The sequence below is a fragment of the Mustela nivalis genome (genome assembly GCF_964662115.1).
Source record: "Mustela nivalis genome assembly, chromosome: 14".
NCBI lineage: Eukaryota > Metazoa > Chordata > Mammalia > Carnivora > Mustelidae > Mustela > Mustela nivalis.
The window spans coordinates 34561592-34633680 of NC_139033.1; the positions used below are offsets into that span (position 1 = coordinate 34561592).

The window sequence follows — 72089 nt, forward strand, 5'->3', positions numbered from 1 at the left end:
CTTTATTTAGGCTCAAAGTAAATATTTGATCTTTCATCAAATGTTGTAGTAGAGCAAAATACTGGGTACGAAAAATGTGTAAATTCGTTCTCTTAAACAACTAGTCAATTTCTTGGTGGCTATTCTGGGGAAAGAATCCACTGAGGTCACACTTTTCTATTGAACTTTATTAGCTTATAAACCAGTGATTCAACTTTAACTGCATTTTAGAATCACTAGGAATGCTTTAAAACAACAGCAGCAACCACCACCACTATTCTGATCACAACTTCAGAAATTCTGATTTATTTATCTGAGGTAATTCCATGCATTTTTATTATTTTAAAAAGCTCCCCTTTTTAATCACATGGATTAGACCAACATGCAGGGTTCATGACATGGAGTAAAAGAACTATAAAAACAATACAATGTTCAAACACCCAAAACACTGAATTCCAGCCAAGTAATCCTTCTCTAATAGTGCACTGTAGAAATCTGCTTAAGGATTGGGAGAATGCCATAACAATCATGGCATGATAATGTGTGCCAAATAATCAGATAAAATCATTATATTTACAAGTTCTGATTCTGCTTCCCTGTGATACACACACTGGAAGCCTTGGAATTCAAGATATTACGTGACTTATTTAGTGCCACCTCCAGGTATTGAAAGAATTAACTCCTGATTTTATGTAGTTTTATATATCCATAGTTGATGTCATATATGCCCTATACATTAAATTATTCTACACACCTCTATCATTTCTCTACTGTGAACAGGGAACGAGAAATGATACATGTTGTAGAAAAAAATATAGACAATAATTCCAAATTCCACCATCCTCTGGTATTATCAAAATCCTGAAACATTTCCTACGTCCATATGAGTGCATGACACCCATTGATACACTAGGCATCAGTGTATTCCCATTATTTCCCAGGACTAGAATAGGGCATCATCCCTGACCTAGAAGACGTTGCTGTCCAGTGAGAGAGCCGGTTTGCCAAGCATATCATTTCAATGTAACATATTCAGTCTTAGTAGTCAGTTACCATAAATTAATTGTGTTCTTCCATTTATGTCATTAGCACTGGTTACAAAATGGGATTCAAGAGATAGTCCCTGTCCTTGTAGAGCTAATCATCTAACTGAATAGAAGACGAATCTATTATTAAATGAGATATTATTGGGGGAAAATTTCCTGTGAGTCACCAACACCTGCAGTGGGGAGATATCTGTAAAGCTGGAGTTAGAAGTCATACATAACTCTGTAGATTGTCTCCACAGGTCAGTTGAGCAATGACTTTCTCTTCTGCTGCCAATGAGCGAGCTTCAGGAAAATTATCAAGCTAGTAAACATTGTGCACTGGGCACAAGAGTACCTTCTTCAGCTGAGGAGACTGTGGGAATCGATGTGGTCTGATGGCACCACAGCCTATTGGGATCATTGGGTCAAGGGTAAATTCACCAGGCTTTGTGATCATAAAAATTGATGGGGTGGTTAGGAAGATAGCTTGCACTAGAAGAGAACCAGACTGAGCCTACGGAGTGGTATGTTGAGCTATCATTTTTTATGAGTTACATCATCTGATCAAGCATGTAGTTTCTGAAGAGCCATAGTTAGTGGCTCTTTTACCATAGCTCATTGTCATGGCAACAAATGTAAAAGACCCACTGAGGGTTCAGGGATCAGTCATTTGAACTTAAGGAGAGAAACTTGAGCAAACGTCTCTGTTTTCCTTTGGCCAAGCAGAATCACTCAGAAGCCCAGTATTCAGGATCCTGTTCAGCTCCGATCTCTCCCAAATTCTTGTGACTCATGGTTATTTTCATACTTCAGATCATCTGTCAAAGTAGATGTTCAGATCTTCCGCCAAGTAGGAATTTGTCATGAGGCTCTAGTTGTGAAATGTAGGCTTTTTCAAAGTCTACTTTTTGTGGTACACAGTTCTTTGGGTTGTGATAAAGGCATGGAATAATGTGTCCGCCGCCATCATCATGACACAGAAGAGTTTCATCGCCAAATTCCCCCATGCTGCCCCTTTAGAGACAACCCCTCCCACAGCTTTCAGCTTCTGGGAACCACTCATCTGATCTCTCATCTCCATAATTCTGCCTTTTTTTTTTTTAACAACTCATATATATCTTCTTTCACTTGGCAAAATGGATTTGAGAGTCATCTGTGTTGTTAACAGAATCAAGAGTTTGTTCCTCTTTCTTGCTGAGAGAGTACAAATGGGCTATGTTCCACAGTTTGTCCATCTACTGGTTGAAGGGAATTTGGGTGGTTTCTAGCTTTTTTGGTGAAATGAAGAAATAAAGCTGTTATAAACATTTGTAGGATTTATAATAATGTAAGTTTGGGTTTTTTTTAATCTTAATTTTATTTTTTTCCAGTGTTCCAAGATTCATTGTTTATGCACTACACTCAGTGCTCCCTGCAATACATGCCCTCCTTAATACCCACCACCAGGCTCACCCTTATCCTCACCCTACTCCCCTCCAAAACCCTGTTTGTTTCTCAGAGTCCACAGTCTCTCATCTCCCCCTCCAATTTCCCCCAATTCACTCTTCCTTCCCTTCTCCTAATGTCCTCCATGTTATTCTTTATGCTTCACAAGTAAGTGAAACCCTTTAATTGACCTTCTCTGCTTGACTTATTTCACTCAGCATAATCTCCTCCAGTCCCACTCATGTTGATACAAAAGTTGGGTATTCATCCTTTCTGATGGCTGCATAATGTTCCATTGTATATATGGACCACATCTTCTTTATCCATTTGTCTGTTGAAGGGCATCTCGGCTCTTTCCACAGTTTGGTGACTGTGGATATTGCCACTATGAACATTGAGGTACAGGTCGCCCTTCTTCTCACTACGTCTGTATCTTTGGGATAAATACCCAGGAGTACAATTGCAGGGTCATAGGGTAGCTCTATTTTTCATTTCTTAAGGAATCTCCACACAGTTTTCCAAAGTGGCTGCACCAACTTGCATTCCCACCAACAGTGTAAGAGAGTTCCCCTTTCTCCACATCCTCTCCAACACTTGTTGTTTCCCATCCTTTTGATTTTGGACATTCTGACTGGTGTAAGGTGGTATCTCAATGTGGTTTTGATTTGAATCTCCCTGATGGCTAGTGATGATGAACATTTTTTCATGTGTCTGTTAGCCACTTGTAGGTCTTCTTTGTATAAGTGTCTGTTCATGTCATGTCTTCTGCCCATTTTTTGACAGATTGCCTGTTTTTTGGGTGTTGAGTTTGAAGAGTTCTTTCTAGATCTTGGATATCAGACCTTTGTCTATAGTGTCATTTGCGAATATCTTCTCCCATTCCGTGGGTTTCTTCTGTTTTGTTGACTGTCTCCTTTGCTGTACAGAAGCTTTTATAAATGGTGTTGGGAAAATTGAACAGCTACATATAGAAGAATGAAACTTAACCATTTGCTCATACCATACACAAAAATAAACTTGAAATGGATGAAAGTCTTCAACATGAGGCAGGAATCTATCAAAACCCTAGGGGAGAACATGGACAGTAACCTCTTTGACGTTGGCCACAACAACTTCTTTCAAGACACATCTCTAAAGGAAAAGGAAACAGAAACAAAAATGAACTTTTGGAACATTATCAAGAATGTAAGTTTTTATGCCAGTAAGATAAATACTTAGGAGTGGAATTTGCTGGGTCTTTTGCTGAGTCTGTGTTTCACCTTATACAAAAAAAGTCCATGTTTTCCAACATGACTGCTCTATTTTGCATTCCCAGAAAAAACTCTGAGAGTTATAGTCTGTCTACATTCTTGTCTTGCACAAGTAGGATGGCAATGCAGAGAGCAGACATATCTTGTTATGTTTCAATTCTCCTAGAGAGTCCAACATCCCTAACGTGGTGTGGGAAAAGCAGTGGATTTTTCCAAGTCCCAAAAGGTCTGTGTGTGCTGAATGGATACAAGAGTACAGAATTATGGAGCTACCAATAGCTGAAGTCATGTCATGGTGAGGGCATTAACCTTACTTGCCAATGCAAGACAGAGGAAGCTAGATGGAATGGAATGAGCAGTAGAGTACAGCATATCAATCATCCCCCAGAGCAGCATAATACAGTATTTCTACCCCTAACTAAGACCACCCCCAGAACAAATTAAAGCAGAAGGAAAATTTGTCCTAGCCTGAGCCCGGTCTCACAATACTCAACCAGGAAGTCTCCATCTTTCATGGTCTTGGAGTTAGGAGGTGAACGGTAAGCATAAAATGAAAAGAAGAATGATAAAAAATTATACTTCTCACCTAAGAGAAAAACAAAAACATAGAAATGTTCTTTACTTTGGAAATCAAGGAAGAAGTAGAGACCAAATTTGACGAAGCTACAAAATAACTCTATATAGTTGGCATTTTCACATTTTTGTCATCCTACTTCCCAGGGGCATTTAACTTTTCAATACAGTTATTGTAGAAAAAATCTGGAACTGCTGAATTATCATAATAAGTCATCTGTTCTAAGGAAATTTTAATTTATCACACAGCTACTGAATGCTTTTGCTATAATTATACAAAAATCAATCCATAGGATTTGCGAGGGCTGAGTAATGTTGATGTTCAAAATTAACCATAAATCACTGAAATAGAGTGCACATTCTAAAGTTAACGTGGTGAATGTGGTTGTTGCACTTTTAATTATGCCAATTATTTCCTGAGATATGTGGTCTGGGAAAAGGGAATTAACATAAACTATGAATTGTGTCATACCTCTAGCTCTTGACTAAGCCAAGGATAATTTGGGTATGGCTTCATTCCCATTTCTATTTACTTTTAAATGATTTGACGAATGGGAATAAGGGTGCTGAGACTTGAAAATACTGTGTTTTACTATCTGTGAAAAATTAGCCGTGGCACAAAATATTCCCAAGGGACTGCAGAGGTAAAATGATCTCAGACTGGACGTCAGGGTTGCCAAGAGAAAATCTGAAATCATGGGTCAGTTCCAAGTACAAGCTCCAAATACCTTTGAGGTCTCTGTAACCAAGATTATATGGTCTGCCTGGGAATACAAGACCAACCTCCACAAATGTAACATTGATTGTTTTGATCCTAGTGTGTTTCTTGCTGTCTCAAAAATCCCTGGGGCTCACATGAAAAGATGCTCAACATCACTCATCATTAGGGAAATACAAATCAAAACTATGATGAGATACCACCTCACACCTGTCAGAATGGCTAAAATTAACAACACAACAAACAACAGGTGTTGTCGAGGATTCAGAGAAAGGGGAACACTTGCACACTGTTGGTGGGAATGCAAACTGGTGCAGCCACTCTGGAAAACAGTATGGCATTTTCTCAGAAAGTTAAAAATAAAACAACCTTATGATCCAGCAATTACACCCTAGATATTTACCCAAAGAATACAAAAATTCATATTTGAAAGTGTATGTGCATGCCGATGTTTATAGCAGCAATGTCCACAATAGTCAAACTATGGAAAGAGCCCAAATATCATTTGACTGATAAATGGATAAAGAAGATGAGTTATATTTAAGAAACAAAACAGATGAACATATGGGAAGGGGAAAAAGAAAAGAGGGAAAGGGAAGCAAACCATAAGGGACTCTCAATGATAGAGAACAGCTGAGGGTTAATGGAGGGGGATAATGGGGGATGGGCTAGATGGGTGATTGGGATTAAGGAGGGCATCTGCTGTGATGAGCATTGGGTGTTGTATGTAAGTGATGAACCCTTGAGTTCTACTCCTGAAAGCAATATTGCACTGTATGTTAACTAATAAGAATTTAAATAGAAGTTTTTAAAAAGAAATAAAATGTTTTAAGTTGGTAAGTAAGAAAAAAAAATCCCTGAGTCTCTCATAAATATCTCATATATCTCTTTATATTGGTAACCTTGGGAGTAGGAGTCTCAAAAATAGCCTTTATTCTTGCTGTTGTCTCAGACAGGTGGACACTAGGCTCACAGAGCAACCGAAAGTAATCGGGAAACCCACCATGGATCAAGAATATCTCAGGGAAAGAAATTTTACCAGAATTTTAGCCCTCATACTTATTCCTTCTGGAGGAAGTTAACATTTTCTGATAAAGCCTGGTCATTTTATCAGAAAGGTGGTATTCTTGGCACCTCGGAAATAAAATAGTAGAATCAGAGTACAGTTGAAAAGTGTTTCCGTTTTGGGGATATTGTTGAATTATTTGAGATACCTCTCACTTAACTAACAGATTCCTAATCTTTATGTCTTTCCATCTAACTTCTTTCAGATCATACCTTTCTTGACACTGTGATTTGCCACATTCCTACTGAGGCTTCCAGGCCCAAGTACAGACTGTTCTGTATCATGCCTTTCACACAAGATTTTGCACATGGAATGGCAGCACAGCAAACTAGAAAGAATTTGAGTTTTGAAAGAGAATAGTGAGTTTGAAACCTACCTGAAAGAAAAAACAAATAAACAAGAACACTCATAAAGCTTGTGTTTCTCATATTAATATTAACATGTATTGAAGGCTAATTATATGCCAGGCTGTTTAAAGTATATAACATATGGAAAGTAACTCATGTAATTTTTATACAACCTGTGAGGAAGTACTACTATACTTAGCAGAGAGATGGGGAAAGTGAATACAGACAGAGCAGGGAACTAGCCTGATTTGCCTTGCTCCTAAGGGACAGAGCTAGGATTTGATCCCTGGTTCCAGCATCCATGCTCTTAGTCTCTTTGTTATACTCTTTATTTTCACAGAGTTTGTGACCATGCCTTCCTCAGAAAACACACTCAGCTAAAATAAAATATGTAATGCCAATGTGATTTTAAACTGGAAAATGGCTATCAAAGATTAGGTATTATTTTATCACCTATTATCACATTTTCAACAAATGTTCACATTTGTTGCTTTTTATTTGTATACAGTTGAATCACAATGATACATTAGTGTCAGATGTACAGCTTAGTGATTCCGTACGTTCATGTTATGCTCTGTTCACAAGTGTAGCTACCATCTGTCCCCATATGTCCTATCTCGCTATTAAAATATCACTGACTGTATTCCTTATGCTGTGCTTTTTATTCCCATGACTTACTCATTCCCTAACTGGAAGCCTGTATCTCTGACTCCCCTTCATGAATTTTGCCCAACCCTTAGCCCCATTCTCTCTGACAACTACCAGTTTATCCTCTGTATTTACAGGTCTGATTCTGCTTTTTGTTTTATCTATTTAATGTTTTGTTCTGTTTAGATTCCACATATTAATGAAATCACATGGTATTCACCTTTCTGAATTTGACTTATTTCACTTAGCATAGTACCCTCTGGGTCCATCCATGTTGTCTCAAATGGCACAATTTCATCTTTTTTATGGCTACATACTATTCCACTGTGATTACAGACCACCTCTTCCTTATCCATTCACCCACTGGTGGACCCTTACATTGCTTCCATATCTTGGCTATTGTAAATATGCTGCAGTAAATATAGGGGTGCATATATCTTTTCAAAATTCGTGTTTTCTTTGAGTTTCTTTGAGTAAATACCCAATAATGGAATTACTGGATCGTATGATATTTCTATTTTTACCTTTTTAAGGTAACCTCCATGCTGCTTGCCATAATGGCTGTACCAATTTACATCCCCACAGTGAACAAGGAGGGTCCTTTTCTTCCACATCCTTGCCAACGCTTGTTGCTTATCTTTTGTATTTAAGCTATGAAGGTGATATTTCGTTATGGTTTTGATGTACATTTCTCTGACAATGCATGATGTTGAGCATCTTTTTTATTTGCTGGCCATCTGTACGTCTTCTTTGGGAAAATGTCCATTCAGGTCCTCTGTCCATTTTGTTCATTGGACTGTTTGGTTTTTTGGTGTTGAGTTGTGTAAGTTCTTAGTATGTTATGAATAGTACCTCCTTATCAGATATATCATTTGCAGACATATTCTCCCATTTAGTAGGCTGTCTTTTTGTTTCACTGATGGTTTTTTTTGTTGTACAAAAGCTTATTTATTTTGATATAGTCCTATTGGACTTTCATAACACAATTTACGAGTGATTTGAATTAGGCAGTTACAGAACCTGGTTAGATTATTTGTTTTTACTGAAGTAAGAATAACAAAATAATCATGCCTTCCAAAGAACCATAGCCTACAGTTCTGTTAGAATATATTGACAAAAGCTAATTTAATTATTTTATAATTAAAAACATGGTAAGATTTGCAACTAGATGTACCAAAATTACTTTTTCAAGGAAATTAAAAGTTATTTTTAACAGGAAATTTCAGAATGCTGGGTGGAAGTTGGGAGATGATAAGACTGAGATATGCAGTGCAGTGTAGAATTGAAGGCATATCTATGTTCCTTATAAATGACTCATTAATTTGAGAGTATATAGATATGGCTTAATGGGGTATCTATTATTTCTATATAGAGTTTGAATAATATTGGCACATCTGCTATCATTGCTGTATCAAGAAAGCTTTTTGCAAAATTTTTTCCTAGGTAAGAGGACATTCCATGTGGGAGTGAAGAACAGAAAGATTTAATGTCCACCAACTAATGTATTTGTGAAAAAGGAAAACCATAATGGTGACCTAGAGCTAACACATCTCACGTGAGCCTGGAGGAATAGATTCCAATATTCTTGTAAAATACTTGTTGAATTTGTACTCACATTCCATCTTGGAGGGTCTGGACCAGGAAAAAGACTCAGGAGAAGATACCTTCGGCTGAACCTTGCAGGAGAGGTACAATTTTGATGGAAAGAACTAGGTCCCTTTACAATGAAAGTGAACGAGGACGGTGCCAAGTGAGGCACCGACACTGGTCGGGGTTGGTGTTCTGAGCCTTTGTGTGGGTGGGAGTTAAGGGTCTGATAAACAGCTCATGAAGAGAAACAGCCCATTCTGAGTGGTTGACCTAGACGAAGGATTAATGTCAAAGTCAGACATTTGAAGGGGGAAGGGGAAAAAAAACCCAAACCTGACCCTTCAGTCCAAGGGAGTTAAAAGACTGACTGGGCTGAAACAAAAGCCAGACAGAAAACTGAAGAATGCAAAGATATAGAGTAACATGATTCAGCAAGAGAGAGATTCTAGGACCTCAGTGGCTTTTCCCCTGTCCAGGCCCAACCCTTCGTGGCTACACTGGAAATGCTTAAGAGTTAACTAGACCACAATCTTCAAATATTCCTCCTCATTCTCCTGGGTCAGATAATCACTCAGATAATACAAGGGATCCAACTGTCAAATCAGACTCCAACGAGCCAGAGATCTTGTCCATATGAAACCTTACTAAGACGCTCTAGGACAGAGGTAATTATGAAGCACAAAGTAGGGAGAGGTACGGAATTATCCAGTGGTTTCCCAGATTCTTTCGTGCTGGTTCAGGATGTTCTGTGACCTGCATTAACATATAAAGACTTGAAGTAATGTATGATTCTACATTAATTACACAGAAGGGAGCTTACTCAATCTTGAAACATATTCATTTTATACTCAGAGTTACAAAGTTTATGTGATATTTTCTAGAGAGCTAAACCCTCTAAATTTATAAATTCCAGTTTATTTTCTGTATGCAAGCCAAACAGATCGATGATGTTGTGCTGATAAGGCTCTCCTTTTTGGATTTCTGTGCTACTAAGATCTAAGCTTTCAACCTGGGAACTAAACTGCAGGCTCTTTGAATTTTTCTCTTCCCGACGCATTTTGGTAATTTTACTTCCTAAATGGCTCTCAATTCCCTATCGGCTGGCACTGCTAGACTCTTATCCTTCCTTGGCTTATTGCAATAGCCTCTAAAACTAGGGTACTGAGCTCAAGGCTTGTACCTCCACTAATGCATCCTTGAAACTGCCATCAGAATAAATGCCTATATGTTGTACATGATCCTATAGCGGCACTTTGAATCGAATGTAATTTTAAGAAATACATTAACTACTTTATTCAGTCTACAACACTGTACCCTAAATTCCAAAGATACAGTCTCTCTGGTAGTCATCTCTGTTGATTAAATGAATGACATTCATTGTTTAAAAACATATTATATTATGTTTAGTAAAAGCTCAAAAAAATAAACTTGGTAATACTCTTCTAAGAATTTCATGTCAAACTAAATCTCTTAGCAGCAAGAAAGGGGCCTTTCTATAGCATTTCTGTAAGTTATGGAAGGTAATTTCATGTAATCCAAGGCTAATGCCAGATACTTGTTTGAGAGAACATTGCCATGGGAAAGTGCTTAAGTGTTCTCTGGCTAAGATAATTTTGATTGACCCGTAAATAAACAATAATCCAAGGTCAAGGTAAGGGGTGACATATGTTAATTAATATTATTCTTTAATTTAAATGTTACAAATTTTCAACACCGTATAAAAGAGGTATTCAGATAATTGAAAATGTTGCGTACCTCAAAATAACAGAACAATTCTTATTAGGTTCGTTGTTATTAACTACTAGTAGTTCAGTAGGGAACTACTGAAAAACTCAGATTGTAGATTTTTAGAAATGCTACAAAAATATTTACTTAATTCAAGTTGTTTATATAACCCACACGATATGCACATTCCATTGAAGTAATTCATTATTTACTATGTTCTTATTTCCAAATGTTTATTAAGAAATAATACCAGTATCTACAATTGTGAATATAGGGACAAAGAAACTTGAAGTACACTTTTGAAAAGGAAATGTTTAATCTCTCTTTGATAACCTTTATGTAATGATAGGCAATCATGCATAATGCATAGGGAAGAAACAGATTTATGTTTCTAAGCCTGACAAACCCGATCGCATTTGGAACAAACCCTCCTGTCTAGAGCAGTAATTCTTATCAAGGGCTACATTGCACTTAGATAATTAAACTGCCATTCCCTATATCTCACAAAGACACCGCCTATCAAAGTCTGTAGCATAATCAATTTTATGTTTCCTCTGAGGAAAACTTTGGATCTGAAATGTCTTATTTATTTGGTAGAAAAACAATTGGAAAAAAAATCTCTATCCCAATTCATGTGTTTTTCTTTCTAAAATATAGAAGTTCTTACACATTTAACTTGAATGAAGGCAGCACAGCTTGGAAAACAGAAGGGTGCAACGTCCTCTGTAGTAAAGAAACATGACAGTATTTGATTATAAACCTGAAGGATTAATAAAGATAAAATTAATGTTGTGGAACTTTATTTTTATGGTAATTTTTTTTACTTAGTATATATTTTTAAGTCTCTGGTTCTATTTGACATACTAAAAAATGAAATATGCAATACTAACATAATTATGCACCGAGCCCATACACAGCCAACACTGTAGGTCTCTTCCAGCTCCTTTGTCTATTGGGGGAAAGTAAATTGTCAACAAGCAACAAAGAAGACGTTACATATACACTATGTTAATTTTTTCCCTCTTTATATTTTCTCTAGATTTAACCCTATATTTCCATCCACTTTTCCCAGTACATAATATTAAGTTTTAAGTTTTCAGCTTCCTTTGAAGTTACAGAATCATTTGATGTTTTTCTATATCCAGAAAATATCTTTTTTATTTTTCCAGCTCGATTGTGATATAATTGACAAAACTGTAAGATATTTAAAGTGTACATCATGATGTCTTGATATACATATGCATTGTAAAAGAAAAAAAAAACTGACACAGTTTTTTAAAAAATATTTAACATAACTACTTTATTCTAACAAAAACCTGTAGGTTGGGCATCATTATTATTCCTATCTCAGAGATGAGCAGAGATCTGCTTGAGTCAGGTGATTTGACAAACGGCTCAACTGCTGGGTAATGAATGTTAATTGCCGCAAGGTACTTGACAGATTCTTCGTCATGCACACTTGAGAAGAAACCTACCTTGCTTCAAATTTTGGTTTCATTACTTACCAGCAGCATGGTGTTAAACACATTATTTAAACTCTTTAAATCTTCATCTTCTCATTCGTGAAATGGAGATAATAAATCACTTAAATCACAGCATTAAAGAGAACTGAATGAGACTGTGCAAGCTGAAATGCTTAGGATACCATCTGATATACAGTAAGCACTCAATTAATGTTAGCTATTATTATCTCCAAAGTGGAGTTGGAAAACGCTAATGATATCATCAATATGGAGCTGCCTGATTCCATTGTAGAAAACATGGCTGATATGATTTGGAGAACTGTAAAAGATGTTACTGCCATTGATCGTTAGAGACATTAAAAATGGTGTTGCAGACAGAAAATGAATTAAATTATTGCATAGAAACATGGTAGAATCACAGTCCCTTCTACGGCCATACCACCCTGAATGAGCCCGATCTCATCTGATCTTGGAAGCTAAGCAGGGTCTGGCCTGGTTAGTACTTGGATGGGGGACACAGTCCCTTCTAAATACAAAGGCAAGAATCGAAAGAAAGAGATGTCAGCTGCTGTCATTCCTGACTCTAGACTCCAAAATACAAAATACCTTATTCATCTGATCTGTTTGAAAAACAGAAACGTGCTGTGTATCGTTTTATTTTTTTACGGAGACAGAATACTACCAAGTGATATTGAAAATTATTTCAATTCAAGAAATCTTTATTCATTGTATTATTGTTGATGTGTTTCTTTGATTTTGTTATTAATTGGTTTATATAGTTGGCTGCTCCCACGTTGGGGGCATAGATATTTAAAATTGTTAAATCTTCTTGTTGGACAGACCCTTTGAGTATGATATAGTGTCCTTCCTCATCTCTTATTATAGTCTTTGGCTTAAAATCTAATTGATCTGATATAAGGATTGCCACTCCTGCTTTCTTCTGATGTCCATTAGCATGGTAAATTATTTTCCACCCCCTCACTTTAAATCTGGAGGTGTCTTCGGGCTTAAAATGAGTTTCTTGGAGGCAACATATAGATGGGTTTTGTTTTTTTATCCATTCTGATACCCTGTGTCTTTTGACAGGGGCATTTAGCCCATTCACATTCAGGGTAAGTATTGAGAGATATGAATTTAGGGCCATTGAATTGCCTGTAAGGTGACTGTTACTGTATATGGTCTCTGTTCCTTTCTGATCTACCACTTGTAGGCTCTCTCTTTGCTTAGAGGACCCCTTTCAATATTTCCTGTAGAGCTGGTTTGGTGTTTGCAAATTCTTTCAGTTTTTGTTTGTCCTGGAAGCTTTTAATCTCTCCTTCTATTTTCAATGATAGCCTAGCTGGATATAGTATTCTAGGCTGCATGTTTTTCTCGTTTAGTGCTCTGAAAATATCATGCCAGCTCTTTCTGGCCTGCCAGGTCTCTGTGGATAAGTCAGCTGCCAATCTAATATTTTTACCATTGTATGAAATTGGACCATTTCCTTACACCACACACAAAAATAGACTCAAAATGGATGAAGGACCTCAATGTGTGAAAGGAATCCATCAAAATCCTTGAGGAGAACACAGGCAGCAACCTCTTCGACCTCTGCCGCAGCAACATCTTCCTAGGAACAACGCAAAAGGCAAGGGAAGCAAGGGCAAAAATGAACTATTGGGATTTCATCAAGATCAAAAGCTTTTGCACAGCAAAGGAAACAGTTAACAAAATCAAAAGACAACTGACAGAATGGGAGAAGATATTTGCAAACGACATATCAGATAAAGGACTAGTGTCCAGAATCTATAAAGAACTTAGCAAACTCAACACCCAAATAACAAATAATCCAATCAAGAAATGGGCAGAGGACATGAACAGACATTTCTGCAAAGAAGACATCCAGATGGCCAACAGACACATGAAAAAGTGCTCCATATCACTCGGCATCAGGGAAATACAAATCAAAACCACAATGAGAGATCACCTCACACCAGTCAGAATGGCTAAAATCAACAAGTCAGGAAATGACAGATGCTGGCGAGGATGCGGAGAAAGGGGAACCCTCCTACACTGTTGGTGGGAATGCAAGCTGGTGCAGCCATTCTGGAAAACAGCATGGAGGTTCCTCAAAATGTTGAAAATAGAACTGCCCTATGACCCAGCAATTGCACTATTGGGTATTTACCCTAAAGATACAAACGTAGTGGTCCAAAGGGGCACGTGCACCCGAATGTTTATAGCAGCAATGTCCACAATAGCCAAACTATGGAAAGAACCTAGATGTCCATCAACAGATGAATGGATCAAGAAGATGTGGTATATATACACAATGGAATACTATGCAGCCATCAAAAGAAATGAAATCTTGCCATTTGCGACAACATGGATGGAACTAGAGCGTATCATGCTTAGCGAAATAAGTCAAGCAGAGAAAGACAACTATCATATGATCTCCCTGATATGAGGAAGTGGTGATGCAACATGGGGGCTTAAGTGGGTAGGAGAAGAATAAATGAAACAAGATGGGATTGGGAGGGAGACAAACCATAAGTGACTCTTAATCTCACAAAACAAACTGAGGGTTGCTGGGGGGAGGGGGTTTGGGAGAAGGGGGTGGGATTATGGACATTGGGGAGGGTATGTGCTTTGGTGAGTGCTGTGAAGTGTGTAAACCTGGTGATTCACAGACCTGTACCCCTGGGGATAAAAATATATGTTTATAAAAAATAAAAAATTTAAAAAAAAAGAAATCTTTATTCAGTTAATTCCAACATGTAAATACATGCCAAGTTACTGAATGCCCACAATGGAACTTCCTTTACAAAAATCCTCTAATGGAGGGATTTTTGTCTTTCTCACCCACTGGTGTACTCTGAACACACCAAGAAAAGTAACTGACATTGAACAGATTTTCAATACTTCCAATCACATTAATGAAAATAACAAATACATGAATGAACTTGAGCTTATTTATCTTCAGTGAACTGGCTTCCCTTTCATCATCTTAGATAGCAAAGGATAAATGAGAATCTTGAGTTCTAAAAGAGGATATACCACTTACAGGATTCCTCTCTTGTTATCTTTAGCAGCAGATTTTTTTAAAGTTGCTGTTCACACTTGTATCCAAGCTCATATTGAAGTCTCATAAATCCTTTCCAAGTCTTTCAATTTCATCAATAAGATAGTCAACATCTGCTTGTCTCGTGACAGGGTTAGAAAAAACCATTCGAAAAAAAATTACCTTGTCCCCACATGGCTGGTAGTTTATCATAGTTGTGCCGGCCTCTACCATCTGTGCTTTAATCTTCGGAGCAATCTGTGTGTAAATGTAAATATTATTAGAAGGTAATTTTACAAGTCCATGCTCTCCCACATTCTAGATGGCTTACATAACTATAATTAGTTCAGAGTAAATAGCAGGCAATTTAAAACTATCAGGGATAATTTTTTAAAAAGATTTTATTTATTTATTTGACAGACAGAGATCACAAGTAGGCAGAGAGGCAGGCAGAGAGAGAGTAAGGGAAGCAGGCTCTCAGCTGAGCAGAGAGCCCGATGCAGGGCTTGATCCCAGAACCCTGGGATCGTAACCTGAGCCGAAGGCAGAGGCTTTAACCCACTGAGCCACCCAGGTGCCCCAATCAGGAATAATTTTTAAGAAGAGGCTTAGTATAGGGAAAAAAAAATACACCCAGCATGTTCTATATTCATACTGCTGCTCTCATTACTTCATGATTCACAATGACCAAACACTTAAAATGATATAAATGTGCTAGAATGCATTAAAGAAGGTTTTATGACATTTTGCTTGCATTTATATGGCAATTCAAATAGAAGAATCTGAGAAAGATGTGAGAAGAAACAGGAAATGGGAAAAAATAGTGTATTTTGGTATTGTCACTTTCATTATTTGAGTTATTGTATTACATGTTGAGTTTTTCTACAAGGTCACTATTTTGCAGCAAAAACATAGTTACTTTGTAAATTTCACAGGAACAAATTCCGTCTGCGTAACTGTCCTACACGGCTCTTCCAACAACAGCACACGTGTGAGACCCGATCGCATTAGTGATCTTGGGTTATTATTAGAGGGCAAAGTGGCACTAGGGCTTGGGAAAGCCAGAGGAGGGTATTCTAGAACTCTCCAACTTGCCCCTCTTCTCAAAACTTCAGCTTCTGCACACAGTTCACTTTTAAAATGCCGCAGATGCTATTCATGACTTAACTTCCCATAAGTCTGACGTAATGGCTGTGTGGAAGCAAATATATATACTTATCACCGTTATAGTTGGACATTTATATAGTCAGGACCAAATAATGTAGTCAAGACAAATGTAGTGTCCTTCCCTATGGAATATTATAGTTAACCAAGATGATCATAAAATAATAGATATCAGTATTGCTTGCAATATTGTATGGAATTGTGTCATGGTCTTCCCTTTGCCTTCCATCCAGGAACATGCCCCGAAGAAGACAGCTCTCTGGCAAGTGAGCGGTGCGCACCTCGGGGGCCAGCTTGCCAGTCTGCATACACAGGCTCTCAGCCAGTGGTCACTGCCCTCACGGAAGATCTCGCGTACAGATTTAGAAAACTGTGAAGGGTTTCGCTTAAAACTTTCCTCAAAGCATAAAATAATTAAAGTGGTATCAGGAGAAGCAAACAGCCAAAAAAACAATCTGTATTTTCACTTAGAACTTCCAAGCCCAGTACAATTTTGATGACAGAAGAAGCAGAAGGTCTTAAACACCCAAATCAATAGTTTGTGTTCGGTGTATGGGGGCCAACATATGACCCAACATAAGTGGTCATGACTTTGGCATAACTCAAAGTAAAATGTCTATCCATGGTGCATGCTTAAGGTTGGTTAAGAACTTACAATAAATATATGCGATAATTGCATACACTGGTGGTGATCCTCTTTATTTTAACATATATAATTAAGGTAAAAATGAAATATCCCCCATTGTTATTCATTATTCTCTAATAAAATCTCACATTCTTGCTCAGATGGTCTTTTGATGAGTATTTCAAATTTTGTAACACTTCTCCAACTACCTCTTCTGTTGCTGTTTAGTATTATGATTATTTATATTCTTGTCTTCTCTCCTACTAAGCTTTCTTGGCCAACCGAGGATTCTGGGTTGTTCTGGCCAACTGGGATTCTGTCTAATTCATTTCATACCTCTAACTCCTACTGGAACATCTGATATATATTAATTGATGAATAGATTAAGCAAGAGTAGGAAACACAGCATATTGCATATCAAGCACTCAGTAGATATTTTTCAATTATATAAGTTATGACTGGATTAATTTGCAAAATTAATGACATGTTGAGATCGAGCGCATCTCTATACAAGTATTAAATTAATGGCTTGGGACCACATGAATACCACATACTAGCCAATCAAGCTAACATATAGACACATTATTTAAAAGGCAATATTAAAATTAAAAATAACACACACACACACACACACATACATTTACCTTTTGGAGTTCTTGATCTCTTTCAGAATCTTCTGGGATATGTTTAAGTCTTGGTGGAAAATACCAAAAGCAGACATTGGTGAGCTCAGGCTAAATCAAACATAAAAATTATATAAATATCCTTAAAACCATACCTAATTCCTTAAGTATTTCAGAGGTATTTTAATGAATTTCATTATTAATATATTTAAAAATAGTTTTTAAGGACCTAATATATGTCGGACTCTAGACACAGAGACAACAAAAATGGTCACTGTCCTCATAGAGTGCTCAGTTTGTCACAGGCTCTTTCTGTCTTTCTCAAAAACCTCTCCTACCACAATTGATTTTCCTCTCCAGCCAGGTCATCCTCGATGTGCTCTGGTCTGTCAGTTCTCTCCGAGATCATCAACCACCCACTCCATGACCATTCCTCAAAATATTTTACACAATAATGCTAGTTCCAGTTTCACATTTGAGAAAGGTTCTTTGGATTGAAATATGGATAATGGATTAGAGAAGAGAACAAGCAAAGAGGGAAGAATATTAGATATTAGAATATTAGGCTGTGATTGTAAGTCAGGAAGGAATGGAGAAGACTTCACTAAAGCAGTGGCTGTGGGTAGAGATAGGAGGGTTTACATTTTCAAAATCTTCGACAGAAATAATTAAGCTCTCTCTGTTGGCTTTTCAAGATGAATTCAAATTTTCTGGTTTCAGTGACTGGATGTCTTTCACATAGATAAAAAATGTAAGAGAACTTTACCTAAATTTGAGCTCATTCCAGAGAGGAAAACAAACTAGTAGAGGATGTATAGTATTAAACAAAACAAAACAAACAACAGCGTTTTGGGAACCTGAGTGGCTCAAATGGTTGAGCATCTGATCCTTGACTTCAACTCAGGTCTTGATCTCAGGGTTGTGAGATCCAGCCCCATGTGAGGTCCTACTGGAGCCTGCTTAAGATTCTTTCTCTCTTTTTTTCCTTCCTCTCTCTCTCTCTCTCTCGAAAAATTTAAAAATTAAATTAAATAAAAAAACCCCAGACTCCTTTACTTCTAGTTTCCACTTAAGACTGCAAGAGAGTCACAAAAATTAAGACAATAATATAGTCAGAGGAAGACAATTTCAAAGACAGACAAAGTCCTTTTTTTTCCCTAACAGTTGTTCTTATTAAAATGGTTTCATGCCATTGGATGGTTGAGTGGGCCTTGGAGAGGAAAATGGACATTTTTCTGGCAAAAAATCTCAATTTTTTCCTTAATATCTACTTAATGGCTTAATAATGATCTACCAAAGATTATCATAATTCGAAGTCCACCTTCTCCTATGACCTACTGTCCAGAAACCCAGCTGCATATTATAACACATGAGAAAAAAGCCAGAAACAATTAAATTACTCTTATTCTGTGCCAGAGAAATCAGAAAAGCAAATACAACCAAACGGTTTAAATTGTCTTAAAAATGAAAATATTGAGTATAATTATCAAATAAAAGTCTTTTGGACCCTTGACTTATAAGACATAAAACTTAAATGAAACAGGTTTTAAAACCTAAATGGTATGCATTTAGATAAGATAAAATATTTACGATAATTGCTAAGTATACTTTTAAAATTATCTCATGTAAGAATCAGGTAAAAATACTTAGAGAACAAAATATAAATCCAGTAAATTATTAAAAAAAAAGACAACCTTACCTCTGCATCAAACACAAGCTTAAAGTTATCTTTTTTCTTCAAAACCTTATAGAAGTATTTTGCAAGTTCCATGTATCTGTTGATCTGTGCCTCGAAGTCACGGGTTCCCTATAAGGAAAACAAAATCAAAGTTTCCATTCAAAATTAAGTCCCTTTAAATTACATTGAAAAAGTTCCTGAAATTGCTTATAGTTATTTAAATGTACATTTCAATAAATAAATAAATAAATAAATGTACTTGATTCATAATGTGATTATTATCCTACTCCTGGTAGGTGTTCTCCATTATCACTTCATTTTTATCGCCAGCTCCTCATCCCACTTTGATCCCTACTGTCTGGGAACTTCAGGCCACATACTTAGCCTTCCATGCCCCAGTGTCTAGATCTACATGTTTGCTAAATATTTTGACATGTAATTTTCATCTGTCTAGTATGTAGAGGAAATTTTTAAAAATTACATATTCTGTTACAACAGTGGAGGAAATACTACAAAGAAAGCCCTTTGCATACTTGCCAGCAGAATGTATTTCAAAATTAATGACTGTTGAGCTTCTGCTACCTCACAGGCATGTAGTTCAGCGCTTGATACACTTGGTTAAATTTACTTTTAGAAGAACCCTAAGAGGTGCACAACTGAGGCACAGAATTGTCCAGTGTGTCTCCATCCACCTTCTTCCTTTTGATTTCTGCTTGTCTCATGATACTAAGCACCACAAAAGGGGTGACGTTCCCACTTATGTTTTCCTCTGAGAACTTCTCTCTGAATCTCAGACTTTAATTTTCAACTGCTTATTCAAATCTCCACTGAAATGACTAATAAACACCTCAGAATGACATGTCCGAGAATTAACTCCTGATCTTTCTACACAAACTTGTTTCTCCCACAGTCTTTCCAATGTCAATAATGTATTAAGTTGATCCTCTAGTTGCTAAAGCCCAAAACTTTAAAGCTCTTGTATCCTTGATCTGCTTTTTCTCCTAGTCCACATATAACATTTTGGTAAATTTCATCAGGTTTACCTTCAAAATGTAATTAGAATCTAATATACCTTAACCTGCCGCTGCCGGCCCAGTCGGTCTCTCCCCCATTATTGAGATTGCTTCCCAACTGATCTCTTTGCGTCTGTGCACACACCTACAGCCCAAGCTGAGGATATGCATTCATGGTTATTCCGGCTTTACAATCATATGAAATGGTAGAACACATAAGCCTTTATCATCAGAGCTGGCTTCCTGGGTATACAACCTGCACAGTCACACAGGCCCTATACTCAGAAGGGTTTTGTGCTTAATTTATTTCTCTGCCATTGCTGTTCTGAAATTCTTTAAAATTTTGTCTTGGGCTTGTGTTTGTAGGTAGAGTAAGGAAAATGTCCTTAATGAGACCATGGACCATGCATGTGAGCTGAGGAGATACACGCAATTTCCATGACCTGACACCCTAGTCGCACACAGCTTTTGCCATGTTCAATGAAAGATAATTCTACCAGCCCAGTGCTGTATGGAGCTCCGTGACTCTCAGTGAAAGTACAGGTGAACACAACTGAGCCATCAGGGATGCTAAGAGCCCTAAGAGACCACACTTCAGGGGCGCCTGGGTGGCTCAGTCAGTGGGGCAGCTAGCTGTCTTCGTCTCGGGTCATGGTCCCAGGGTCTTGGGATCAAGCCCCACGTGGGGCTCTCTGCTCAGTGGTGAGCCTGTTTCTCCCTCTCCCTCTGCCTGCCTCTCTGCCTACTTGTGTTCTCTCTGTCAAATAAATAAATAAAATCTAAAAAAAAAGAAAGAAAGAAAGAAAGAAAGAAACCACACTTCATGCTCAAATCAGACCTTGTTTCCAATAGACTTTGTTCCCTTCACTCCTTATCCTTTTCAATGCCTTCAGTGTCTTTCTCCACAGGAAATATACATGTATATACATGTATAGTTTGTGTAATATGTATAATAGGTATGTTTTACATATACAACATATAATATATGTAAAAAATGTAATTATATGAATATGTAGTTAGAACCAACTCTCAAAATTTTGCAGAAACATTTGGAAAAGGCATTGTTAGATCTGAAATGCTTAAGAATAGGAATGATTCACTATCAATGGACTCATTTCTTGTGATAACCACGTTTCATCTGATATGCCAGAAATTCTTGAGGACAGTCTGGTTTTCTGGGGAAGCTATAAACAGTTAAGAAGGGAAGGAAAAAAGTTAACAGAAATTTATTGATGAAGAATGTTCCCACTTTTGATTCTGAGTAAATGAGGCTGAGGATCACCGAAGTGATCACTGTACGGTTGACTTCTCTCCAGGACTTGTGCATATAGAGCTTTCGGTGGCATTCATGCGTACTGAGCTGCCACTGAAAAATATCAAGGTGTGTGTCCATATTATAAATGCATCTTTAAGCTCTGTGAAAAAAATCTATAAACGCTGAATATTAAAGGCAATGGCACTTGTAATTTAAGTTTTATTGGTCCCTGTTAGCCCATGTTCTCCAAAAAGCAGACATCGTGACGAGATTAAAGGTACCAGGATTTTATTGGTGGCAGTACCTGAGAGGAAGAGTAGGAGGAGCTGGTTAGACTGTGCAGAAGTCGGGCCCTAAGTGAAGGGGAAAGGGATGCTAAGTGGGGGGAGCTCGCTAGACTACCATGAAGTCTAAGGAAAATTCAGAAAGGTCACTGGGGAGGCCTCACAGCAAGTCAGCCGTCAGCAGAGACTTATGCCCCTCGGGAAGGGGAATGCCTTAGCATCCCTGACAAGCTCAGTCACTGGCTGGGAGAAAACTCCAGGAAACAGCTCCTGGGCAAACATAATTATGAATTTAAGAGAAGCAGATGGGGCTTTTGGACAATTAAACTCCCTATAGCATTCTCATGACCAAAACAGATTCATTTTATGAATCCAAAACCAGTCCAACTCATGGAGAGAAATTGATGTGAAAGGAAGCTTTTGTGTTATATTTGCTTTTGCATATATAGTTAATGTTTGTAGCATCTCATATTATTATACGATTTTCTCCTTATTTTTATAACCTATCAGAGTATGTTATAGGAAATATGAATTTCATTAACAATGGCTCCTCTTTCTGCCACCAATGAAGAATTCATTGCATAATTAGAGCAAAGAAGGACAAAACAGAATTTTTCAAACTTGCAAGTCAACTCTCTTTCCAACCTGTCGTGGATATTTCCTGAAGTTGATTTCCAGAGTGAGAAGTGGTTTTTTCATGGGAAAAGCATTTCCATTCCAGTGTATACTGAGTTTTTATGTAATCATCTGCGCCCACTGAAAGGGTAATAAAATCTTTATCAACCCAGGTGTCAAATACTTTTCATGCTGGGGTAGAATGGGATAGAGACTTCCTTTTCTCCACCAAAAGAAGCTTCCTGAGCATTCAGGATGTTAACAGGAGCTCTCTCCTTCCTTCCCTCTTTCTCAGCGTGGGTGTGCCAGCTCATGTACAAGATTCCAGTTTCCTAATTGCAGGTCTCTGCCTATGCTAGAAATCTCCTTTGCACACTTAGATGTGCCACGGCCTTGCCGTGTTGTCCAGAGGGGCACCGGGGTGTGGGAAACTGACACTGAGATATTCTCTAAGTAAATAGTTGATCTTCCTCTGATTCAGAAAACTGTGTTTACAGGAATGATGAAGTACATAAATATAGAAACTAAGTATTCATTGGTCATATCTGCTTTGTAGAAGGCCAGACAAGGTGGCCCAAGTACACAATTCTCTGATGGTCTGGCTTAATCCAGGCCAACCGTGCTCATCTGTACCTTTTGAACCACAGGTGGCAGGCCATTAGCAGGTAATAGAACCAGTTAAGTGGGTCATACCAGCTTTTCTTTCAAAGAGAAAGAGTAGGATAAAAAATATTAGAGAATTTCACATTATAAGGTATTTTCTTGAAACTTCTGTTTTAATTGTGTGTGTGTATACAATTATTGGGCCACAACATAAAATGTATTTCTTACTGTGGATTGCATTAACAAGGTTAAATGCCACTCCTTTGTTGTATAAAGGTGCAGATGAACTATATGATCCTTTTCATAATCCCTTATATACATAATTTCCTTTTTAAATATTTTGGTACATATTGAGCAGTTGCTAGTTCAAAGATAAACCTGTTGGCCAGTATCTAGGGGTATATACTCGTTTAAGGTAAGTCAAGGTATATGCCGTGACTGACAGCTAAGCTTTGGCAGAACCAGCAACGTCTTATAGAATTCAGGAGGCCCAGGAGAATATTTACATAAATAAAATCTATACAGAGTCAGACTGCGGAGTATTTGGATTTTCCAGTGTCTGAGAGAGCTACACAAAATTTTGGGCTTCGTGTTTTCAAAAATTTGAACTTAGAATAAAGGAAGTTCTAACAAAATTTCCGAAGTGGATATCTAAAAATCTTCAGAAAAAGAACTTAGAGAATGCCTATCTTCAAATATTGAAAATTATCAGTGAACCTCCAAGACGAACTAACGTCTGATTGTCTTCCCAAGTAACTAATGATCTTGTATGAGAGTGCAGACTATACATTAGGTTACTGCTGGGCGACTTCTGTGAAAAGAGGTGCCTCTGGTTTTGTGCTAATAGATTTCTAACAACAACAACAACAACTACAAAAAAGACTTCAACTTAAACAGCAGCATTGGTAATACATTATAGATGGCGTTAGCTCATTTCAGAACTTTCTGCACAGAACCCAGTGTCCATCTTTCTATGGAGGACTGGGAATGGAGTGATAGAAAGAGCTTCTCAAAGCATGCCAACTGTTTCAGTGAAAACTTACAAATAAGGCGCAGGCGAAGGGTACAGAACATGTCCTGCTATGGTCATAATCTTCGGAGAGACCATCTGCTGACCTTGACTCCAAGGCAGACTGCACACCCATGTAATAAGTAAGGGTTCACGTCTGAGAATCTCTGTTGACTTCAAGTCTACCTGACTATTAACAATTCCAACGAGTAGGAGGGAAAAATCATTTTTTTTTAAAAAGTTGCAGACAAGTTTATATTCTTAACAGATTTTTATTCCTCCAGTTCGGTAGAGTATATAGCGACAGTGGAACATGCCAATTTTTTTTCCACCTCAGTTAGAAATTAGACCTGAGAAGCCAACTTGTCATCTGTAATTAGAAATACAGAGGTTTCCTTGAGAGATGTTTAGGAAAATAAGGAGGCTAAAGCTTTGGAAAAGACGCCCAAACAGAACTCTAAAAAGAATAGAATAGTCTAAACTCTTTACCCAAATGAAGAGGACCTAACAAAAGGGACGACAAACTCCTACCTTTGCTTTCTACATTAACCACAGCTTAAAGACATCAACATGTCGGCCGCACCGAATAGTTTTATCTCCAGCGTTGAAGTCCACATTGTAGAGTTTATCTGGCTGGAAAAGATAGCCAGCTCACATCTGGTTGCATGCTTCCAGAAGACCCTAAAGAAGGAATAATATATCTATATGCAGGTTATATACATTTCAACAAGAAACCACCACTATTTATTTCAATTAACCTAGCATTTCTACTCTACCTGCACTTTTTTTTGGGGGGGGGGGTTACCTTCATTTATTTTATTTTTTAAAAATTTAGGAACTTTTGTATTTTAATTCCAGTAAAGTTAACATACGGTGTTATATTTGTTTCAGGTGTGCAATGTAGTGATTGGACAATTCTGTATGTAACTCAGTACATGCACTTTTAAAGAGAATTTTGTTTATTTTATATAAAAAAATGGTACTTTTCTAGGATTTTAGTGCATCTAGTTGTTCTTTGGGTTTATCTGGAACAACAGATTGTGGAATTGGAGTAACACGATTTCTCTATTTCTCTCTAACTTTTCTCAGAGTTCTTGAGGTTTTGCTGCTTTTTTGAAACTACTTGCTACTGTGTATTGAAGTTAATGAGAACTGAGGGCCTCGTTCACTTGCACTAAACTATCCCATGAATCAGCAGTTTGGGTTCCTGTCAGCAAAGTGCTCTGAGAGTCACAGTCGGTGGAGAATAAAGTAATCCATTCATTTAATTTTGTGCTTCTCTCGTAAAAGAAGATGAAAGAATGGAGAAACATTTGCTTTGGATGGTTAAGAAGTAATCACTAGAGGGGCGCCTGGGTGACTCAGTGGGTTAAGCCTCTGCTTTCGGCTCAGGTCATGATCTCAGAGTCCTGGGATCGAGCCCCGCATCGGGCTCTGTTCAGTGGGGAGCCTGCTCCCCACTCTCTCTCTGCCTGCCTCTCTGCCTACTTGTGATCTCTGTCAAAGGAATAAATAAAATCTTAAAAAAAAAAAAAAAGAAGAAGTAATCACTAGAGAAAAAGTATGCTTCCCATCCCCCAGTTAAAGAGAGGCTTTTCTCAAAGGCTGTGTTCAGAGAGAGCACGACCCAGGCAAACGCACATGCGCAGATGGGGTAGTGTTTAAGTAGACATGAAGCTCTACTTTCGTACAAGAATCAAATAACAATATATTTATTATGTGTTTATTATAACTGACCTCTTCACAACTAGTACATCATTTGAGCCTCACAGCAAACTCACAGCTGAGGTACTATTGTGTATCATTTTTGCAGACTGAGGAAATGGATACATCAACATATTGAGCAATTTTCAAGGTCACATAACCTAACAGTGATCGATCTGGGATCTTTCTTGGAGTTTGTGGAAGGCTAACTTCAAAGGAAAAATCTCACACTCCTTTGTTTAGGATGGGCTTGTGGATCTAGGCAAAGGGGCACAATGTGGTGGCAAGAACTGAAGTAGTTAGGGGAAAAGGAACAGAAATGATACCTTGCAAAGAGTGCCTTAGTGTCTACATGTTGGGAATCCTCCTAACACGTGAAAATATTTTCTCTTTAGCCTATTTCAAACTCCTTTTTTAATGTTATGTTAGCAAGAGCTGGAGACTATTTAAAAATACTTTAAAACATATAATCAGTATAGGTTTTATCTACTCTCCTGACATGATGAGTAAGCTACAGTTAGTCATAGTTACCCCCAACTGTCTCGCACTGTGCAGGGCCATGGAGTTGCGGCGAGCAAGGGTGGACATGCCCTGCCCCACTGACCTTACAACCTGGGCTGCTGGGTGGGGTGGGCGGGTGGGTTGAACCAAATATGGCATACGTGGATGTGAAATTGTACCCAGGATAAATGTTAGGAAGGAATTTCACAGTATTGGGATATTCTGCTCTAAGGGTCAAGGATTTCAATTTGTCAGAAGGTCTAGGAAGGCTTCCAGCGAAAAGTCATTTTCGAGTTCAGTAGGAGCTAAACGAGGAAGATGCTGGGGGAAGGTGTGGGTGACAAAGTGGAGGTCATGATCAGGTCATGATCTCAGGGGCCTGCGATCACCCCTGGATAGGTAGGAGGAGAAACTCCTGCCAAGGTCACAGGGGCCGAGCTGCATGGCTCCCTCGTGGAAGTGAGGGCAGGTCAAGGGTTATCAAGGGCAGAAAGCAAAAGGAAGCACAAGATGAATGGGAGAGTGGAGAAGGGCACGGGGATGTACCTCCCAGGCCTTGGAGGCCACGTCGGGGATTTCAATCCCCATCCTAAAAGCAATGAGGAGCCACGGAATGGGTTTCAGTTTTGCATTATGAAAAGGCCCTTCTGGATGAAAGAGATTGACGTGATTAGCACTTCGTTTCAAAAACACATGGCACTTCCTTTCCCTTACACGATTACATAAAAGAAATGGAAAATTAGTTTTAATTGTATTTTATGTAGAGTTACAGCAAAATATATATACTGAGAGTGCCTTTTGAGCATCAGAAAATACATTAATATTGAATATTCGTGGTTTAAGTGGCTCATTAAGGCATGAGTCAAAATGGTCTAATGTGAAACCTTTGGCACTCAGATCGTTTAATAGATAAGAATCAAATGCTCCTCTTAATTTAAGGATACACCACAATAGGCTTATTTTCCAGAGATGACCTTAAAAATAGTGAAAGCTTTAATAGTTTGGGGATCCTGTTCTCCCTCCACTGACAATCTATCTGTCTTTAGGAAAAAATAAGAAGGAGTATAAAACAAGAAAACAGAAACTGAACTTATTTGAGGAACACATGATATGTGGTATGAGAATAAAATGTACTATTTCAATATACTCATTATGGGTGAAGAAATCAGGGAAGATGGCCCAACATTTGTTTTTGAGTCCTAAACATAAAGGTATCAGAAATCTGAACGTTGAGGACAGACCTGTCAGCAACAGGAAGAGGGAGCAAACTTCCGAAGCTTCTTCAAGAAAACAAATGTAGTCAAACTGTCATTTCTGGGTATGGGACACACAGGAACAGACAGGAAGGAGTAGCTTATTAACCTGCAGGCTTCAAACACAAGGAAGCCGCCCTTTTATTGATGGGATATGGAAAGACTATGGCTGCCATGTGGCCAACTTCACAGTCTGAAGCAGAACTCAAAGTGCCAGCCTGCACTTCTGAGAAAGAACAAAGAGGCAAAAGAAGAGGCAAAGTGGTTGGGGCGCCTGGGTGACTCAGGTGGTTAAGCTTTTGCCCTCGGCTCAGGTCATGATCTCAGGGTCCTGCGATCAAGTCCCGCATGGGGCTCCTTATTTATCAGGGAGCCTGCTTCTCCCTCTGTCCACTCTGCCTGCTGCTCCCCCAGTTTGTGCTCTCTCTCTGACAAATAAATAAAATCTTTAAAAAAAAAAAAAAAAGAAGAAGAAGAGACAAAGTGGGCACTGAGTACTCAAGAGTGAGTTTCTTAAATTCCACACAGAAGTGAGATCATATGGTATTTATCTTTCTCTCACTGCCTTACTTTGCTGAAACAAGATGCCATCTAGCTCCATTCATGTTGCAAAAGGCAAAATTTCATTCTTTTTTAAGGCTGAGAGAGAGAGGTAAATCAAGGGACACACTCAACTACAGAGGACAAACTGATGGTCCTCAGAGGGGCGCAGTGGGACAGATGGGCAACACAGGTGATGGGGATTAAGGAGGGCACTTGGGATGAGTACCGGGTGTTGCATAAACATATTGCAGCCCTATATTGTACACTGTATGTTAACTAACTGGAATTTAAATACTTTTTAAAAATAAATTAAAATAATTTTTTTAAAACAGACTGAGGACTGCCTTAAAGTTAATGCAGTTTCTTTTAAGAACACAGACACTTTATTTTTACATCCAAAAGTCTTTGGATTGCTGTTGAGTAGGAAAGAAAACAAAGCTATAAATGATACTACACAAGACGAATTTACATTTCTGACAATGACATGGAGATAAGAATTCCTAAGCTGCATTTTATCACTGCATCCCTCCTTGGAGGAGATCATGGGCTTATCTCTTTGTGTAACATTGAGTTTAGTACTGATGGAGATAAAACACAGAAACGTATAAGGAGATAATAATTTCATACAACCCATAAATTTGTGCTATGCTAAATATATTGCAGTTACTCCTACTTATCTGCATTTAAAATGAGCGACATTTTTGGCCCTACACTCTGAAATAACAAGTGGCTCCAGTGGGCCAAACGTGATCTCTAAGAGACATTTCGTTTGTTTGTGGTGTTTTTAATAAGTGGGGCATGAGCGATCAGGTTTTCTGTAGACCCTATCGCCACCCATTGTGTGATCCCAGATCTTATCCACACATGGAGTTAACACCTGTCCTTACACTCATTTGGTCTTGTGGCACCTAAATGGCCCAGTGACTGCTACTTAACGATCAAGGGGGAAGGATCAGTTTAGGAGGGCAAATTGTGCTGCACTGTGCTAATTCACCGAGGCCATAATTATTTTGGTTTTAAACATTCACAATGAAGCTAGACAAGACATCCATCACCGCACTAATTAAAAATAGAAATCACTGGGCGCTTGGGTGGCTTAGTTGTTAAGCGTTTGCCTTCGGTCATGATCCCAGGATCCTGGGATTGAGCCCCACATCAGGCTCCCTGCTCTGTGGGAAGCCTGCTTCTCCCTCTCTTACTCCCCTTGCTTGTATTCCCTCTTTCACTGTCTCTCTCTCTCAAAAAAAAAAAAAATAAATAAATAAGTGGGGTGCCTGGATGGTTCAGTGAGTTAGGGCCTCTGCCTTCGGTTCGGGTCATGATCCCGGGGTCATGGGATCATGGGATCGAGCCCCGCATCGGGCTCTCTGCTTGGCGGGGAGCCTGCTTCCCCCTTTCTCTGCCTGCCTCTCTGCCTACTTGTGATCTCTCTCTCTCTCTCTGTCAAATAAATAAATAAAATATAAAAAAAAAAAGAAAGAAAGAAATCATTTACTTTTTCCTGGATCAGGATAGCAGAGCACTGAAGGGGGACACCCATGAGTTTATGTGGATTCCAGCTCACAGAGTTGGCCCTAGGTGACAAAATAGCTTCAATCAGCGCTCAAGGTCTAATGAAAGAGAATAGAAGTCTAAACAGGTTATTTTGTTTTCACAAGTAATGGCGCAGGTCTTACCTTTCAATGCCACTGAGTTTATGGGCGTGGTTTCTGGACAGCAACAGTCCACCTCCCCAGGCTGCCTACAGGTACCGAAGATATTCCTTGTTCTATTAATTCTTTCTTTTTAAATAGCATTGGTGACTTTTTCCCATGTTAAACTGATTTCAAAAGTTGATGAAGCTTTAATTGCTATGCTAGATAATTATAAACTTGGCTATCGTTATACTCCTTATAAGAACAATGCATTTTAAAATTTCCTCCTATGAATTCTCATTGCCTATTCGTGTCATGATAAAGCTTTATAAAGGTTTCTAATTAATTCAAACACCTTCTGTATAATTTCCAGAGACATATAAAAAGGCTGGCACTAAATTTGGCAATACCACAGAAAAATTAACATCTCTACCAGATTGTATAACTTTAAATTTGTCTAACTCTTACCAAAGCTGAAGAGTTTTGCCCAAAGTCATTGTACTAAATTAATAGCATCAAAAATTGTTATTTCTTTAATAGGTATTAATTTTGAAATGTTTATTAGAGTAATGGACTAAATTTTCTTTTGATTTATTAAAGTCAGGTTTAAAGGGCAGCTGGTGGCTCAGTTGGTTAAGCACCTGACTCTTGATTTTGGCTCAGGTCATGATCTCAGGGTCCTGAGGTTGAGACCCACATTGGGTTCTACGCTCAGTGTGGAGTCAGCTTGAAATTCTCTTCCACTCCCTCTGCTCCTTCCCCTACTCGCACACATTGAGGAGAGGTTTGGGCTCTTTAAAAACATTGATACATTTGTAGCTCTTTCTGGGCTAATACATTAAGTCTATTTTGTTCATTATAAAAATGAGTTTCCAGAGAAAACTTCACTGGGCCTGCAATGCCAATGAAGTGATTCTAAGGACTGCTCATAGGACACATTTTTTAAAGCAGTAGTTTTGAGTCAGACTAAAGGAGGGGACTCACATCCACGTGCATCCAGAGTCCGTGCACCTCACAAATATCGGCGATGTCGTGGAGAGGGTCGAAGGCCCCAAACACTGTGGTGCCGGCTGTGGCTGTGACACAGAAAGGAGTCTGGCCCTGGTGATGACACAAACTAAGTTGTAGGCATGGCCTCGGGAGGCACAGGAATAGTCCTGTCACTTTACCATACACTCCTGGCATCAGGAAGCTGGAAGACCTGGACACAAACCCTAAGTATCTAACAATTTCAAATATTCTGAGGTATCTCCAGGATTAGACGAAGTAGTGTAACCATAAAAGGAACTCATATCACTGCCTCTAAGTTTTAGTTATTATATTTCTCTCCAAATTTATTTTTGCAAAGTAATACCACGAAAATGGAGATGTCCAAATTCCTTTATGTAGTCCATGTCCTGATAACTTTTCATCGGATATCTGACAGAAAATTATGGAGAGAAATAGCGCAATCTTAATTATTTCATTTTAATTTTATAAGGAATTTCCTACATTTAGGGATTATCTTATTTCTCCTGGTAATTACCTTACCAGTTGTTTTCCACCAATGAAGATAGGTAAAGAAAATAAAAATGAATTTACATGTTAAGTATGAAGCTATAGAACATACCTTTGTTTTAGCTTGTAATATATTTTTCCCTAACTCAGCCGGAATCATCTTTCCCCTTAAAAATACAAATACACACTGATTTATTATGAGTATTTGAATACGCATAGCAGTTCTACCAATGAGAAGAATAAATGATACACAAGACTAAAAACTATTAGTTTTTAGTGTCTCCCTAAGGCATTTATATGTCCATAAACAGATACTGGGTAAATGTTCAGTTCCCAAAAACTAATAGTAAATATCCTGTTGAATTAAAGAATGTTTAGTGTGCTATTCAGTCATCTTAAAATTTACATTACTTAAGCTTTCTAAGAAAGATGTAGAATGATAATCTTTCAAGTGATTAAATTTCAACTTATTATATTTTATGTCTAAAGACTTATTTATTTATTTATTTTTCAGAGAGAGAGAGAGAGAGAGAAAACATATAAGCAGGGGGAGGGGAAGAGGGAGAGAGAGAAGCAGGCTCCCTACTGAGCAGTTTAAAGTAAAAACCTCTTCTCTGGCACATACCCTCACCCTTACCCTGGCTGTAATCCTAACCTAACCCAAGATCTGAGGGGGGGGGGGGAATAAAAAGATATGGTATATATACACAATGGACTATTACGCAGCCATAAAAAAGAAAGAAATTCTGCCATTTGCAACGACGTGGATGGAGCTAGAAGGTATTATGCTAAGCAAAGTAAGTCAGTCAGAGAAAGACAAATACCATACGATTTCACTCATATGCAGAATTTAGGAAAAAAAACAAATGAGCAAATGGGGAGAGAGGCAAACAATGAAACAGACTTTCAGCTCCAGAGAATAAACTGATGGTCACCAGACAGGAGGTGTGTGGGGGATGGGTGAAACAGGTGATGGGGATGAAGGAAAGCTCTAGTTGTGAAGAGCGCTGGTGTTGCACGGTAGTGTTGAATCACTATATTGTACACCAGTACCTAATATTACACTGTATGTTAAGTAACTGGAATTTAAATAAAAACTTAAAAAGAAAAAGTAAAAGCCTCTTGACATCAAGGTATAAAAATCAGGTATCCAATTGGGAAGGAGGAAAAAGGGTGGCAAATTTCAGATGGCCTTCATGCTTCTTCACAGCCAAAACCTGAGGGAAACAAGTCAAGACTCATCTACTCGATCCGGGTATCACACTGAAACCGAGCATGCCTACTGGTGATTCACTAGAAGCATTCCCACTAACGTCAGGACGCTCACTACCATCAGTATTATAGCATTTTTCTCTGAAGAAATTATCTATTATTTAAATGTATGATAGAAAGAAAAAGAAAGAAAGGAAGGAAGGAAGGAAGGAGAAGAGAAGAACAAAGAAAAGAGAAGAAAAAAGGAAAGAGGAAAAAAACCCCTAATGGGAGAACATATGGCAGTATACCAGGAATATCTAAAATTATGTATTAAAAAGCCTATGAAAATAATAAGAATGTTGAGCAACTGGGTGCTTACAGGAGTAAATCATATTCCTATTTATATAAACAAATTGTTGTGAATAAATAATAGAATATCCCATTCATAATAATAAAAAAAATGTAAAGTATCTTGGGCAGGGGTGAGTCTCAGGAAATGTACCTAGAATACATAAAGAAAATCAAACAACTTATGACAAAGTACTGAATAATAAACTTATAAAACACATCTGCAAGAAACTTTATATTCATTTATTTTATGTTTCAGATTTTCTAAATACATAAAGTCTCCTTATAAGCCAATAACAAATAATAAACAACCAATGAAAAATGGGCAAAGCACATGAATAGACAAATCACGGTTATACACAATTTCTGGTCAGAATTTTCAATAATAAAAGTATTGTTAATATTCAGGGTTGGCACTGTAGATAAGAGCATCAATTAACTTAAAAATGTTTGAAGGGTTAAAAAAGTCTTTATGAAATTTTAAATCCAGACATCCTTTGAATCAATAATTCAGTTTCTAGGAATTCATGTGAGACATTCAAACACAGACTCTCAAATAATTTTATATAATAATATTCATTTAATCATTGTTCTTAAACACTAACATCTAGGGGGAAACACTGAAGTGTCTTTTAAAATAAGATTTCTGAATTCTGTAGCATTTATAAAGTGCAAAACTCTGAAGTAATTAAAAAAGAATAAGGTCTGCATGAATTAATGGGGTAAGATTTATAAAACATATCCTAAAACCAAAAAAAATCTATGAAAGCAAGTTATAGAATACACACAGAATTAATGTATGAGTATGTCTGATATGCATAAAAATGATCCTCAGAATATATATTATAGTTGTCATATTATTTATTTCTGAAACATGGCATTCAAGGAAAACAGAAATACACTTTTACTTTGTAGATTGCTGAAGCAGTTGAATTTTTATCTACAAATATTATATTTTTATGTGTATTTATATTACATATAATTCAATACACTTAAAATGGGAAGATAGTTCCACTTATATAAGACTATATTTAGTAAAGAAATGTTAAGAATAGGATAGGATGACTTTGATGCTTCTTTCACACTAATGGCAGTTAAAATTTATTGAAACTGGGAGAGTATTCTTGCTAAAAACTGGAATAGGAAATAGGATTTTAATTTACAAAGCATAACGATAACGATTTTTGAGACTGTGTTAGAAACATACCTTTCATCGCATTTTACTTTAATTACATTGTCAGTTCCAATACCAAGGATTGCTGCAGCTTTTTTAACTGAATAATGACCCTTGGGCAAAAATGAAAATAGAAAAGGCATTCATTTCTCTGCATTCCATGATGATTCACACGAGTGCATTTGGGAGCGTGAACATGTAGCTTTGAATGGGTTTGCGCACGCACACTTCTATATACACACGTACGGGTCTCAAGGCATATTTCCAGACCCTCATCATGACATTTGTTCAGATGAAGGAGGTTGCGACGCCCCTTTTAGAAGGCACCATCACACAACTCTTCACAAGCAGTGGGAGTTTCAGTATTCTAGTTCTCCATACACATAGAATGTCATGTCACTCGTAAATCTAGTAATAATATTCTCTAGAGATAAAATCCTCACATTTTCCAGACAGTGAAACTCTTGCATTACAAACATATATACCATATATATATACTATACCATATGTATATATGTATACATATATACATATGGTATATGTGTGTGTGTGTGTGTGTAGTATATAAAATATGCATTAGGCTTGGAGAAATCCATTGATTCCTCTGATACCTGTAATTCTTAATCTTGACTTTGACACCAACTTTGACTTCTTGCCTTCTAAATAACTATTTCTTTGTATCATTCTGCCTGGTGTAAATAATATCAGTAAGATGGAGGTATTAGCAGCTCAAGATCTAAACTTGGACCCGGTTATTTTTAGTTGCCAGGAAAAGACCAGATATATGAAAGAAAAAAAATAAAGAAATTTAAAACCCTAACTATGCTTCATTTCCATGGAGAATGCACCAATTAAATAGGAAAACGACTTTTTAAATCTACATTATGGGAATTCAGCATATTTACTCCTTCTATGCAAAAACAAAACAAAACAAAATCCCATAAAAAAAAACCCAAAACATGTCAAATGATAAAAATGACATTTGTAAGCCAGCATCTTATGTTTTACAGTAAATGACACTAATCATGCAGCAGTGGTCTCCAACTTGATATATATGCCAGTTTGAGTTTGGTCATAGACGCATATTGCAAACACAGAGACATTTCAAAGAAAACTGTGTGTTTCCAGGCACTTTTATGTGGAATTCTCAAACTGGGACAACTATTACATTTTAATGTCACAAATGTCGCTGAGGTGGAAAAGAAAATGTGACCAGATTTATTAAAGGGATGAATTGATTTTTTTAAAAAGAAGCGTTGATGCTGTGCACAAGATTGGAACACAAACAAAAGGAGACATCAGTGGATACATTGTCAATATCAGAAACATTTGGCTGAGGACCTAGTCTATAAAAATAAGCCTTTCTCTTTAACTGATTCCTTTGATCCTCACTGGAAAAATAAAACATCAATCACATTTTTCTCTACATTCAATGATAAAGAGAATCATTAAGTCTTTAAACTTTTTATAGCTTGATTTTTTTGTAAAGAGAACAATGCTTTATATTTATAATCCCATTTTTGTCAGTTTCTCATATTTTGAAATTAAATTTTAATCCTGAATTATTTGTATTGCTAATCTCTAGAGTCCATGTTGAATGGAGAGTGTTTTTTTTTTCTAATATCAATATGCAGACCCAGACACAGAGATTACTGAATCTTTATATTGTTAGAGTGAAGCTAATATTCTCTGACTTCCAATTACTTTACAGTTCATCCCAGAAGACTCTTAAAAGTTGGAAAAACCTAGACTTGATACTTACTTGTTCAGAAACCAATAACACGATACATGGGAGTGCGGTCATGCCTTGTCTTTTTATCTCTGGATATTGCTTATAACGGGCTAGTAATATACCGTAGAGGTTGGCTATACTTCCACCTATGCAAGAGAAATAGTAATATTAACCTAATTTCAAATATCAGAAATGTTTATTGAAATCATAATTTGAGAGCTTTCTGAAACGAAAATGGTGCCAAATCACCAACATTATTGTATCTTATTTTCTATTTAAAGACTTTATTTATTTACTGGAGAGAGAGCATGCACAAGTAGGGGGAATGGCCGACAAAAGGAGAAGCAGACTCCCCACTGAGCAAGGAGCCCTTGCTCGATCCCAGAACCATGGGATCGTGACCTGAGGAGAAGGCAGACCCTTAACAGACGAAGCCACCTAGGCATCCTGCACCAACATTATTTTAAAAATGTCTTTCCTTGTAAGTGTAGAGAGAAATGTCAAATACCACAATTCATAACTTTTGTTCATAATTTTAACTGACACAATGAGGCATGAACATTTATCTCTCAAAAATAATAGTATTTGTTGAAATATATTGTGAGTGTCTCCTAGTAGATATTTTATTTAGTTTAGAGAAATGATTTCTTGCTTTTTCTTACCAGGTGCAAATACTCCTCCGTCTGCTTCTGTTTCTTGCCAGCCAATAATTTCGTACATTTTCTTAAGAAGAATCATTTCCATGACAGTAAATACTGGAGCTATTTCATAGGTAAACCTATATTACATACATGGATTTCTACTGTGAATCATATAAAAGGGAAAAGGATAGATAAAAATCATGTGCTAGATAAGGTTATAAACATTTTTTTTGGTAATCTATAGAAGACTGTAAAAGAAATAGTTAAAACTTATATGCTCTCAACCCCCCTTCCAGATTAAGAGTATATTAGTTCTACAAAGTTCTACAAAAACAGTATCATGGACTCCATTGTTTTGTGCAGTCACTGGGAATTTTGATAGTAACCCCTACATACACAATACTGTTACATCCAGAAAATGCCCAGTTTTATATGTATGTGGCCAGTTAAGAAAGAGATCTAGAGCTACAGACAATACTGTGCAGAAAATGAAATAGGTGGAAAAGCCTTTTCTCAAAATTGATTGATAATGATTTTCTACCTAAAGATTGTACTTTGGATGAGCACACCAAAAAAGGGCGAAATGCTATTATGTTTTCAGTAATAGCTCGAAGCAAGCAGAGGGTACAAGGCAAGAACAGTATGCGATTCATGAACAAGAATTCAGAAAACATGGCAACGGGGACTCTCCTTGGAGTCACACCATGAGATTAGAGTCCCTTCCACAAAAAGAAGGAGCTAAGATAAAAAAGAAGGCTATAAGCTTACACACCATATACAGTCAGCAATGAAGTACTTACCATGCATTCAGAAATCAAAGAGTTGGTTCAGTTATTTTCAAGGAATTCTTCTGTTTGTCCTCAAAACCCTTTTAAAGACCACTGTAACTGTTCTTGTATAGAGATACCAGTATTGGACACCATTTACGTGCGACTTGAGTTGCTCTCAGCTCGCTCTGTCTCTAAAGCTTCCCGACATTATTCAGGCCCAGCCACTGCTGTGACCACTTCCACTGAGACACACTCGAACCCAACAGAGACTTGCCTCCCACCTATAAGACAGGCACTGACCTCCAGCCCAGGGATTGCCATTCGTATCCAGGCATGGCAAGTCATGGAATCTTCTGGGAGTCCCAGGAATGTCCAACCATGGGGGAGTTAACATCCCACAGTGAAGTCCTTTGGCCATAAGAGACCTGGCTGAAAGTCAGTTCCTTCCCCTTGTTCCCTACAGATGGGCTTCTCTTTGAAGCAGCTGCTGACAGGAGGGCACGTATCCCAGACAATGGAACATTCGCTACTGCTTATACTAATGGTATAAGCAGGTCTATCATCGCCCTCAAGGAGCTCTTCTGCCCCGTCCCGACTCCCTTCGTCTTTCCTCAACCCTGTTCTTCAGGATGGCGTGGCCTGATAAAGTAGTCGGGCAAACACTTTTGCCCAGGGGCCCTGCACGGAGACCCAGCAGGGAAACCCACTGCCCCGGAGAATTAAGACTCTTGTTCCATGAGCCACCATGTAAGAAGCAAGCTTTATACACTGGTATTTCAACCGGCTCGTTTTCTGCCAGCACATGCCAAGCCAGCTTCAGCATCTACACACACCACCCTTCTGCTCCTATTGCCATGCCATTATTTTCAGAGACTCACTAAACTTCCCAGCACTGGAGAGGCTGGTAGGACTGGAATTTGGTTCTTCCCTGTTCCCACTGTCTCAGAGTATGCTAAGAGATCTCCATTCATTAAAAAGGAGCTCTTCCTCTGTGTTTTCCTCAGTAGAGAATGATTAAGTCTCCTAACAATGGAGTAAGATTTATAAATTGAGTTTTATGTCATCATTTATAGAGCAAAGAAACATATTCTCTCTGAAGATAAAGTTATTTTAGGTAACATAGAACTCTGTGCATGTTTCAAAGGCCATAATCAAGCAATGAAAATTAAAAATAGCAGTAGCTTGTGTAAGCCATTTAGGTTTGCATTTCATACCTACAAAATGCTGATTACTATAGTGAGCCATGCATCATTAAAACCCCAATGATAACAAACAGTTAAAATAAACCTTACTTTTTCCACATCACAAAGCAGTCTCTCCTCATAAACATTTAGTTCCTGATTTTAAAGTTTAAATTCCTACCAGCTCTCTCTTTTGATTGCTGGTTAAATTATATTAACATTTGACACAGTCTGTTCCTTTCAATTTCATACCCAATCATTTCCCTGTCCTTATAACCTTGAAAAATATTGCCCTAAAATCAACTTTGCTTCAAAACACTACGGCAGTAGATCTAATTTTTATAGGACCAACAGGTTTGTTGTGGCAAAGGTCAAATTTTTAAAGAATCACACTGGAGTTGGATTTTGATTTCCTTTAGAAGTTTACTTTCTTCACCTTCGATCAGATTCAGGTTCTAATTTATATTCAGGTGACTTTCCATACACGTGTGTGTGTCTTTTAGACTATTGTACACTGTGGGTTCTTTGCGGAGAGTGCTTAAATGATTCCAACCCTAGAACCAGATTCAGAGTTGGCACACCACTAACCCAGACTCATCAAGTAACCTTTACTCCTTACAAAGGCATTAAGATCTTGGAAGTTTCTAGAGCCTGTCCTGAGGACTGGATAAACCTTGAACAGTTTACCCAGGGAACATGGAGCAGCTGTTTTGCATTTCTCTCAGGGTATGGACTATTTGGTTCTGACATGGCAAGCATCATATCCAGCAAAAATATACAATCTACATCTTCGTTCTTATTTATGTGTGTTCTGAGCCCAGAAGGATACTCACATGTTGGTATTGGCAGTGGCGGTCAGCCATTCCCCTGCAAGTCCAACCGCATCTAGCCCACTGGAGAGCTGGTTAAAATAGCGAGGATGTCCTAGACAACAGACAAAACTACAAATGAGCCACAACAAAAACATGGGACTAAAAAGCATTTCAATTTCTAGCAGTTTCTCAGTGAACAGGTATTCAGGGATCAAACACACATAAACGAATTATTTCATTCAATAAACACTATGGAGAACCATCATAGGCAGTGACAGTGCTCAGCACGGGGAACACGGTAGCAAACAGGTGGACAGAGGCGCAGATCCTACTGACCAGTGGAAGAAAACACCCATGTGTTTCACTGCAATTGTGAAAAGTACCACAAAGGAAAAGATTGGGTCGTTGTAAGACCATAAGACCATGCCTCCAGGGGCTTAAGGCGGTCAGGGGAGCAAGGAGAGACAATCCTTAGAGAGGGCTTCATGGAGGAAGTGACCTTTCTGGTAAGAGCTAAAGTTAGCTTCCAGACAGAGAGTGGAGGAGATGCATCATGGGTAGGAGAAGCAGCTTCGAGAAGTCATTGGGTTGAGGAAGATCTCCTAAGCCTGAGAAGGAGGAAGCCATCCTGGATCTAAAATAGAAAGACCCCGGCTGGGGTGTGTGAAACCGCACATGGGGAAGGTAGGGAAGGAATCACCTAAATCAAATTAAATAAATTTTTTTTTTCTCTCAAAAGCTGCTTCCACATTTTTTGGACAGATATTAGAATGATATTTTGAGGATTTATATTAATAAAGAATCACCAAGCCTTGTTGCCACATTGAATATTCTATAGTCAACTCCGTTTAAATTAATTTCCTCCTTAGCGTCTTTGCACTTCTTTGATGACCTATCCGGAGGATGAAGTCCATCACAGCTCTCCGCAAACCTCTTTTCCCTCGCTTCCCCTCATCTGCAGCGCCCCTCCTCCAAAGCACCTGCATGGTTTGTAACCTGTAGGTGCTCAGTACATGTTCATTACAGTGGAAGGAATGGAATGTCTGGCTTAGTTACCAACTGTTTCTTTCTCTTATTTACTCTTCGCTTTCTCAGCATCTTTGACTTTTCCCTCAGTGCTTGATACAGGGCAATGCAAAGGCAGGGAATGGGCCTCTAGAGACTCTTCCGCATTTGCAATGCCGAAGGAGGGAAGGGAATACAACTTGATTTACATCTGTCAGAGTGCTTTCCCATTCCCCTGCTGCTTTTCAGAACTTCTTTTGCTATTTTTATTTCTAATGAAAACTTATTCCCACTTCACATTTTCTTTATATGGTTGAACTTAGTCTTAAGAATCCTATGAGGCTTTCTTTTCGCCTTATTCAGTCATTTTTTTTTTAGTTGTAAATACACTGCATGTTATAGAAATGCATAGAATAGAAAATAATACATACAGAATAGTAATTTTTATGCATAGATGTAGAGAAATTATCTACATAGTTTTGGATATTATAATTTGGATATTATAAATATCCAAATATTTATAATAAATACATTTGGAAGGTACAACTTAAAAATGTGTTTTCATAAATAGGTAGTTTTATATGTGTATATATACATATATACACTTTCAAAGAGTTTACAATATAAACATGATTGAAATCATATTGAGCATATTACTTTGTGGTATTTTTCTTATAATAATTAAAATTCTGTGAGAAATTCCCCATGACTTTCCTAGGACTTCAAATGGTAACATTGTATAGTATCCTCTCAAAGGATATCCAGTTTATATAAAATAAATGTCAAAATGAGTATACTTTTTTGGGGTTTTGTTATTGAAATTAATGTAGAAATGAGCATTTTTAATAGAAGTCATTTTCCCTTGGTGGCATGGTTGATCAGTTTGCTCTGAAGATTAAATATTTGTGATGGGTAAAGTTTCTGGGATGTCAAAAATACATTATTTTAAGTGTCTATTTTATGTCTATCAAATACAAAGCCAGTCATCATACACAAATGATTTCCAGTTATTAAAATATCCATGAAATATTTTACAGATCACATAATAAGAAATGGATAATAAACCCAGGGATATAGGTTGTATTTGGACCCTTTTTGTGTGTGTCTCTTTCCAAAGACTATGTTGTTTCCAATACATTATTTAGTATACAGTTAAGACTTTTAGAAAAAGAGGGCCATACAGCCTATTCGAACAGTGTTAGCTCCTGGAAGTACCATTGCTTTAATTGGCTAAGAATAAAGTTACAATAAAGTTAATCGGAAAACAATTTCTAAAATATAGGATGTATATATACATAATTATACATACATAATATTATCTCTCTATATTTTATTGATGTAAAAGGATAACCAATTGAGCATCAATAATGAATTTGACCAAATGAAATAGATAAATGAAAAGAAGTTAAGATGGTACATTTAGTTGCCCTTGCGATGAAACTCCCCAAACCAAAACTATTTCTACTTTTCTTTCTTAATTAATAAACAATTCAATGGGATAACACCAATTTGAAAGTAAACTATAAAAATGTTTTAAATAAAAACAAACAAAACTGGACCATCGTCAACATACACATAACTTAAGACTATTCAACCCTTCTCCAGCTCAAGCTCATCTATCTGAAAATCACCTGTTTTAACACTGTACTTTAAGGTATCTGTACAGTCAACAAGTAACTGCTCCAAAGATTCAGGGTGGTCAGACAAAGTTCCAAGTTAAACCCATCCAAACCTTCAAGAAGTTGATGAGGATGATGGAAGTCCAGTATTTTACTCTTAACATCAAAACTTTTTTTGATGTAATGCAGAAGAATGTTTACCACTCGTAGCAAAAAACATTTTATTAAATCTTTACCATCCTTGGATGGCAACAAATCTAGAGAGAAAAAAAGAGAGAAACAGCCAGGTCAGTGACTAGAGTACCAAAGAAAATCACCATGGGAATAGAGTTTTGATAATTGGCAATTAAAGATACTAAAAGTCCATGTCAAATAACAAGTAACATTTGTCCAAATCTTACTTAAAATCTTCATTCAAAGTCCCACTGGATAACAATTTTCACACACACACACACACACACACACACACACACACACACACAGCCATTTTAGATTAATGCCATTAGAGTAACTGAACCTTCTAGATCCCCCAGGTGGAACCTTATTATATTGTGTTGTCAAAAAATGAGCTGGTCATTGTACGTTTAGAAGTAAATTAAAGCATAGAGGGGCGCCTGGGTGGCTCAGTGGGTTAAGCAGCCGATTCTTGATTTCAGCTCTTGTCATGATCTCAGGGTTGTGAGATCGAGCCTGGTGTCGGGCTCTGTGCTGTCTGTGGAGCCTGCTTGAGATTTCTCTCTCTCTCTCTTTCTCTCCCTCCATCTGTCCCTCTCTGCACCTGCTCTTTCTCTCTCTCTCTCTCAAAAAAAAAAGTTATAGCATCAAAACTTAAGGAAATTACAGTTGCTTCAATAAATATGTAGATGACAAAAAAGAATGAAACAAATAGCGTTTGTTATGGACACCCATACCTGAAGCATAAGCATTTGATAAATTAGTCATTACATTCTCAGTCTGAGCATCTTCTGTCACATTTTTCTCAGTTGATTGAAAAGTAGGACCAGACTTTTTTCTCATCTGTTCCTTATTTAAGTTAGAGAAGGAAGTGTTTTGTGATTATTAAAGCATGCTCATAATATGTATTTAGTGCTTTTATCTGTAAATAGATGCTTTCAAGAAACTTATAATCACTGAATTTTTATTTATATTCACATGTGATCTCTGGTGGGTAGGTATAAACTGGAGAGAAGCATTAATACTACCAAAATTATGTAAGTCTCTTTTATAACCATATAGAGAACAGATGATACAATTTGTGGTTGTTAGTTTCATATCAGTCTTGTGTACAAGATTAGAAATTTAGTAATTGAGACCTACCATGTTTAATTATACATAAAAATGACGACTTCATGATAAGATCCTGCTGTTAACATTTAACTATATGTGATAATGTCTACCATATATTAAGAGCTCTAAGTGCTTTGCACACATTTTAATCCTCATAATAATCCTACAACATAATCCCATTTTTCCCAGTATGCAGATAAAGAAACAAATTTAAAGAAGTTAAGTAATAGTAATAATCCTAAATCTAAATAATTCTAAATAATTCTAAAATCTCACATGTATTGTACTACTTAATCCTCATAACACAAGGTTATGATATAGATGCTATTATTAACAAAAATAGCTTATACGATACAATTAGGATTTATTGACAGATGTTTAAATCCAAAGACCATCTTTTAAAAATCAGTATTTAAAAACAGTAAGTCCTGTGGTCCTCTTCAATAAAAATATTAAACCAAACATTCAATTCAACAAGTATCTTTTAATGTTCTGGGCATTGTGGAAGAGGTTGGAATTTATAACATCAAGGTGTTTGCCTACAGCTAGGCAGAAAGAAAATATGAAGTAATCAGAAAATAGTTTCTAGCCAAATTTTGTAGTTTTGGCTTTATAATAAGCTTAGTGGTATTAAATGCTTCCAGTTCTAACAGATTTTTCTTAAAATAAAATAAGCCATTCCCTATATATTTCAGATCGCATTTTTAGACTATAGCAAAATCACTTTTAAATTGTTTTGATTAATGCTTAAGCATTTTAAAGTGTTTATGTATGACAGATAAAAATGTTCTTTTAGAGATTTTTCTCATAAAGACCAAAAACCTGATACATGAAAAACTTGTGTGAGACAAATTACAGAAACGTGGGACGATTTATAAAGCATACAGCGTACTGAAAAACAAATTTCCGTATTACACGTTGACCCTCTAGACAGAAATATATTAGGTTAATTCTTTGTAAAATTTTTTTCTAGAGGAAAAATGCTTTTTAAAGTTCCCCTGCTATACCAAGTGAATAATAATTCATAACATAAGTTCTAAAGTAACTAAAGTTTTAGAAGCATACCTCCTTTTAAATGATTAGTGGAAACAACAATTACAAGAAAAAGTAAAAATTTAAAAAATCTACACATGGAATGATATTACAAATTTTTATAGAGAAATTATGTAAAAACCAAAAGATCTGATATATTTGCCTAAGAATTATCCTCCATTATTAGATCAACTACACATTGAATCTACAACCTAAAACTATGTTAAATTTATATTTAATAACAAAATGACCATTTTAAATATGTAAGACAAAAATTGCTAATAAGTTTTTGTCAAAATAAGTGATAGATGATTGTGATTAATAACCATATAAAATAAGTAAGACTTTTTTTGACAGTCTGCACTTTTTGACAAGTAACACTCAAAATCCTACTCTTTCAGTTAATAATTGCCATTGAATTCCCACTTTGCACAAAATTTCAACTTACTTGTCAGGCTACATCCACACTTCTTGACATCCATGTTCTGTGAGAAAATCGTACCTGCTTTCAAAGACTCCCTGGAGCCAGAGTGTGCTTTTTATGTGATAGGAAAGAAGCGGACCATGAAAGGTGTGTTGACTGCTCTAATGTATAACATAGACTCTCTTAGAGTCCTTTTTATTAACGGCACAGAAATCTGAAGCAATTTCATTATTTGTAAAAAGTTCAGGGATACAATGCTTTTATTTGTTTAGTGAATTAAACAAAAGATGGTTGCAGTGTATTTGTGTTTAAACATAGCTTTTTCAGAGTATGATTTCATGTCAAAAAAGGACTGGGTTTCAACTTCCCTTTTTTTAAATTTTATTTTATTTTATTTTTTCTTCCAGTGTTCCAAGATTCATTGTTTATGCACCACACCCAGTGCTCCATGAAATATGTGCCCTCCTTAATACCCACCACCAAGCTAACCCTTCTCCCCACCCACCTCCCCTCCAAAACCCTCAGTTTGTTTTTCAGAGTCCATAGTCTCTCATGTTTCATCTCCCCCTCTGATTTCCCCCAAATCACTTCTCCTAAAGACATGTGAAAAAAATGTTCATCATCATTAGTCATCAGGGAGAGTCAAATCAAAATCACATTGAGGTGGGCACCTGGGTGGCTCACTGGGTTAAGCCTCGGCCTTCGGTTCAGGTCATGATCCCAGGATCAAGGGCTCTCTGCTCAGCGGAGAGTCTGCTCCCCCCTCTTCTCCCTCTGCCTGCCTCTCTGCTACTTGTGATCTCTGTCAAATAAATAAATAAAATCTTAAAAACACACACACACATACATTGAGATGCCACCTTAGAATGGTTAGTTAGAATGGCCAAATTAACAAGACAGTAAATACCAAGTGTTGGAGAGGATGTGGAGAAAGGCGAACCCTCTTACACTGTTGGTGGGAATGCAAGTTGGTGCAGCCACTTTGGAAAACATGGTGAAAATTCCTTCAGAAATCAACTTCCCTTATGGACATTGGGGAAGGTATGTGCTATGGTGAGTACTGTGAAGTGTGTAAACCTGGCGATTCACAGGCCTGGGGCTAATAATACATTATATGTTAATTAAAAAATTTAAAAAAAAGAAAGCAACTTCCCTTTTGACAATTACTTTTATCTGCAGAGTGAAGCATTAGGTACCTAACATTCTAGGGTAGAAATGAAAAAAATGGATGGGTATGTTAACGATACAATTCACACCCTTGTAACACGGGTATTACTTTTTGCCTTTGGTTTGAAAAACTTTTTTATTTCATTTAATTAATTAATTAAAATTTTAAAAATGTTTTATTTGTTTATTTGAGAGATAGAAAGAGTGCACACGCAGAGGAGAGAGGCAGAGGAAGAGGGAGAAGCAGACACCCTGCTGAGCAGGGAGCCCAATGTGGGACTTGATCCAGGACCCTGAGATCATGACTTGAGCTGAAGGCAGCTGCTTAACCTTAACTGAGCCACCCAGGTGCCGGACAACCTTAAGATTTTAAATAATCCAAAAATGCATAATGGACATCATTTCTGAGCCTCATTTCCAAGTATATATTTTCTCCAGAATTAATCAACTGTCCACTTATCCTTTGGGATTTAAAACTATCCAATAACGTGCTGGTCAACATTATTTTTCTTTATTAAACAAGTTTAAGCATGCTAATGAAAGAGAGCAGGAAAACACTGATGATTCACATAAGAAAATCACCTGGAATACATTATTCTCTATTCTAGGCATTTGGGTGCAATTTATAAAATGATGAAGTAACTCTTAATTTATTCTAATAATAATGGAAAAAAACATTGTGGTTTGTCAAAAGCCATTTACAACTTCCAAAGCAATTTGAGATAGTTACTGCAACTTTTTCCTCATTACGGAGTGCATTTAGAGCTTGTAACAAACAAATATATATATATTTGATGATTTGAAAACCATTTCCCCCTTTTCATTGCTTTCCAGTGGAACTGACGGTGGCAGAAGTGGCATCAATGTGGGAAAATTGAAAAAATAAGCTCCAGGGAGTTCATAGCTGTCTTTCCACTTCTTTCAATGACCTGCAGAGCTTCTTTGCTCTAATAGTGTGGTGACATCCATTAAGGAAGATTGTCCCATTATCTTCATTCTACAAAGATGAGCCCTTCTCAGCCCTCCTTGACTTGCCCCCATCTCTGGCAATAAGGCCACCCACGACCCCCCACTCCTGTGAAGTGAGTTATCCCTCACATCCCAAGTTCATCCCCAAAGCTCCTCACCTGCCCCTTCCTTTCTCACACATAAAAACTACCAGCAATCTATGATCAAGACTCAAACAATCCCAATTCTGAGGAAATGGGTTTTGAGCCATAAATTACTCTCTTGCTACCACTCATTTCTTCCTTTTCCTGTCCTCACTGTTGACAAATAGACTTGTCTGTAGATGTGCTGAAACAGAACCTTCCCCAGCCCAAGGGGAAAGGAATGCTGTTTGTTTCCTTTTACCCTAATTTTATACATTTGTAAACATAGATAAATGAAATTAAAACCCACAATTTGTCTCTACAAAGCAAGTGAAATCTTTCTTATATTACATGACATTATATAGGATTACAGAGGGGGAAAAAGAGAACAGACAATACTCCCCCTTCTGAATTGACAGTAATATCAATATTAACGCCTATAGATTTCTTTCACTGGATCCCTGGTGTATTTTGTACAGTGCTAAATACTTTTCATATGTTGAATCTTCAAAGGAGTTCTATGATTTTGGAATTATAATTATCTTGTTCTGTTTCACATGTCCCCTTACCTCAGTTGCGTCATCAAAGTGGGCATGATACTAATATCCGCTCATGGCTTTGTGGTATCAAAAGATAATGCCTCTTTAGGTCTTCTAACATTAATTCCTCATGTCACTCTTTTCTCTGGCCATCCTGAAAGACAAAAACAAACAAAAAGTAATTTTGAGAATGCCACTTGCTCTGACCAGAAGTGTGTACTGACTTCCCCACCATTACATGGTAGAGACCTTTACGGACATTTTCCTTTTGCTACCACTTACTACTCATTTACAGAAATTTTCTGTATCTCAAAAGTAAGTTCATTCACTCTTTTTCTTACTTCCCCTCATTACAGTTTGTGAAGTTTCTTCTGTTTTAAATGCCTTCCTTCCTCCTTTATTCTAATCCAAAGGTCACATTTAACACATATTTATCAAGCATTACTTATATGCCATTCTTCTAAGCTACATTTGTATTAACTCATTTAATTCTCCCTGAAACCTTATAAGAAACCCTGCTGTTTACTTTTTCCATTTTACAGATGAAGAAACTAAAGCACTGAGAATTCATGTTATTTGCTAAGAATCACATTGCTAATACCAGGTATTCCGGTTCTAGAATCTACTCTCTTAACCCTATCCTGAATTCTATCTTAGAAGGTCCAACTCACATCTTAGTAGCACCACAAATATTTTCTTATCTCCATCACTGAGCTGAAGTGACCTTTATTTTTCTCTGTATTATCACACCAAATATTGGTCAATTTTTATATAGTTTATTTGGCAGTTTAATGCATTTATTAGAAGTTGTGTCTCGGGGCACCCAGCTGCCTCAGCCAGTAGAGCATGAGACTCTTAAACTCAGGGTTATGAGTTCAAGCCCCACATTGGGTGTAGAGCTTACATTAAAGAAAAACAAAAGAAGTTCTGTCTTGATGTGGGAGGGGAAGTACAAAATGTACCTTAAATATTGCCCTTATGGAAGCTACAACTTAACAGAAAAGTGAGTAAAGGACAGGAAAGTGTCATATCTTACTAATGGGAATGTATTATTAAAATATATTACAAATACACTTATAATAAGAATAATAATCATAGATTCTAGAAGAGATGGGACAGAGTGGTACAGGAAGGTTCCATCAAGGTGCTCTGTGAAAATTTAGCAGGAGATGAACATGGAAGACCTCTCTTCAGAGGACAACATGTGACCTTAAACATGAAGGTTAAGCATCATCTAACTATGTGTTGAGGGACGAGAACATATTCAAGGAAGAATCAAACAAATGCACAAGAATTTAAAATGTCATGGGGGCGCCTGGGTGGCTCAGTGGGTTAAACCTTTGCCGTTGGCTTGGGTCATGATCTCACGGTCCTGGGATCGAGCCCCACATCAGGCGCTCTGCTTGGCAGGGAGCCTGCTTTTCCCTCTCTCTCTGCCTGCCTCTCTGCCTGCCTCTCTGCCTACTTGTGATTTCTCCCTCTGTCAAATAAATAAATAAAATCTTTAAAAAAAAAGAGTTTGATATGTCAATTGAAGAAATAAGAGAAAATCAGAGTAGGGGACACCCCAGAAAACCAACAGGGAAAATTAATCCTGGGCAGTTGGGAAAAACATGTGAATGTGTTTGGTGCTTATCCTTAGAGCAACAGAAAACCAGAGAAAGTTTGAGATGTGCAGTGACATGACTGTAGTTTCCTTATGGTTGTAGAAACAGTGGTGAGTGGATGGTGACTGAACATAATAAGTATATTAGTAAAACTCTGAGCAAGAGCTGTTTATCATCTTTGAGATAAACAGATAATAGAACAGGAACTTCTGAGAAATTTTCCAAAGTGAATTCTAATTTAAATACATGAAATTGAGGGGCACCTGGGTGGCTTAGTTGGTTAAGGTCTGCCTTCCGCTCAGGCTATGATCCTGGAGTCCTGGGTTCGAGCCCATATTGGGCTCCCTGCTCAGTGGGAGTCTGCTTCTCCCTCTTTCTGCCTCTCCCTCCACTCCTCCTCTCTCTCGCTTACTCTCTCTCAAATAAGTACATAAAATCTTTTAAAAAATGCATGAAATTGATAGTGATGATGGTACTATATAATACAAATACATAAAATGATATAGAATTATAAGGGGGTAGAAAATTTCATTGAAACTGAGAGATATAATAATGATGATAATAATTTATAGGCATTGAGCTTTTAGTCTGAGGCACAATCTGTTCTAAACATTAATGAGCATTAACTCATTTAGTTCTTCCCAAACTCTATGAAGTAGTTTATTAGTTGAAACAGTATATGGCTGCTTTAACAGAAATGAAAATAGTGATGTAAGATAATTACAAGATCTATTGCTCTACTACATAGAAGTATAAACTGGTAAATGGTCCAGGGCTGCTGTATTAGTCTGTCCATGAGATCATCCAAAGACCAGGGTTCCTTCTGTCTTGTGACTTTCCCTAAACCTACCCCCTAGACCAGTGCTCTCTGAAAAATATATGTAAAGCACATGTGTAATTTTTAATTTTTTATTACTCACATTAAAAAAAATAAAAAGAAACAGGTAAAATTCACTTTAAAAATTCACTCAGCTTAACCTACTATATCCAAAATATTATAATTCAAACATGCATTGTATCTCAATTAGATGTTAAGTGCATGTTTAATTACATGTTAATTGAGAAATACTTGGTCCACATTTAGGGTTCATAAAAGCTACAGTTAAAAAAATAGAGTAAGGGGTGCTTGGGTGGCTCAGTGGGTTAAAGCCTCTGCCTTCGGCTGGGGTCATGATCTCAGGGTCCTGGGATCGAGCCCCACAACAGGCTCTCTGCTTAGCGGGGAGCCTGCTTCCCCCTCTCTCTGCCTGCCTCTCTGCCTACGTTTGATCTCTGTCTGTCAAATAAATAAATAAAATATTTTAAAAAATAGATTAAAAAAGATTAATTTATGTGTGTTTCAAAATACTTTAAAAAGTTCTTCCAGGGGCCCCTGGATGGCTCAGTCATTTAAGCAGCTGCTTTTGGCTCAGGTTGTGATCTCAGGGTCCTGGAATCAAGCCCCAGGTTGGGCTGCCTCCTCAGTGGGGAGTCGGCTTCCCCCTCTCCCTTTTGCTCCTGCCCCAGCTTGTTCTCTCTCCCTCTTTCAAGTAAATAAATAAATAATTAATTTTTAAAAAGTTCTTTGATAACTAGAGTTATCAATTTTTAAAATTCATTAAAGCCAATAAAATAAACAATGCATTTCTTCAGTCACACTAACCACATTTTAAATGCTGAACAGCTGCATGAGGCTGAAAACCACTGAACTGGCCAGTGCATGTCAAATCTGTTGTTTTCAAACACTTTCAACCACAAAACGAGCTCATTAGCACTGTATCTTAATTCTAAACCAAGGAATGGGGGGACGGGAGGTAGGAGAAATCAGACCATCACGTGAGGTGTGATCTAGAACGTAGGCACGTCTTATTGGCCAGAACCTAGTCACATGACCAGAGAGCTGACATAGACACAGAGTTGCTAGGAGGTTAGGATACAAATTAGTCTCCTGCTAGATGGACATCTTCCCTGCTAACACTTTGTATATAAGGGAGGAAAGAAGTGAGCTGAAAAGAGATTTACCGTTACTAATACAAAGATGAGATGGATATTGGTAGGCATTAACAATCTACGCCATGTGCAGACACTGGGGCACTAACTTTCAGATAAGGAAAGGGAAGCACAAAAAGATTATGTGCCTTGCCCACATTTGTGCAATTATTAGCTACTAAAGTTGAAAAAGTTACATTTGGACCATGATATAAAAAATGTTTGGAATTTCAACATGTTTAACATGTAAGATTGTAACAATTGTTACCTAAAATTTTCTTATTTCTTAACTTACCTATGTTGATACTCCAGATACTTCAGATTATATAAACTTTGAAGATGAGAAAAAGTATAATTCAATTCCTTCTACACTTTCACAGTGCTTAATACCATGTAATGTTTTAAACATTTCTATGATGTGTAGTCACAGTGTAATATCCAAAGGAGAGTTACACCATTCCTTTCACGTAGGTCATATTCATTAGCCTTTTTTTCCACATAACTTCTGATTATATGGGTTCAAAGAGAAAGATAAATTTGAAGATAGAGTAAACAGCTAAAGCTGTGGGACGGAAAGACATAATAACTCGATAAACACCCAGAGACATATTGATTCATGTTTACTTTGTAAGGTTTGACTTCATCTGGTTTTGTAAGTCACTGATGTCTTCTGGGAGAATTTCTTTTCATCTCTGAGAAATTGTTTTCGACAATACCATGAAGCATGATATTCTAAATATACCAAGTACAGAGCAAATCACTCGAGCTTTTATCTGGTCTTTTACATTCATGTGACTCATTCACCTTTCCTTTCACCTTCATTTTCCCATGAGCACTTGCAAATTTATTGTTTACACCCATTGAAAGGAGAAAAGATCACACTTATATAATATACTTGAAACCATATATTGTTCTTTGTAGTTACTGTGGATAATTACAGGATATTTTTGTTTTATTAGCTTGATCTTTAAAGTTGAAAAAAAGAGTTTTGTTTTGTTTTTGTATATCATTTGCATTATACAGATATATAATTCTAACAAAATACCTACCATGGAGAAATCTACCAAAAACTAAGACAGTTTACCCAACAAAGAACAAGTAGCAGTTGTCAGGGCAGAGTTTTGACCCCAGACCAAAAACTAGATCTTCCAATTTTAATCTCTTTGTTTCGCTAAAACAATATAACATACTAACTATTCCTGTCCACCTAGTGATTTAGTAAATAGACCCTATGATGTTACCAAAATTTGAAATTGTTTTCAGGTAATGCATATTTTTACTTGAAAATAAAACATAATATGTAAAACAATACTGATTTTTTGCTTTCAACATTAATTTTTTCAATTATCTGAGTTCGTTGAGGCCCTTCTAAATGGCTCTCTACATTGAGGGAATTGAATTGCCATTTTATCTCCACATTCTATTTGTTGACACATGTAATTTATATATTTTCTCAAAAGTTCCCACATTTTCTCAAAGCCTGCAATATGAAGAATGATTTTTTTTTTTTAAGATTTGCTTATTTATTTTAGAGAGAGAGCATGGGAGCAGGGGAGGGACAAAGGGAGAGAGAGAGAAGCAGACTCCTTGCTGAGTGCAGAGCCCAACATGGAGCTCAACCCCATGAAGCTGAGATCGTGACCTGAGCTGAAACCCAGGTTCAGGTTCAGACACTTAGTGCCAACTGAACCAACCACAGGCCCTAGAGAATGATTTTAGCATATGGACTAATAGGGACAAATAATTCCAAGTTGAAATTCACAGGTTTTTAGTATAACTTGGCCTGAGCCAGATCTATAACATCTATGTTGACTCACAGCAGCCTTAGAAAATCAAGGCAAACCTCAACTTATCCCAGTTATGTAACCATAAAACAGCTACACAGTGTCATCTTCCTTATGGATAGTTGTTATTCAGAGACAAATAAATCCATTAACTGAATGAAATGTATATGGAACAAATGGCAACTAAACCAACAAACTTTCTGGTATTTTTAAGAACTAAGGGTATTAGTATTTACTAGGTTATATAGCCTGGAATCAATTGGTCCCTTCCAGACTGGAACAAAAAATTCACAATGTCCAGAATCCAATAAAAATTACAAAATATACAAAGAAGTAGAGAAAAAGAATGTGACTTGCAACTACGAAAAAATATCATTAATAGAAACAGAACCAGAAACAACAGATGATGAAATTAGCAGGTAAGGACTTTAAAGAACATCTGCTACAAATATATTCAAGGATTTAACAAAGGCATGCATATAATGAAAAGATAAATGGAAACAGTAAAACTAAAATAGAATTTCTAGGACTGAAATAAAGGAACTGAAATGAAAAATTCACTAGCTCAGTCTAACAGAAGAAAAAAGATAAGACTAATGAATTTCAGGAAAGGACAATAAAAACTATCCAAACTGAAGCACAGGCATAAAAAATGCTGAAAAAATATGACAAGAATCTAGTGATATGTGCAGCATCTCAATCTAACATATCCTTAACTGAAGTTCCAGAAAGAGAATAGATGCAGAAAAATACTTGAAGAAATAATGGCTAAAAATTTTTCCAAATTTGATCAACATAATAAACACACGGATCCCAGAATGCTCTACAAATCCGAAGGTGAATAAACAGAAAAAAAAATCATATCAGAATACATACATCAAATTGCTGAAAGTAGTTGATTAAAAAAATTTACAATAGCCAAATAAAGATTCCTTATGTACAGGGAACTAATGTTAACAATGACCAGACTTCTCATCAGAAATAACGTAAGTCAGAAAGCAAGGGGTGCCTGGGTGGCTCAGTCAGTACTCTTGGTTTCAGCTTAGGTCATGATCTCAGGTTCTTGAGATCAAGCCCTGTGTTAGGCTCTGCACTCAGAGAGGAGTCTGCTTGAGATTTTCTCACTCTCCCTCTGCCCCTCCCTTCACTTAAGCTATAAATAAAAAAATAAATAAATTAAGTTTCAAAAACTTTCTAAAAAAATTAATATTTTTTCAGTGTTCCAAAATTCATTATTTGTGCACCATATCCAATGCTCCATGTAGTACGTGCCCTCCATAATACCCACCACCAGGCTTACCCCATCCCACCCTCCAAAACCCTCAGTTTGTTTCTCAGAGCCCACAGTCTCTCATGGTTTGTCTCCCCCTCCGATCTCCCCCAACTCACTTCTCTTCTCCATCTCCCAGTGTCTTCCATGTTATTCCTTATGGTCCACAAGTAAGTGAAACCATATGATAATTGACTCTCTCTACTTGACTTATTTCACTGAGCATAATCTCTGCCAGTCCCACCCATGTTGATACATACAAAAGTTGGGTATTCATCCTTTCTGATGGAGGCATAATACTCCATTGTATATATGGACCATATCTTCTTTATCTATTTGTCCATTGAAGGGCATCTTGGTTCCTTCCACAGTTTGGCAACTGTGGCCACTGCTGCTATGAACATTGGGGTACAGATGACCCTTCTTTTCACTACATCTGTATCTTTGGGGTAAATACCCAGTAGTGCAGTGGCAGGGTCATAGGGTAACCCTATTTTTAATTTCTTAAGAAATCTCCACACTGTTTTCCAAAGTGTCTGCACAAACTTGCATTCCCACTGACAGTATATGAGGGTTCCCCTTTCTCCACATCCTCTCTAACACTTGTTGTTTACTGTCTTGTTAATTTTGGCCATTCTAACTGGTGTAAGGTGGTATCTCAATGTGGTTTTGATTTGAATCTCCCTGATGGCTAATAATGATGAACATTTTTCATGTGTCTGTTAGTCATTTGTATGTCTTCTTTGGAGAAGTGTCTGTCCATGTCTTCTGCCCATTTTTTTGACGTGATTATTTGTTTTAAGTGTGTTGAGCTTGAGGAGTTCTTTATAGATCTTGGATATCAGACCTTTGTCTGTAGTGTCATTTGGGAATATTTTCTCCCATTTCGTGGGTTGCCTCTTTGTTTTGTTGATTATTTCCTTTGCTGTGCAGAAGATTTTTATCTTGATGAAGTCCCAAAAGTTCATTTTCACTTTTGTTTCCTTTGCCTTTGGCAACATATCTTGAAAGAAGTTGCTGTGGCTGATGTCAAAAAGGTTACTCCCTATGTTCTCCTCTAGGATTTTGATAGATTCCTGCCTCACATTGAGATCTTTTATCTGTACTCAAAGAACTACAGAACACTCATGAAAGAAAGTAAAGACACAAAAAGATGGAAGAGCATTCCATGATCATGGATTGGAAGAATAAACATTGTTAAAATATTTATACTGCCTAAAGCCATCTATACTTTCAATGCCATCCCAATCAAAATTCCACTGGCATTTTTCAAGGAGCTGGAACAAACAATCCTAAAATTTGTATGGAACCAGAAGAGACCCCGCATTGCTAAGGAAATGTTGAAAAAGAAAAAACAAAACTGGGGGCATCACGTTGCCTGATTTCAAGCTTTACTACAAAGCTGTGATCACCAAGGCAGCATGGTACTGGCACAAAAGCAGACACATAGACCAGTGTAACAGAGTAGAGAGCCCAGATATGGACCCTCAACTTTATGGTCAAATAATCTTCGACATAGCAGGAAAAAATACACAGTGGAAAAAGATAGTCTCTTCAATAAATGGTGCTGGGAAAATTGGACAGTTATGGGTAGAAGAATGAAACTTGACCATTCTCTCAGCACCATACACAAAGATAAACTCAAAATAAGACTTTTTTAAAGTACTGAAAGAAAGCAAGCAGTCACTAACTAGAATTTCGTGTCACATTGTCCATCACAAAGGGGACTTTGATGACAGTACTACAAGATAAATTAAGGATGTTCTTCAGGCTAAAGAAAAAGATGATAAAAAGATTTTTTAAAAACTTGGCTCTAAAGAAAAAAAACAAACTTGGCTCTATACAGAGGAATAAAGACTGTTGGGAATGATAACCATGTGAGGTATACACATACACACAGACACACAACTGTTTTCCTCAGATGCAACAGAGAAAACCAGTAATAGAAGAATGAAAGGGTGAGGAAAACTTGCTGGATTTGCAAGTATAGAGAATATCGGTTGTCATTGCCAAAACAAGTCAAAGTGAAATATTAACAATGGAAGCCAGTCAGGTGGATGGACAAGTGGATGGTGGTACAATTTTTATTTTGGTTTTGGAACATAAGATTAATTTTATAAAACAATGTTATTAATGTTAATATATATGATTGTTAATATATGACCTACTTTAAAATAAATTGATAGTTTTTTTAAGTTTACCAATTTTAATTTATAATATTTCTAATACAAAGTTACTAGTTATCTCCCAGATAAAACAAATTCTTTGGATTTTCAATAATTCTTAAACATATAAAGGGATTCTGAGACCCGAAGTTTTAAAACCACCATCTTATAAAATGCTGCCTTGATAAGCATAGATGTTGTAGATATAAAACTATTCTGATGTAGAAAAGAAGATGCCCAATGGTATTGTCTTATTGAAAAGAAAGCAGTAAGTAAAATGCTTTTTCTTATGGTGTCTTATTATTCATTTTTAATGATATATAGGTCTGACAACTATGCCTAGAGTTTGCATTTGAATCTCAAGTGATCATTACTGAATACAAAGAGGGAAAAAAAACAACATCTGGATATCACAAAATAAACCAATAACACAAACTGGCTCATGAATATTTAATTTGTACATTAATTCACCTACCAAGAAAGACAGCTTGCAAAACAAATGAATAAATTCATAAATATTCTTTGAATTATTTATCTATCTGATCTTTTGTAGGTGTATTATGCAAAACTTTTGCTTCTTAAATAAATGACATCTGAATAGTTGAAAAAATGCTCTCTCATTATAATCACTGGGCACTGCTATGCTAATAAAAACAAAGATAAAAAAGATTTACATAATTGAACACCATTTAAAAATGAAATATTAGTTTGAGTCTACTTTTATATATTACAAAACTTGAAAACTTATAGAGATGGTGATGATTAACTAGGAAAGAGCAGAGCATAGTACATTTATCTCTCCTCTCTCTGGTTTTTTGGGGGTGAAGTAGAGTTCCTTCTACCCATTTACACTCATTCACGTACCCTCCTGTGTGATCTATATATACCAGATGATAGAGTCTGGTGTATATGTCCAAAATATATTTATGCCTGGTAAAAGTTTACTTGCATGAATTAAAGGTTTAGCTCTCCTAAAACTGCTAACTCAGTTTTATATGCCTTTCCCAAATTTCCTTTATTATTTGAGTCCCATTTATTGCTACAGAACTCCTTGATGTCCTTAATACCTTAAGATGAAATAATTTTGTTTCCTCAGTATTAACATTGAGTATTTTAAGTTTTATTCTGTTTTAAAGTGCTTATCAAATATCTTGGGCTATAATTATTTCTATGCATTTTACATCATTGACTACATTATCAGTTCCTTGAAGTAAATTAGCATTGTGTCTTACTCATCTTTGTGTCTTATTCAGCTCTGTCTATTTTGATCTGGTGCACTGCAAAGAACTTAGTACATGGCTGTTTTGTGTTAAGTAAAGTGAATTAAATAACCTCAGCAAGTTCTATCAGCTCAGCTCAAATCTCCTGCCGTGAGGACCAAAAAATAAACTTGACCCAGGGAAAGTCAAGTGCCAACAGTACCATCTTTTGTATTAATACCAAATAAGACTGAAAGAATACCTTATTTCCTATTGCAAAAGAAAAAAAAAAACATATAAGCTATGTTCTTAAATCTTGGGATAAATACTAAATATAGTCTTTTACTTTTTGCCTCTAAATTATGTCAAAGTCCTAACTATTAAATACTAGGTTACATGGAGAAATGAAGTGTTAAAGACGTGACCTAGAGTTGAGACACCTACAGCATGTGCCACATCAAGGTTCACTTTGAGGAGTCAACTTTTAATCACATCTTTGTTTCATTCATCTTCTAAGTGGCCAACAATATCTCATAGCTTCCTAACTGAATCTCTTCTCTATGCTCTTGTTTTTTTTCTAATCCTATAAACTATAGCCAAGTGAGTGTTACTTACATTCCTTCAGTGATTTCGTCAAAGGACCTGCACTGATGTGTCGGTCAGGGAGGAAAAATAATAATTTTCCCTCCACCCTTCTAGGTTTGTGGCTGAGACCCCTATAATAAAAGACAGAGTAACAGGAAAACAATGAAAAGAAGTTTAATGACACGCATACCTCCTGTATACGGTGCAAGATATCCAGGAGAGTCTGAGTAATTTCCCCAAATGGCCAAGCCCCTACTTCAAATACCATCTCTAGCTAAAATCAGAAGACAATGTTGGGGGGAACAGGGAGTAGAGACAATGTGTGGGGGTTGCCAGTGAAGCTCAATAAACAAAGGTATGGTTGTTATGCAGATTAAATCACTGCCTTCTTTATTGATAAGAGTTTCTAAAGATTTAATCACCTGCCTTTCCTGGCACAGAGATGGATACAACTTTATAAATGGAGATAACCTTTATACGTGTAAGTGTCTCTTACAAAAGAGTAACTTCTACCTGGTTTTCAGAGCTTCTCCTAGATCTGCTCTTTCTTAAAAATAATCAACCTCAAAACGTCAGTATACCAAAGAGGCATATTTCGGGGTAGGATATTTTGTTCCACTTTGTGTCGAACACATAGGTCCTGAAGGGCCAATCATACACCCAAAAACCTGATCAATCTCACAACCTATGACCATTGTCATTCATCTGGGGTTGAGCATATAACCCAAGCTAGAACAATCGGAGCCCTTTCCTAAGAATTTTTTAATTGAACCAGATGCTAAAGACCTCTTTACCTCACTAACATATTTGTGTCTGACCCTAGACTGCTGGTAACTGTGTTCTCTGCCACATGAATCGGCCAGAGTGAATGAAGCTGATTATCAGAGAACATAAAAAAACAGAGGCAGAGGGGCGCCTGGGTGGCTCAGAGGGTTAAGCCGCTGCCTTCGGCTCGGGTCATGATCTCGGGGTTCTGGGATCGAGTCCTGCGTCGGGCTCTCTGCTCGGCAGGGAGCCTGCTTCTTCCTCTCTCTCTCTCCCTGCCTCTCTGCCTACTTGTGATCTCTCTCTGTCAAATAACTAAATAAAATCTTAAAACAACAACAACAAAAAAAAACAGAGGCAGAAAAAGAAAATTCTGGATCTAACCAGCTTCTGGTTCAGTTTCTTGAGGGACTCTAGAGTTGTTAGAGGAAGCAATGAGGTTCTAACAGGAGACTCTGAGGTCAGCAATGAGGAAGTCACGGCCAGCTACTGGAAAATCGAAAAGCTATCCTGGCAGCATTCCACGTGAAACCAGATCACACCAGAAAAGCCCAGGATGGTGGGCCTTAAGACAGGAAACGCCTGACCAAATTCGTTAGAAAAAGCCAGAAACTATTTCCCCAGCCCATGTAATCAATATCCCACTCCCTACTAACTGCTGGCAATAAAACATAGAAACCCAGCTTCCAGGTCACGTGGCTTCCTGGCTCTCTTGAGCTCACCTGCTGTCATATTTCAAAAGTGCAATTTTCACTTTAATAAACATTTCCGCTTCTGTTATTCATCCACTATACTGCATGTCTGTCCTTTTATTCCCTCTCACGGCAAGACCAAGAACCTTTGGTGACTCCTTTGGGTCTGGCTGGGTCCAGGCTCCAGGGCCCCAGTGCCTCCCTGCTTCGCCCAGCAACAAAGTGGCTCTATTTTCTAAAATGCTTCCTCTGTGAACTATTCTAATATTCTTAATATTCTTCTAATACCCCCTCCTTCCTTTTATTTTTATTACTAAGCTAGTTCAAATAACACTACTATGATAAAGAATTTTAAATTATCTTGAAAGTCTTTATTCAAAAGGCTGCAAAGCTAAGAGGATAAAATAAAATCTTGGTATTTGAAAGGAGCATTTTGTCACACATATCTTCCTTTATCATGAATGTTACTCAACTTGGGTCATAAAGATTAATACAATATTGCAATATAAAATCTAAGAATCAAATTTAAACTGAAATGAAAATAGTGGGTCAACTTCCAATTCAATTTTCTAAAACTAATGGGCAAGATTTGCCAACATTGTACCCATGAATCAATGAGATGATGGTTAAGTTTTCTCCTTATACTATATAATTATAAATAAAATATTATTTTAAAGTATGCATATTATGTCTAGAGTGTAAATTTGTTGGTATATTTATATCAAAATAGAAGATTTAAGTACTTTCACAGTCTTCAACGATCCTTCAAACCTTGGCTATCATGTCCTTCATTGTATGCTTTACTCACTGAGGGACTTTGGTGGAAAAGCTTGAGAAGAGTGTTCTCGGATACAAGAAGCCATTGGGGAGCGCATCGTTGAAATGTCCCGTTATCAGATTTGTGTTTCAGAATTCTCAGAGTTGCACATGTGTATGGTAATAAGCACTTAATAATTGCTATTATTAGAGAGGGTACTTACTAGATTCCATTGCAGTTTCCCTTAAGAGTGATAAGTCCTTACGCCTGCAGTAATGTTGTGCAAAACTTGAGAATTGATCTAAATTTCTATTATGTTGCAGAGCTGTAACTTGCTCTTCTTTGTTACTGCTGCAGAGTATTGTACCTAAAATGTTAAATGTTTTAATTGTGTATTATCTCTCCCCCTCAAAGAAGTAGAAGTTCTTTGAAATCTGAGCCTTCCTTTATTGCTGTAGTCTTATCACTCAAAATCTCTGCTGGACATATTCCAGATTATATGTATATATGAATATACAATGCATAGAAGAGATAATGAATCAATGAGCACCAGAAAAAAATTCCTGATAAATTATAAAAAAAATAATTTTGAGTATGTATAAAGTGAGCTCAAAGCACACTTAACATCTTACTTAAATTAATCAATTGTGGGAAAGTTTTATTTAAAAACCTGACTTAGAAAACAATTCTATATTATTTTCTTTTATTTTTCTGGATAAAAGGTAATCAAGTTAATTACAACTTCCCCTCAGGGAAAATGCCACTGCCCCAAGGAGAGAGAGCCTTGATCATGTTGCAGTAATGTTAAAGCTTAGTCATGCATAGAAAATTAAAATGAACTTAACTGCATAGACTATACATGAGAACAGAAGATATAAAAGAAAACCAAAGAGTGGAAGAGTGGCCAAATGCAGTCTTTTACCAATCTTACATCCCAGCGTGCTACTTTGATGTGAAAAAATAAACTTCAACTTTCTATTTAAAGAGAAAAGAAAAAGAAAGGGTGGGGGAGGGGGGGGGCAGGCAGCCAGGAAGGAAGGCAGAAAGGAGAAGGAGGAAGAGAAGAGGAAAGGAAGGAAGGACAGACAGACAGGCAGACAGATGGACGGGAGTGTGGAGGAAGGGAGGAAGGGGAGTTAGAACACTACACCACTGACCAAAGGTTCTGAAACACGTTACTTCAATCTTTTGAGGTCTCTGAGGTCTGTGTAATGGGGTGATTCCCTCCTCCACTGGGTGATTGTGAGTCTCAGGCAAGACTGGAAGTTGAGGAAAAATGTTGCCACTCATTCCACCTTCTTATTTTTAAATTCACAGTGCCAGGTATAAAAATCAGTTTCTTGGGAAGATAAAAGAAGTCTTATTATTCTTTTGGAGGAGGTCGACTAACTAAACAAATAGCTATCTCAAGTCACAAGTGAACTTTCTACCTGCTTTGCCGTATAAATTGTGTAGAATTTTATCCTGGTTCTATAGTCTTTATGGCTGACCTACATTCATGTTCTCTATTATGCTTAGTCAACAAGAAATCAGTTTTATTTCCATATTTATGTGGAGGGATCTCTCTGTTAGTAGAATTTTTAATTCCAACAAGATAAGCCACTGAAGAAAAACATTTGTTTCATACAGGAAAAGAACAGATCAAAATATGCTTGTTGCTTTCAGTGAAACTTTAATTTTTAAATTCCCTGTTATTAAGTGTGCTCAATGAATCAAATATCAGCAGTGGTGGCCTATGAAGGCAAGAGACTGCTGGGGCACCAAAGGAGCTATTCCGGTTACAAGGACCCTTTCCCCCAACAGGAGAAAAAAAAAGGAAACAGGTATAATTGAGACAAATTCTGCTAACAGAAGTTGAATAAAATGGATGAAATAAGATGGCAAACATTTCTGTATGCAATCCAGCCAGTGGCCTAAAGGATAAGAAAACAGGATCTAGGAACCTTAGAGAGAAGATCAGACACACAATAAAAAGTGCAGATTCAGGGGTGACTGGCTGGCTCTGTCAAGTAGAGCATGCAACTCTTGATCTCAGGATTGTGAGTTCGAGCCCCATATTGAGTGTAGAGATTACTTAAAAATAAAATCTTTTTAAAAAATCATGCAGGTTCAGAAAAAGGTTGTAGCCCACTGGGATTATAGTAAATCCACAGTTCTGTGGTCACTCCCATTGTTAAAAATAATGGAGGACTATTGATTTAAGTAACATTAAGACAACTTGGAAAGTCCCCTATTAAAAATCACCTACAAATTCTGTATAAAATACAACAGTCATACCTTTAATTGTATAACTGAGCTCATATGAAATTAAGAGTGACTTCCAGGAAAGAGAGAACTTGTGGAGATCAAGTTGATTTTCAGTTGGAATGGAAAAGCTCTGCACTTATCTCAAGAGAAGTGTGCTTGTCTGGTTTTTACTCTGAGCCAAGATCAGGGCAGTGGAATTTAAGGTATACTATTTAGGATGTCCAAGTTTAGGTTCCCTGGTAGCTTCCAGAGTCAGCTTCTTTACCTAGCTTTTGCATATGGCCTACCTGCTTTGACAAGCTTGGTCTCATGACTTAAGCCTCCTTGAAAGGCTTCTTTTTGAATGTTCACAAAGCCATGATTTCTCATATTGATCCTGGCTACAACCTGGAGACACGGCGCAGTCGCTGTAGGAGTGAATAGGACCCTTGGACATCTTGCCCTTGAGATGTCTAGGACTTCAAATGTTTGCTGAATTCTCTTTCTCTTATAACACCACATCTTCTGCCTTTAAGTAATAGCCTTATAGATATATGCCTTTTGGAGTCTCATGAGCCCTTTCAAAGAATTAGGGAAATCTTTGCAGGTCTGGAAAGAATAGTGACAAGCACATGAGGTGATACCATCTTACCACTAAGAAGGAAGTCTATTAGGGGAGGTGGTGCTCATCTGTGCTCATCTCAGGAACCAAGAGCTCAGATGTCCACATCCTGGTAGGGATAGGGTCTTTGTAAGGCTGCAAGTTAAAACCAAGACCATTGTCAACACCTGAGAGTCTTAGAAGCCTTCACCCTCAGTGAAAGATGAACTAGAAACTCTCTGTCTATCAGGTTCAGAAGACAAAATGTCCTTTGCATCCTGGGCTGCTTGTTGGCGGGGGAGGTAAGGGGGTGGGGGGAAAGAAAGTCTCCTTTGAGAATTCGGAACCACTGTCCTGACTATGTTTGAGTTTGGGTTTTAAAGTCACTTGACAGCAGTAACAATGCAAAAAATATACACAATAGTAATCCCTGGATAAGGATTTGACTGGAGAGGACTGGGCAGAAGCAAAGGCAAAACTCCTAAGGATGAAATTAGCCTCCCTCAGAGCCACACAGTAACCCCAAGTTAAGTCCTCATTCCAGCTATGCAGTATTTCCAAATTAAGTCCTAGAGAAGATGATCCCTAGTTTCCAACTGCCCACCATAAAAGACAAGCTATAGATACAACATATATAAAGACTATATTTTGAGAATTTAAGTAATTAAATTTTTAAGGTTTTTTTTTTTAATCACTCAATTGAAATTTTATTTTTTTTAACACGCAAAAGAGACCACTACCAAAACAACCAGATATTTGTAAGAACCTAATATTATTCCTACAAATGAATCCACAGTCACTAAAAATCAAGTGGAACAATTAAACAACATATTTGATACAGCCCCACTCATGATGAATTGTTCTCATCACACACACACACACACACACACACACACACACACACACAAAAGGGAACTGTGAGGTGATGGATGGATTAGCTTCATTGTGGTAATTCTTCCACAAGGTATATGTATATCAAGCCATCCCACATAGGACTTAAATATACACTTTAAAAGTTTTTTTAACTTAATTACATCTCAACAAAGAGATGATGAAATGATGAAAAAACAAATGATAAGTTAACAAATTTCAAAACAGACATGAAGAAATCACTCCAGATATATTACCGAGACCCAGACGTGAAAACTATAGAGGAGATAAAGAGGTACAGAAGACAGCACGTGAGGGTTTAAATATGTCTAATAAAGAGGCCAGAAGACTAAAATGAGGCCAAAGGGGAAGACACTGCCAGAAGAGATCATGGTTGTTGTTCCAGAAAGGGAAGAAAGCTCTGGCCCCTCACACCAAAGAAGATGTCGTCTTGAGCAGGACTCAAACAAAGAAGCATGTAAAGCCCACTGTGCATCTCATATGAGGCAGGTTAGCAATTCCCATCCCCTGGCCTCAGTCCCTGCAGTGTTATAAGTCACTGCAGAAAACAAAACAAGTCTCTTCCATGTTAACATGAACACTGATATGAAAAATGTATTTTCCAAAACTACTAAGGGTACCATTGTTTCATATTTCTGCAAATATCTTTAAATATGACTTAAGAGAAGAGAAATGGATCCTCACATCTTGTTCTACCTTCAGTATCAGTCATGTGGCCTGTGAAAAACCAGTGTTGCCCACTTGGGAAAGAACCAGAGGGAAGAGGATAATAGTATTATCCTTTATATTATTGTCCTCTTATAATATTATGAACATCCTTCCAACTCATGAATCCTCTCACTGCTGACAAGGTGACATTAAAGAACAAAAAAGATAAAGGACAGATGTAAAAACTAATCTGACAGGAACAGGCCAAGAACAGATGGTCTAAAGTCATCAGCCAAAGAGATGGACTGGAAAGCAAAGGACCTTCTGGGACCTTCTGCGTGAACTTCGGTTAGGCAAAGAGCTCTTGAATATATAACATCAAAAGTACAATAGTCTGCAAAAGGCACCATTAAGATGGGAAAAAAAGCCACCTACTCTGAGGAAATATTTGCAAATCATATAATTTACAAAGGACTTATTTTAAAACATAGAACACTAACAACTCAATGATAAGACAATGACCCAATTTTTTAAATGGGGAATATTTTGAATAGACATTTTACCAAAGCTATATGAATGGTGAATAAATACATGAAAAGATGTTGAGTATCATGAGTCATCTGAGAAATTCCAGTTAAAACCACAACGAGGTATTATTTCACAAACGTTTGAATGGCTATATCTGAAAAGACAGACCTAACAAATGTTGGAGAATGTGGAGAAATGAGACCCCCTCCTATGTTGCTGATGGGAATGTAACACAGTGCAGTCATTTCATAAAACAATTTGCAGTTTCTCAAAAAAGTGAAACACAAGCCATCACACCCAACAACTGTACCACTTGGCATTTTCCTAAAGAAATGAAAGCTATGTCCACCCAAGCTTTGTATGTAAATGTACATTGCAGCACTGCCCACAACAGCTGAAGGGGATCTTTTAGGGGGAAAAAACAGGCTCTAAAACTAGATTTTGGTGATGCGTACACAATTCATACTGTATTTCTATTGACATGTTGCATTAATAATTCTAGGAGGTTTTAATTCAATACCTCTAAGTAACCAAGTTCAAAATACTCTCCATATTACTATTAACCATAAAGTGGCTCGTAGTCAGTTTGGTTTAGGAGTGGAACAGTAATCCTTACAAATTTCCCTCCAAACCAAGAATACTAAAGCTTTTGGGAGACTAATCTTGTCTCCACTGTTAAGGGATGTGAGTCAGAAGGGAATGAACTGAGGACACTCCTGAGAGGTGGAAAATGATCAAACAGTCCTCTATTCAATTCTATAATTCTTGTTCTCTATTCTATTGAGTTCTGGAGACTCTATCCTAACTAAGGTGATTCATGAGAGATGGGATTCAATTTATAGATATGATATTAAAAGTTATGATGGAACATTTTCCTAATTACTGTGAATGGCACCCAATGAAACCAAGCTGGAGGCTGCAATGCGATAATTAAATGGAAACGTATTTTCAATTTATCAGATGCATTAGAGAACGAGATGAAGAGAAATTAAGAGGGAAAATACTCTGCTCTCAAAAGTAGGTCAAAGGAGGCTCGGTAGGTTAAGCCTCTGACTGTTGATTTTGACTCAGATCATAATCTCAGTGTCCTGGGATGAGCCCTACATCAGGTTCTGTGCTCAGTGGGAAGTCTGCTTGAGGTTCTCTCTCTCCCTCTCCCTTTGCCCCTCTTAAATAATAAATTAATCTTAAAACAAAACAAAACAAAACCAAGTTAAAGGAAATAGTCTGTTATTACAATGCAAATTAATGGATTCTTCTTTAATTATTGAAGAATTGCATCATTATCCTTTAAAAAAAAAATTTAAGGTGAACTTGTCTTCCTGTTTCATTCCATATTGGAGTTCTTAGGATCTCAGAGCACAGACTTGTAAAACTGCGTCCAATCTCTTCCCATGATTCTTATTATGATTATCCCTTTGCCACCAACAATACAGGGTTTCTGTTTGTTTTACTTTTTTTGTCCTGCTATGATTCTTCTGTTTCATTGTCCACATCCTGCCATTGGAAAGATCTCCTCTTCTGATACTATCCTGGTGACAAATTTCCTGAGGAAATTCTCACTTTCACAGAAAGCAGTAATGAGCATTTCAGATGGGAAATCAACCTGGAGTTTATGCAAAGTGGAGCAGCTGTTTTCCTCCTGACAAGCTCTAGATTTGCAAAACAGTGATTTGCTCTTTGATTTTTCAAAATCTTGAAATAGATAACATAAGATGCGTAGAATTCCTTGCTGCTACTATAAGCCAGAGACACTCTAATCAGTGAAATAGTGAAATTTACATTTACACTGATTTTCTTTGATTGCCTCCCTCACACAATCATGGAATCTAGATTTCCCCACCCATATTGCTTTTAGATTAATTGTAGCTCTTATTGACAGCCAAGTTTAATTATGAAACAAACAAAATAATTGTAATAAATATGATTTAAGTGATTGGGTTGTAAATGTACTAATGACCATTTTTTTCTTATATTTAGGAGAGATTTCCATACATGGATATTATTTTATATATTTATACGATAAAATCACAATTTATTCTAGAAAAGGACTCTTCAGCTTGATTTTATTCTAAATTAATTTCCACCAGTCTGCTATAGTGTCCCCATCAATTTTCCCTTCCTGCTAGATTTAATTCTTTAAAATCAAATCATCTTATAGATTTTTAAAATGTCTCTAAACAGCCACATAAGGATTAGTTGTTCCTTTCTGGAGAAAATCATAGGAAAAAAATACCTTACCTACTTAGAGCAGATGTAAAATTGTGTTTAAGCAGTTTAATGTTTCCTTGTGTGTTTTTATTTGTATTATTCCCTCTGCCTGGAATAGTTTTTCCCTTTTCTATATCAAACCAAGCTGCACAACTTCAAAATCATAATCTTATCATATTTGTGAAAACTCCCTATCTCTCCTACAGTTACTTGCACTTTACCCACGTCTCCCAAGAGACCTTTGAGCCACAACAATCGCACAACTGTTTGAGTCGTGCAACCAGTAAAGTACAAACCTAATAATGGCTCCAACTAGAATATGATCTTTTCAGGGTTATGAATGGTGCTTGTTTTCTTCTGCATTTCTGGCCTCTAGCATATGCCTAGCACATGATGTGTGTGCCATTTAGACTCTTTCAAAATGAATAAAAAATTATCTGGGCCTCAGAACTGAATCTCTGACATGAAGAATCTGTTCCCTCCAAAGAAGCTGTTAGGAAGATCCCTTTGTCATTCTACTTTTACTGAGATGAGTTTTGGCTGACTTTCTCCACCTTTCCCAAGGCAAACTGCCTCCTCCACCCGCCCCCCCCCCCCGGCCCAAACCAGCCACCGAAATGCAAATGTGGTTGTGTCCAGATTGATCTGGGCCTAAAACCTAAACCCACTTTTTAAAACAAACATTGCCCCCCCCCCAAATTATTTAACTCAGAGGCTCAAATTCCACCTGTGCCCATGTCCGCAGATTTGTGGTACTGTCGCATCTAAGGAAGGCTGAAGAAGGGTGTCAAAGAAAAGAAGGAGAAAGAGATTTGAAAGAAGGTGGAAAACATAAGAGTGACACTCTTTGAGAATGATCAGAGCTATAGGCTGCTTGGTTTTCACTGTGTAAAAGCCAATAGTGTAGTTTACCATCTATTAAAAAAAAAAAAAAAAGTGACACTCCTTGAGATAGAAAGACTCTGGAATGAGCATGAATGTGTATGATTTATTTATTACATTTTAAAATCATCAAAATAATTTATTTCCTTTTTTTTTTAGCTGTAGAACAGCTAAAGCAGAAGTGGAGCTGTGAAGTCAACAGACTGAAGAAGGTTTCATATTTCACTACAGAGTTTTGTGAATTTATATCACATGTAAGGCAGTGGTGAGCAATACAGGAAGGTGGTAGGAGTGATGAATAATCAGGGTGATTTTTTTGTATCTCATGACACATTACCTACTTTTAGAAAATAAAGGCTTTTTTTTTTTAACAGAATGCATCATTTGACACTTAAATATTTAATACATTCACCTGTTACTTTTCTTGCTTTAAAGGATATTAATTTTAACAGACTTTAATAACAGTGCAGTACTAATTTATGATATAGGGAATGGTTGAACATTTTAAACTACAGACAGTGAACTTAAAATAGACCCTTTATAACTCAAACATAATTGTGATCACTCATCAGTTCTCATTTGATTTAATCTGGGGCCCTTGCAAGTGAGATTGACCCCCCCCACACACACACCATTCTTTTTTTTTCCAGACATTTCTTTCAAGATTATTTTTCTGCCCTCCATTTGTTGGTGCCCTCTGCAATCTACAGCAACAATTCTCATTTTATTAGTCATGAACACTTCAACCCTCAGTTCTGTTCCTTCAAAATAACTATTATATTCTTTTACCCAAGGGCCTCATCTTTCAAAACATCAGGATAAACATGCCTAATATTCATTTATATTTATACCTGGTATCAAAGGATGTACTGAGTGACCATATTAACCTCTACGAAAGAACAGGCAACTTTCTTACACAAGAAAGTTTAATGATGTTTGGAGAAGATAAAACACAGATAGATTTAGCTAATAATGAAAGTTAGAAAAAACATAACATCATCCTTTAGCTTATTTTTCAAATTAATCCTAAGTCCTGAGATCTCTAGGCCCTCAACACCCTTGTCAATACCTTCCTATTAGCGTCTCTGACCTTCCGTCCCTCCCCAGCCAGCATCGGCCCTATGGCTCCTGGTTTTATTTCTTGCCAATAGTCTCAACCTCTAGTTACTGTTTTCTGGCCTCTCCTTCTCAGCAAATCTTCCTTAAAACTCTACGTCAACTATCACCATACTTCCTCTCCCTACAGAGAGAAAAGCCATCAGACTCCGATTTCTCCATAAGCTTAAATTCATCTGTATCTATCCACTTTCCAACCTCTGTTATCTAAAGCAACGTCTGTCCTCTACAGCTGATCCTTTTCTGTATCCTGTTCTAGTCTATGTTCTGCAGGGACTTCATTCTCTCATGAAACCCCTCTCTTATGACTCCCATGTCTTCCCTTGTACCAGAAACAGAGTTCCAGCAAAGTGTGTTGTGAGTTGAATTCTGTCCCCATAAAACTCATGTTGAGGTCCTAACCTCTGTTAGAACTGAATTTGGAAATAGGTGGGGTTTTTGTTTGTTTGTTTGTTTGTTTGTTTGTTTTTACTTAATCACCTCTTTAAAGACCTATTTCCATAAGACAAGGTATTTAAAGAGGTGATTAAGTTAAAAGGGATCCTTAGGATGGGTCCCAATTCAGTATGACTGGCGTCTTTGTAAGAAGAGTACCAGGAAACAAGAACATATAGGAAAACAGCAAAGTAAGAACAGAGAAATAAAGTCCTATCACAAGCCAAGGAGAGGGATCTCAGAAGAAACCAATTTCACTTATATCAGACTTCTATCTTCTAGAACTGATAGAAAATAAATTCCTGAGAGCCACTCAATCTATGGTAATTTGTTATGGCAGCCTTACCAAACTAATACAGATTTCACTGGACCTTAGAGAAATTCAAAATTTCTCCAAAAAATTCAAAAGCTTTTCCAACTTCAAAAACTCCTCCATTTTCGAATCCACACGTCTCTCTTTTATCATACAATACCTTTCTTCTCCTTAAGAGTGATTCTCCTTGAACTCTAGACCATTCTACTTGTGTTTTCAAATAATCTGGATCCACTATTCAAAGTAGAATATAGGCATATCTCATTTTATTGCACTTCACTTTACTGCACTGCACAGACACCCCCTTTTTTTTTTTTAACAAATTGGAGGTTCAAGACTTAAATGAAGAAAGTATTGCAAATGTAGTGGGAACAGCAAGAGAACTAGAATTGGAAATGAAGCCTGAAGATCTGGCTGAATTGCTGGAATCTCATGACAAATGTTGGACAGATGAGGAATTGCTCTTTATGGATGGGGCCAAAAAGTGGTTTCTTGAAGTGGAATGTCCTCTTGGTGAAGATGCTATGACAATTGTTGAAATGACCACAAAGAATTTAGAATATGAGGTCATCTTAGTTGATAAGGCAATGGCAGGGTTTGGGAGGACTGACTCCAATTTTGAGAGAAGTTCTACTGTGGGTAAAATGCTATCAAACAGCATTACATGAGACAGAGAAATCATTCTTAACAGGAAGAGTTGATCAATGTAGCAAACCTCAGTGCTGCCTTATTTTAGGACATTGCCACAGCCAACCCAGCCTTCAACAACCACCACTGTGATCAGTCAGCAGCCATCCACCACCACCAGCAACAACATTATGACTCACTGAAAGCAGAGATGATGGTCAGCATTTTTTAGCAATAAAGCTCTCTGTAATAAGGAGTGCTCAGTGTTTTTTTTAATATAATACTATTGCAGACTTAATAGACTACACTATGGCATAAATATAAACTACAGTATAATATAAATATAATTTTTTAAAAGATTTTTATTTATTTGACAGAGAGAGGGAGAGAAAGAGCGCACAAGTAGGCAAAGCGGCAGGCAGGAGGAGAGGAGGAAGCAGGTTCTCTACTGAGCTCTACTGAGCAGGGAGCCCGATGTGGGGCTCCATCCCAGGACCCTGGGATCATGACCCGAGCTGAAGACAGGTACTTAACCCACTGAGCCACCCAGGAGCCCCTAAACATAATTTTCATATACATTGGGAAACCAACAAGTTCACGTGACATGCTTTATTGTGGTGTTTACTTTATTGTATGGTCTGAACCAAATCCACAGTATCTCTGAAGGATGCCTGGAGACAGAAAAGAGATCATCTCTTAAGGATAAGGGAGCAGAGAGAAAGGATGGCCTGCTCTGCTCGAGAGAGCTGGAAAAGCTCTTACAGGTAAGGGTAACAACTAGATTTTGAAGTTAATGTGTAAAGCAGGATAGAAGAGCATTTCAAGCAAAGGAGGCTGGATCTAAGTGTAAAGAGGTTTGAAGGCCCTGGTGATGAAGAAATCTTGGAGACTCCAGTGTGATGAGTGCACCTCTTGGAGATGGAGAAGTGGGAATGGGAATTGAGCTATATGCATTTACTGGGTTCGAAGACACACCTTACCCCATGTCTTATGAGTATTCAGTTATAGAAACTTCGGATGGGGAAGGGGCATTTTTGGCACCCCTTTGTCATTTAAACTGTTTTACCTGTCGGAGCCGGCCTATAAATTCCAGTTAGTGTCCTCCAGTTGGGGGGCCTTCCTTTCGCTCTGACCTTGACTGTGCCCTCTCTGCTCTACAGTGGGGTATCCAGCAGGCTCTTTGTAAGAGCGAAGATCGTGATTTTTCTCTTTTCTATTCTCTTCTTTTCAAAGCTTTTATCTATTTATTTGACAGAGAGAGGGAGAGAAAGAGAGAGCATGAATGGCGGGAGGGGCAGGCAGAGGAGGAGAGAGAAGTAGACTCCCTGCAGAGCAAGGAGCCCAATGTGGGGGGCTCAATCCCAGGACCCTGGAATCATGACCTGAGCTGAAGGCAGACGCTTAACATACTGAGCCACCCAGGCATCCCAGTAATCATTTTTTCTTATCATGAGAACCAAGAAATAGACCAAAGCTGAAGGGACCTCTAACACACACTCTGGGGAGAGAGAGAGAGAGAGCACGCGCACGAGAGAGCAAGTAAGCACAAGAGGGTGCCTGGAAGGTCAGAGGGTTAGAGCATAAACTATTTTATCTTCAAGTTACAGCTAATGCAGGAAATACACAGGTATTTATCTGAACTTTTTCAGTGTCGGAAGGATGAATGTTGGGGTGGAGTTTAATTTTACCAAAGGCTACTGTTAGATGAAACATCAGAAGACTTGCTGTATTCTAAAAGGCAATTGTCCTTATGCCGTTTCTCAAAGCTCAGAAGGTTAGCATCGCTAAAGGACATTGTTCTATGTTGAATATAATGAAATCCATGCTTTGTGCTCTGGGACAATAATTGGTAATATCCTTAAATTTGACTGGCTGATGGAGCATGAAATTCAATTACTGTTCATTCAAGTATCATTGAAGCTATACAAGTTTGTTCTTTTGTAAAATTTA

General features: G+C 37.3%; 1 pseudogene across 1 annotated transcript; it reads right to left on the reverse strand.

The window, feature by feature from the left end:
- Window positions 1-14936: 14936 nt before the first annotated feature.
- On the reverse strand, window positions 14937-42346 carry LOC309848043 (glutamate decarboxylase 1-like; annotated as a pseudogene). The gene is made up of 14 exons (XR_014316570.1): window positions 42241-42346; window positions 41342-41586; window positions 38727-38817; window positions 35964-36079; window positions 35332-35447; window positions 33603-33682; window positions 30966-31020; window positions 30341-30457; window positions 29399-29463; window positions 29218-29296; window positions 24253-24402; window positions 18964-19071; window positions 17286-17375; window positions 14937-15110 (listed from the first exon to the last, which is right to left on the reverse strand). The product of XR_014316570.1 is annotated as a glutamate decarboxylase 1-like (transcript).
- Between the last annotated feature and the right edge of the window lie 29743 nt (window positions 42347-72089).